The following is a 72089-nucleotide window of genomic DNA, read 5'->3' on the forward strand; positions in this document are numbered from 1 at the left end:
ACCATTTGCACGCCCCCTGCAAGTGCTGGAAGGAGCACCCGCAGTCCAGTTCCTGATAGTCAGATTGAAGATGTCAGTGTTGAAGTACACCAGGATGAGGAGGATATGGGTGTTGCTGGCGCTGGGGAGGAAATTGACCAGGAGGATTCTGATGGTGAGGTGGTTTGTTTAAGTCAGGCACCCGGGGAGACACCTGTTGTCCGTGGGAGGAATATGGCCGTTGACATGCCTGGTGAAAATACCAAAAAAATCAGCTCTTCAGTGTGGAGGTATTTCAACAGAAAAGCGGACAACAGGTGTCAAGCCGTGTGTTGCCTTTGTCAAGCTGTAATAAGTAGGAGTAAGGACGTTAACCACCTCGGAACATCCTCCCTTATACGTCACCTGCAGCGCATTCATAATAAGTCAGTGACAAGTTCAAAAACTTTGGGCGACAGCGGAAGCAGTCCACTGACCAGTAAATCCCTTCCTCTTGTAACCAAGCTCACGCAAACCACCCCACCAACTCCCTCAGTGTCAATTTCCTCCTTCCCCAGGAATGCCAATAGTCCTGCAGGCCATGTCACTGGCAATTCTGACGAGTCCTCTCCTGCCTGGGATTCCTCCGATGCATCCTTGCGTGTAACGCCTACTGCTGCTGGCACTGCTGTTGTTGCTGCTGGGAGTCGATGGTCATCCCAGAGGGGAAGTCGTAAGCCCACTTGTACTACTTCCAGTAAGCAATTGACTGTCCAACAGTCCTTTGCGAGGAAGATGAAATATCACAGCAGTCATCCTGCTGCAAAGCGGATAACTGAGGCCTTGACAACTATGTTGGTGTTAGACGTGCGTCCGGTATCCGCCGTTAGTTCACAGGGAACTAGACAATTTATTGAGGCAGTGTGCCCCCGTTACCAAATACCATCTAGGTTCCACTTCTCTAGGCAGGCGATACCGAGAATGTACACGGACGTCAGAAAAAGACTCACCAGTGTCCTAAAAAATGCAGTTGTACCCAATGTCCACTTAACCACGGACATGTGGACAAGTGGAGCAGGGCAGGGTCAGGACTATATGACTGTGACAGCCCACTGGGTAGATGTATGGACTCCCGCCGCAAGAACAGCAGCGGCGGCACCAGTAGCAGCATCTCGCAAACGCCAACTCTTTCCTAGGCAGGCTACGCTTTGTATCACCGCTTTCCAGAATACGCACACAGCTGAAAACCTCTTACGGCAACTGAGGAAGATCATCGCGGAATGGCTTACCCCAATTGGACTCTCCTGTGGATTTGTGGCATCGGACAACGCCAGCAATATTGTGTGTGCATTAAATATGGGCAAATTCCAGCACGTCCCATGTTTTGCACATACCTTGAATTTGGTGGTGCAGAATTTTTTAAAAAACGACAGGGGCGTGCAAGAGATGCTGTCGGTGGCCAGAAGAATTGCGGGACACTTTCGGCGTACAGGCACCACGTACAGAAGACTGGAGCACCACCAAAAACTACTGAACCTGCCCTGCCATCATCTGAAGCAAGAAGTGGTAACGAGGTGGAATTCAACCCTCTATATGCTTCAGAGGTTGGAGGAGCAGCAAAAGGCCATTCAAGCCTATACAATTGAGCACGATATAGGAGGTGGAATGCACCTGTCTCAAGCGCAGTGGAGAATGATTTCAACGTTGTGCAAGGTTCTGATGCCCTTTGAACTTGCCACACGTGAAGTCAGTTCAGACACTGCCAGCCTGAGTCAGGTCATTCCCCTCATCAGGCTTTTGCAGAAGAAGCTGGAGACATTGAAGGAGGAGCTAACACGGAGCGATTCCGCTAGGCATGTGGGACTTGTGGATGGAGCCCTTAATTCGCTTAACAAGGATTCACGGGTGGTCAATCTGTTGAAATCAGAGCACTACATTTTGGCCACCGTGCTCGATCCTAGATTTAAAGCCTACCTTGGATCTCTCTTTCCGGCAGACACAAGTCTGCTGGGGTTGAAAGACCTGCTGGTGAGAAAATTGTCAAGTCAAGCGGAACGCGACCTGTCAACATCTCCTCCTTCACATTCTCCCGCAACTGGGGGTGCGAGGAAAAGGCTCAGAATTCCGAGCCCACCCGCTGGCGGTGATGCAGGGCAGTCTGGAGCGACTGCTGATGCTGACATCTGGTCCGGACTGAAGGACCTGACAACGATTACGGACCTGTCGTCTACTGTCACTGCATATGATTCTCTCACCATTGAAAGAATGGTGGAGGATTATATGAGTGACCGCATCCAAGTAGGCACGTCACACAGTCCGTACTTATACTGGCAGGAAAAAGAGGCAATTTGGAGGCCCTTGCACAAACTGGCTTTATTCTACCTAAGTTGCCCTCCCACAAGTGTGTACTCCGAAAGAGTGTTTAGTGCCGCCGCTCACCTTGTCAGCAATCGGCGTACGAGGTTACATCCAGAAAATGTGGAGAAGATGATGTTCATTAAAATGAATTATAATCAATTCCTCCGTGGAGACATTGACCAGCAGCAATTGCCTCCACAAAGTACACAGGGAGCTGAGATGGTGGATTCCAGTGGGGACGAATTGATAATCTGTGAGGAGGGGGATGTACACGGTGATATATCGGAGGATGATGATGAGGTGGACATCTTGCCTCTGTAGAGCCAGTTTGTGCAAGGAGAGATTAATTGCTTCTTTTTTGGTGGGGGTCCAAACCAACCCGTCATTTCAGTCACAGTCGTGTGGCAGACCCTGTCACTGAAATGATGGGTTGGTTAAAGTGTGCATGTCCTGTTTATACAACATAAGGGTGGGTGGGAGGGCCCAAGGACAATTCCATCTTGCACCTCTTTTTTCTTTAATTTTTCTTTGCGTCATGTGCTGTTTGGGGAGGGTTTTTTGGAAGGGACATCCTGCGTGACACTGCAGTGCCACTCCTAGATGGGCCCGGTGTTTGTGTCGGCCACTAGGGTCGCTTATCTTACTCACACAGCTACCTCATTGCGCCTCTTTTTTTCTTTGCGTCATGTGCTGTTTGGGGAGGGTTTTTTGGAAGGGACATCCTGCGTGACACTGCAGTGACACTCCTAGATGGGCCCGATGTTTGTGTCGGCCACTAGGGTCGCTTATCTTACTCACACAGCTACCTCATTGCGCCTCTTTTTTTCTTTGCGTCATGTGCTGTTTGGGGAGGGTTTTTTGGAAGGGACATCCTGCGTGACACTGCAGTGCCACTCCTAGATGGGCCCGGTGTTTGTGTCGGCCACTAGGGTCGCTTATCTTACTCACACAGCTACCTCATTGCGCCTCTTTTTTTCTTTGCGTCATGTGCTGTTTGGGGAGGGTTTTTTGGAAGGGACATCCTGCGTGACACTGCAGTGACACTCCTAGATGGGCCCGGTGTTTGTGTCGGCCACTAGCGTCGCTTATCTTACTCACACAGCTACCTCATTGCGCCTCTTTTTTTCTTTGCGTCATGTGCTGTTTGGGGAGGGTTTTTTGGAAGGGACATCCTGCGTGACACTGCAGTGACACTCCTAGATGGGCCCGGTGTTTGTGTCGGCCACTAGGGTCGCTTATCTTACTCACACAGCTACCTCATTGCGCCTCTTTTTTTCTTTGCGTCATGTGCTGTTTGGGGAGGGTTTTTTGGAAGGGACATCCTGCGTGACACTGCAGTGACACTCCTAGATGGGCCCGGTGTTTGTGTCGGCCACTAGGGTCGCTTAGCTTAGTCATCCAGCGACCTAGGTGCAAATTTTAGGACTAAAAATAATATTGTGAGGTGTGAGGTATTCAGAATAGACTGAAAATGAGTGTAAATTATGTTTTTTGAGGTTAATAATACTTTGGGATCAAAATGACCCCCAAATTCTATGATTTAAGCTGTTTTTTAGTGTTTTTTGAAAAAAACACCCGAATCCAAAACACACCCGAATCCGACAAAAAAAATTCGGTGAGGTTTTGCCAAAACGCGGTCGAACCCAAAACACGGCCGCGGAACCGAACCCAAAACCAAAACACAAAACCCGAAAAATTTCCGGCGCTCATCTCTAATATTTACATCTCTCACCTCATATTTACCAACACAACATCATGCTAATTTATTTAATTGAAGCCCAGGGAGACCCCTCCTGCCTGTTCACCCCATGTCAGACGTACAGGAGCAGCGGTGTCACCCCAAATGCTGCACCGATAGTGCCAAACTCATCATTAAACCGTAGTGACCGATCTAATTGTCGTATTACTTTACTCCAAATGTGCACATTGCGCCCGTGATAGCGAAGCAACGTGCGCACCTTCACAATAGCTCTATCAGGCCGGCCATCGCAGCATGTCCTGTACCTTAAGATTTTGCCTTAATTGAACAAACTTATGCACGACGCCTGGAAGAAGAGAAAGATGTTTAAGTTTAGCTGTCATCCGCATTCAGGCTTTAATTACATACTTGACAGGCAGCGAGAGCGCTCTCTTAATCACCATCTAAAATGTCAGCGCATAAACATTAATAAAAACAAAGGATAATTAGCAATCTCTTATCGGAAAATTAGAAACAACTTTGTATCCGTGTAGTCATTTTATCTCCAGTTAGTGCTACCCTGCACAATTTCGGCTTTTGTCTTAATAATACATTTAAATTCAGTTTAATGCACATTTTGTTAGTTTCAGAAAAGAAAGATTTGCCTTAAATGGTCAGCGAATTTACCCAACAAAACTTCATATTAATTATCCAGCAATTTGGAGGCTGAAAATGAACGCCATCGGTGCGCCAGGATCCATACCTGGTTCAAATGGCCAAACTTCTAGGAACTGGCGAGCTTACTCAAACTGCCGGCTGTGTCAGCGGGATGCGGTTAGCATCCCAGCGGTCTGGATGCAAGCGGTCACGTACCTCGGAATCCCGACACTGCATGGAATCCCACTGCCGGAACGCTGACTGCCGACATCCTGAAAGTAAGTATTGGGGTGAGGGTTAGGGTTAGGCACTAGAGGGGAGGTTAGCCGTAGTCACTCACTACCCCCACCCGAGTCTTAGCCCTAGCCGCCGCCCCTGTGACTTAGCCGTAGCTGCCACTCCCACTGTCTTAGCTGTAGCCGCCACCCCAGGCGGGTTAGAGGAGCGTAGGGGTAAATTAATGACCCCATCCTCTGTCGGCATTCTAAAAGTCGGGATGCCACAGTCGGCATTACATACAACACCCGTGTCAGCTAGCTGTCCAACGATGACCTAATAGGTAGGCACATGAAAGAATATAGAACAAGTAATTATTGATGCTTAATTAGAGGCCAAAGTAATTAACTATTTTTATGGGTGTACAATTTTTTTAGTCATTTGTTTTTGAAGGAAATGAATAATATGTATTCAAAAATAAGATTTCTAATGTAATATTTAATAAATATTAAGGGGCCGCTATTATTTAATGAAATAATGAAACTTTTAAGTTAATTGGGGTCACATTAAATTATTAATGATGGAGGAAAGTGCTTACTGGCACTTGGTGTAAGTAATGGTGGTAGGTACAGTGGAGGTCATTCCTAGTTGATCGCATGTAGCAACTTTTTGCTGCTCATCCGATCAACTTGACGCCGCCTATGGGGAAGTGTATTTCTGCCTAGCAGAGGTGCGATCGCTTGTGCTGCCCTGATATGCTAAAGTTTCAAGTAAAACAAGACCAGGGCTGCAGCTATTTACCCAGCGATGAAGGTCCCGGCTGTGACGTCAGACATCTGCCCTCAAAATGCCTGGGCTCGCCTGCGTTGGACTCACCACGCCTGGAAAACTGTGAGTATTCACCCTCGGAACGCCTCCCGCCTGTCCGTCTTCTTGCGATCGCCGCTGTGATCACTTTTCTTGCTGGCGGCGTTGTAGCCGGGCAAAGATGCGCGTGCGCAATGAGCCCCACAGCCATTACATAGTTTACACATATGACCCACACATACTGCACAGTATATACTGTATAAAGACAACTCTGATATTTTTGGTTTCCAAGGTAAAGTCTAGAATATACTCCCTTTCGGTTGAAGTCTCTCTATAACCCCCTTTATTAATGGGATACGGTCATTAGGTCGACACAGCGTAGGTCGACAGTCATTAGGTCGACATATGCTAGGTCGACAGGTCAAAAGGTTGACATGAGTTTTTCACATTTACAAAAAAAAATTTTTAGACTTTTTCATACTTGACGATCCACGTGGACTACAGTTGGGAACGGTAACCTGTGCCGAGCGCAGCGGTAGCAGAGCGAGGCACCTTGCCCAAAGCATGGCGAGCGAAGCGAGCCATGTGAGGGGACACGGTGCACTAATTGGGGTTCCCCATCACTTTACGAAGAAAATTACACCAAAAAAGTCCAAAAACCCACGTCGACCTTTTGACCTGTCGACCTAATACATGCCGACCTTCCAATGACTGTCGACCTAAGTTGGGTCAACCCAACGACCCATACCCTTATTAATGATAATGTCACAACAACAACTATTTAGTGTATCTAAGAAATCATCAGTAATGAATGTGTTTGTTACGGCTGGTCTTCAGGTTGCCGGTGGCCGGGATTTTGGTGCCGGTATGCTGGTCGCCGGGACCCCGACCGCCGGCAAACCATACTACACCCGTTTGTTACTGGTGTTAGTACAGTATGGTGGAGGACAATAGAACAGACAACAGGCGACACAAAAAGTTGCATTCGTAAAACAAATCGTTGATGTCCATTTCTCCCTGATAGACAAAAACACCCGCACAGCTAATAATAACTGATTGCACTCAAGCCTAAACCTACTTCCACGTATCTGGAAAACAAACCTTCCACAAAAAGGAAATGCTCTTCGGCCACCGTCCTGAAACACATTCACCAACGCTCAACCGCTAATCCATGGTGTGATGACACAACACGAGCAACCGCAGAATTAGTTCTTCATTTCACCTCATCCAGAACAGCGGGGATTCAGGAACCACCTCTTCCACTGAGGACTAATGGGCGAGCAGAATGTGGCCAAGCCCGCTGGTACACAAGATTGCACCAGTAGCCAAAGCCACAATTGATATGCCACCCTTTGGGAGCAATGTTATGACTGTATCCTGAAGAGCCGGCCCTAACCAATTTGATGCCCTAGACAAGATTTGATCTGGTGCCCCCTAGCAGATGGGAATAGGGGCAGCAGGAAGCCACAGACTGAGAGTTATATAGTGTGAGGAGCAGGGTCCCCCAGCAGCACAGAGTATATCAGGAGATGAGTGATGTGTCAGTGAGGACAGGGCTGCATGTGACAAGGGCAGTGACATGATGTTAGGAGGGGAATGGAGGCAGCAGGAAGCCACAGACTGAGAGTTATATAGTGGGAGGAGCAGGGTCCCCAGCAGCACAGTGTATATCAGGAGATGAGTGATGTGTCAGTGAGGACAGGGCTGCATGTGACAGGGGCAGTGACATGATGTGAGGAGAGGAATGGAGGCAGCAGGAAGCCACAGACTGAGAGTTACATAGTGGAAGGAGCAGGGTGCCCAACAGCACAGAGTATATCAGGAGATGAGTGATGTGTCAGTGAGGACAGGGCTGCATGTGACAGGGGCAGTGACATGATGTGAGGGGAATGGAGGCAGCAAGAACTAACTGAGCGTTATATAGTGGAAGGAGAGTTGTTCTCAAACAACACAGAATAAGGACATGAGAATTTAATTGCACCTTTGAAATTAAGTTCAAATCATCGTTTATAGGGGGTCATTCAGATCTGATCGCATACTAGCTTTTTGTTCAGCGGTACGATCAGGTCAGACCTGCGCATGCGTATGCACCACAATGCACACGCGCATCGCACGGGTACAAAGCGGATCGTTGCTGTGCGATGGGTTTTACGTAGAATCCATTCGCACAGCCGATCGCAAGGAGATTGACAGGAAGAAGGCGTTTGTGGGTGGCAACTGCCCGTTTTCTGGGAGTGGCTGGAAAAACGCAGGCGGGACCAAGCGTTTGCAGGGAGGGTTCCTGACGTCAAGTTCCGGTCCCGGACAGGCTGAAGAGATCGCAGAGGCTGAGTAAGTTCTGGGCAACTCAGAAACTGCACAAATATATTTTGTACCGCCCGGCTGCACATGCGACCGCACACTTGCAAAGTGAAAATACACTCCCCTATAGGCGGAGACTATCTGATCGCTGGACAGCAAAAAGCAAAAAATTGCTAGCGAGCGATCAAATCTGAATTAGGGCCATAGTTTTGTTAGTCTTAGTGCTTCCTTATAACATTGTGTGTGTGTATTACAGCTCCGTACAGATGGAGGTGACTAGGGCCCTCATTCCGAGTCGTTCGCTCGGTAATTTTCATCGCATCGCAGTGAAATTCCGCTTAGTACGCATGCGCAATATTCGCACTGCGACTGCGCCAAGTAATTTTACAATGAAGATAGTATTTTTACTCACAGCTTTTTCTTCGCTCCGGCGATCGTAGTGTGATTGACAGGAAATGGGTGTTACTGGGCGGAAACACGGTGTTTTAGGGGCGTGTGGATAAAAACGCTACCGTTTCTGGAAAAAACGCAGGAGTGGCCGGAGAAACGTGGGAGTGTCTGGGCGAACGCTGGGTGTGTTTATGACGTCAAACCAGGAACGACAAGCACTGAACTGATCGCAGATGCCGAGTAAGTCTGAAGCTTCTCTGAAACTGCTAAGTAGTTTGTAATCGCAATATTGCGAATACATCGGTCGCAATTTTAAGAAGCTAAGATTCACTCCCAGTAGGCGGCGGCTTAGCGTGTGTAACTCTGCTAAAATCGCCTTGCGAGCGAACAACTCGGAATGAGGGCCTATGTTAGTGAATGAATGATTCTGTGCATGGTGTGCCATTGCCTTTAGACTTTAACATGCTTAAAATCTGTTTCTGTTCATGGGCTTGTTATGCTCATGAATGTGTTGCCTATGTATTAGAGATGAGCGCCGGAAATTTTTCGGGTTTTGTGTTTTGGTTTTGGGTTCGGTTCCGCGGCCGTGTTTTGGGTTCGACCGCGTTTTGGCAAAACCTCACCGAATTTTTTTTGTCGGATTCGGGTGTGTTTTGGATTCGGGTGTTTTTTTCAAAAAACCCTAAAAAACAGCTTAAATCATAGAATTTGGGGGTAATTTTGATCCCAAAGTATTATTAACCTCAAAAAACATAATTTACACTCATTTTCAGCCTATTCTGAACACATCACACCTCACAATATTATTTTTAGTCCTAAAATTTGCACCGAGGTCGCTGTGTGAGTAAGATAAGCGACCCTAGTGGCCGACACAAACACCGGGCCCATCTAGGAGTGGCACTGCAGTGTCACGCAGGATGTCCCTTCCAAAAAACCCTCCCCAAACAGCACATGACGCAAAGAAAAAAAGAGGCGCAATGAGGTAGCTGTGTGAGTAAGATTAGCGACCCTAGTGGCCGACACAAACACCGGGCCCATCTAGGAGTGGCACTGCAGTGTCACGCAGGATGTCCCTTCCAAAAAACCCTCCCCAAACAGCACATGACGCAAAGAAAAAAAGAGGCGCAATGAGGTAGCTGACTGTGTGAGAAAGATAAGCGACCCTAGTGGCCGACACAAACACCGGGCCCATCTAGGAGTGGCACTGCAGTGTCACGCAGGATGTCCCTTCCAAAAAACCCTCCCCAAACAGCACATGACGCAAAGAAAAAAAGAGGCGCAATGAGGTAGCTGTGTGAGTAAGATTAGCGACCCTAGTGGCCGACACAAACACCGGGCCCATCTAGGAGTGGCACTGCAGTGTCACGCAGGATGTCCCTTCCAAAAAACCCTCCCCAAACAGCACATGACGCAAAGAAAAAAAGAGGCGCAATGAGGTAGCTGACTGTGTGAGAAAGATAAGCGACCCTAGTGGCCGACACAAACACCGGGCCCATCTAGGAGTGGCACTGCAGTGTCACGCAGGATGTCCCTTCCAAAAAACCCTCCCCAAACAGCACATGACGCAAAGAAAAAAAGAGGCGCAATGAGGTAGCTGTGTGAGAAAGATAAGCGACCCTAGTGGCCGACACAAACACCGGGCCCATCTAGGAGTGGCACTGCAGTGTCACGCAGGATGTCCCTTCCAAAAAACCCTCCCCAAACAGCACATGACGCAAAGAAAAATAAAAGAAAAAAGAGGTGCAAGATGGAATTGTCCTTGGGCCCTTCCCACCCACCCTTATGTTGTATAAACAAAACAGGACATGCACACTTTAACCAACCCATCATTTCAGTGACAGGGTCTGCCACACGACTGTGACTGAAATGACGGGTTGGTTTGGACCCCCACCAAAAAAGAAGCAATTAATCTCTCCTTGCACAAACTGGCTCTACAGAGGCAAGATGTCCACCTCATCATCATCCTCCGATATATCACCGTGTACATCCCCCTCCTCACAGATTATCAATTCGTCCCCACTGGAATCCACCATGTCAGCTCCCTGTGTACTTTGTGGAGGCAATTGCTGCTGGTCAATGTCTCCGCGGAGGAATTGATTATAATTCATTTTAATGAACATCATCTTCTCCACGTTTTCTGGATGTAACCTCGTACGCCGATTGCTGACAAGGTGAGCGGCGGCACTAAACACTCTTTCGGAGTACACACTTGTGGGAGGGCAACTTAGGTAGAATAAAGCCAGTTTGTGCAAGGGCCTCCAAATTGCCTCTTTTTCCTGCCAGTATAAGTACGGACTGTGTGACGTGCCTACTTGGATGCGGTCACTCATATAATCCTCCACCATTCTATCAATGGTGATAGAATCATATGCAGTGACAGTAGACGACATGTCCGTAATGGTTGTCAGGTCCTTCAGTCCGGACCAGATGTCAGCATCAGCAGTCGCTCCAGACTGCCCTGCATCACCGCCAGCGGGTGGGCTCGGAATTCTGAGCCTTTTCCTCGCAGCCCCAGTTGCGGGAGAATGTGAAGGAGGAGATGTTGACAGGTCGCGTTCCGCTTGACTTGACAATTTTCTCACCAGCAGGTCTTTGAAACCCAGCAGACTTGTGTGCGCCGGAAAGAGAGATCCAAGGTAGGTTTTAAATCTAGGATCGAGCACGGTGGCCAAAATGTAGTGCTCTGATTTCAACAGATTGACCACCCGTGAATCCTTGTTAAGCGAATTAAGGGCTCCATCCACAAGTCCCACATGCCTAGCGGAATCGCTCTGTCTTAGCTCCTCCTTCAATGTCTCCAGCTTCTTCTGCAAAAGCCTGATGAGGGGAATGACCTGACTCAGGCTGGCAGTGTCTGAACTGACTTCACGTGTGGCAAGTTCAAAAGGTTGCAGAACCTTGCACAACGTTGAAATCATTCTCCACTGCGCTTGAGACAGGTGCATTCCACCTCCTATATCGTGGTCAGTTGTATAGGCTTGAATGGCCTTTTGCTGCTCCTCCAACCTCTGAAGCATATAGAGGGTTGAATTCCACCTCGTTACCACCTCCTGCTTCAGATGATGGCAGGGCAGGTTCAGGCGTTTTTGGTGGTGCTCCAGTCTTCTGTACGTGCTGCCTGTACGCCGAAAGTGTCCCGCAATTTTTCTGGCCACCGACAGCATCTCTTGCACGCCCCTGTCGTTTTTTAAAAAATTCTGCACCACCAAATTCAAGGTATGTGCAAAACATGGGACGTGCTGGAATTTGCCCAGATGTAATGCACGCACAATATTGCTGGCGTTGTCCGATGCCACAAATCCACAGGAGAGTCCAATTGGGGTAAGCCATTCCGCGATGATCTTCCTCAGTTGCCGTAAGAGGTTTTCAGCTGTGTGCGTATTCTGGAAACCGGTGATACAAAGCGTAGCCTGCCTAGGAACGAGTTGGCGTTTGCGAGATGCTGCTACTGGTGCCGCCGCTGCTGTTCTTGCGGCGGGAGTCCATACATCTACCCAGTGGGCTGTCACAGTCATATAGTCCTGACCCTGCCCTGCTCCACTTGTCCACATGTCCGTGGTTAAGTGGACATTGGGTACAGCTGCATTTTTTAGGACACTGGTGACTCTTTTTCTGAGGTCTGTGTACATTTTCGGTATCGCAACCCTAGAGAAATGGAACCTAGATGGTATTTGGTACCGGGGACACAGTACCTCCAACAAGTCTTTAGTTGGCTCTGCAGTAATGATGGATACCGGAACCACGTTTCTCACCACCCAGGATGTCAAGGCCTCAGTTATCCGCTTTGCAGTAGGATGACTGCTGTGATATTTAATCTTCCTCGCAAATGACTGTTGGACAGTCAATTGCTTGGTGGAAGTAGTAAAAGTGGTCTTACGACTTCCTCTCTGGGATGACCATCGACTCCCAGCAGCAACAACAGCAGCGCCAGCAGCAGTAGGCGTTACACGCAAGGATGCATCGGAGGAATCCCAGGCAGGAGAGGAATCGTCAGAATTGCCAGTGACATGGCCTGCAGGACTATTGGCATTCCTGGGGAAGGAGGAAATTGACACTGAGGGAGTTGGTGGGGTGGTTTGCGTGAGCTTGGTTACAAGAGGAAGGGATTTACTGGTCAGTGGAGTGCTTCCGCTGTCACCCAAAGTTTTTGAACTTGTCACTGACTTATTATGAATGCGCTGCAGGTGACGTATAAGGGAGGATGTTCCGAGGTGGTTAACGTCCTTACCCCTACTTATTACAGCTTGACAAAGGGAACACACGGCTTGACACCTGTTGTCCGCATTTCTGGTGAAATACCTCCACACCGAAGAGCTGATTTTTTTGGTATTTTCACCTGGCATGTCAACGGCCATATTCGTCCCACGGACAACAGGTGTCTCCCCGGGTGCCTGACTTAAACAAACCACCTCACCATCAGAATCCTCCTTGTCAATTTCCTCCCCAGCGCCAGCAACACCCATATCCTCCTCATCCTGGTGGACTTCAACACTGACATCTTCAATCTCACTATCAGGAACTGGACTGCGGGTGCTCCTTCCAGCACTTGCAGGGGGCGTGCAAATGGTGGAAGGCGCATGCTCTTCACATCCAGTGTTGGGAAGGTCAGGCATCGCAACCGACACAATTGGACTCTCCTTGTGGATTTGGGATTTCGAAGAACGCACAGTTCTTTGCTGTGCTTTTGCCAGCTTGAGTCGTTTCATTTTTCTAGCGAGAGGCTGAGTGCTTCCATCCTCATGTGAAGCTGAACCACTAGCCATGAACATAGGCCAGGGCCTCAGCCGTTCCTTGCCACTCCGTGTGGTAAATGGCATATTGGCAAGTTTACGCTTCTCCTCCGACAATTTTAGTTTAGGTTTTGGAGTCCTTTTTTTTCTGATATTTGGTGTTTTGGATTTGACATGCTCTGTACTATGACATTGGGCATCGGCCTTGGCAGACGACGTTGCTGGCATTTCATCGTCTCGGCCATGACTAGTGGCAGCAGCTTCAGCACGAGGTGGAAGTGGATCTTGATCTTTCCCTAATTTTGGAACCTCAACTTTTTTGTTCTCCATATTTTATAGGCAGAACTAAAAGGCACCTCAGGTAAACAATGGAGATGGATGGATTGGATACTAGTATACAATTATGGACGGACTGCCACGGTTAGGTGGTATAAAAAAACCACGGTTAGGTGGTATATATTATAATAATAATACAATTATGGATGGACGGACTGCCTGCCGACTGCCGACACAGAGGTAGCCACAGCCGTGAACTACCGCACTGTACACTGGTTGATAAAGAGATAGTAGTATACTCGTAACAACTAGTATGACACTATGACGACGGTATAAAGAAAGAAAAAAAAATACCACGGTTAGGTGGTATATATTATAATAATAATACAATTATGGATGGACGGACTGCCTGCCGACTGCCGACACAGAGGTAGCCACAGCCGTGAACTACCGCACTGTACACTGGTTGATAAAGAGATAGTAGTATACTCGTAACAACTAGTATGACACTATGACGACGGTATAAAGAATGAAAAAAAAAACACGGTTAGGTGGTATATATTATAATAATAATACAATTATGGATGGACGGACTGCCTGCCGACTGCCGACACAGAGGTAGCCACAGCCGTGAACTACCGCACTGTACACTGGTTGATAAAGAGATAGTAGTATACTCGTAACAACTAGTATGACACTATGACGACGGTATAAAGAATGAAAAAAAAACCACGGTTAGGTGGTATATATTATAATAATAATACAATTATGGATGGACGGACTGCCTGCCGACTGCCGACACAGAGGTAGCCACAGCCGTGAACTACCGCACTGTACACTGGTTGATAAAGAGATAGTAGTATACTCGTAACAACTAGTATGACACTATGACGACGGTATAAAGAATGAAAAAAAAACCACGGTTAGGTGGTATATATTATAATAATAATACAATTATGGATGGACGGACTGCCTGCCGACTGCCGACACAGAGGTAGCCACAGCCGTGAACTACCGCACTGTACACTGGTTGATAAAGAGATAGTAGTATACTCGTAACAACTAGTATGACACTATGACGACGGTATAAAGAATGAAAAAAAAACCACGGTTAGGTGGTATATATTATAATAATAATACAATTATGGATGGACGGACTGCCTGCCGACTGCCGACACAGAGGTAGCCACAGCCGTGAACTACCGCACTGTACACTGGTTGATAAAGAGATAGTAGTATACTCGTAACAACTAGTATGACACTATGACGACGGTATAAAGAAAGAAAAAAAAATACCACAGTTAGGTGGTATATATTATAATAATAATACAATTATGGATGGACGGACTGCCTGCCGACTGCCGACACAGAGGTAGCCACAGCCGTGAACTACCGCACTGTACACTGGTTGATAAAGAGATAGTAGTATACTCGTAACAACTAGTATGACACTATGACGGTATAAAGAATGAAAAAAAAACCACGGTTAGGTGGTATATATTATAATAATAATACAATTATGGATGGACGGACTGCCTGCCGACTGCCGACACAGAGGTAGCCACAGCCGTGAACTACCGCACTGTACACTGGTTGATAAAGAGATAGTAGTATACTCGTAACAACTAGTATGACACTATGACGACGGTATAAAGAAAGAAAAAAAAATACCACGGTTAGGTGGTATATATTGTAATACAATTATGGATGGACGGACTGCCTGCCGAGTTCCGACTGCCGACACAGAGGTAGCCACAGCCGTGAACTACCGCACTGTACTGTGTCTGCTGCTAATATAGACTGGTTGATAAAGAGATAGTATACAATACATACAACAATATACTACTATACTGGTGGTCAGGCACTGGTCACCACTAGTCACACTGGCAGTGGCACTCCTGCAGCAAAAGTGTGCACTGTTTAATTTTAAATTAATATAATATTATGTACTCCTGGGGGCTCCTGCTATAACAACCTGCAGTGCTCCCCAGTCTCCCCCACAATTATTATAAGCTTTGCCTTTTATACATTGATGTGCAGCACACTGGGCTGAGCTGAGTGCACACAGACTGAGTCACACTGTGTGACTGGCTGCTGCTGTGTATCGTTTTTTTTCAGGCAGAGAACGGATATAGCAGAGAACGGATATATTATATTAAAATAAATAAAAGTTAACTAACAACAACTGCACTGGTCACTGTGGTAAACTCTGTCTGACTCTGCACAATCTCTCTCTCTCTTCTAATCTAATTTCTAATGGAGAGGACGCCAGCCACGTCCTCTCCCTATCAATCTCAATGCACGTGTGAAAATGGCGGCGACGCGCGGCTCCTTATATAGAATCCGAGTCTCGCGAGAATCCGACAGCGTCATGATGACGTTCGGGCGCGCTCGGGTTAACCGAGCAAGGCGGGAGGATCCGAGTCTGCTCGGACCCGTGAAAAAAACATGAAGTTCGTGCGGGTTCGGTTTCAGAGAAACCGAACCCGCTCATCTCTACTATGTATGCTGATTTATTTAAAAAAAAACACACAAAAAAATCCCTGTATTATAGGTCACAATTCAGTATTAGTCACCATTAACCATCTATGTCAATCCTGAACAAATTCATCCATCATTGGGTGAAAACAGTTCATAATAATAGGAAAAATTCTATTTATTAATATTAATGTCCACACAGGAAAGGCGAAGTTACCAAAAAGAGATGTGATACTGTCTGGATTTAGGAACAGAAATAGAACATGTTTAACTGCAATGTTGAAATAAAAACTTTTATAAATGTATTTATTTTTCCAAAAGTAAGAAATATTGTTAAAAATATTTTTTTTTTTACATTTGTATTTTCCTGGAAAAATATTTACAGAGGGAAAGGAAAAATATGTGATCCGGTGTTTCTCACCATTCCAAAGCGGCAGCAGATCAATAGTTTCACAAGAGATAAGGGCCCTCATTCCGAGTTGTTCGCTCGCTAGCTGCTTTTAGCAGCAGTGCAAACGCTATGCCGCCGCCCTCTGGGAGTGTATCTTAGCTTAGCAGAAGTGCGAACGAAAGGATCGCAGAGCTGCTGCAAAAAAAGATTGTGCAGTTTCAGAGTAGCTGCAGACCTACTCCTAGCTAGCGATCACTTCTGACTGTTTGGTTCCTGTTTTGACGTCACGAACACGCCCTGCATTCGGCCAGCCACGCTTGCGTTTCCCCAGACACGCCTGTGTTTGTATCTGATACGCCTGCGTTTTTACACACACTCCCCGAAAACGGTCAGTCACCTCCCAGAAACACCATCTTCCTGTCAATCACTCTGCGGCCAGCAGTGCGACTGAAAAGCGTCGCTAGACCTTGTGTGAAACTGCATCGGCGCGCGTGCGCATTGCGCTGCATACAGATGCGCAGAAGTGCCGCTTTTTTACCTTATCGCTGCGCTGTGAACGAAAACAGCTAGCGATCAACTCAGAATGACCCCCAATGAGTGTATCTGGGGAATATTTAATTAATCTCTTATCCAGTTGTTATTATGGTGCATGTTCCGATAATAATAATATTGAGCAGACACTATTTCTAATTCACTGAAGAGCATTCCTGTTTTAGTGCCCATTTCTGAACTGCAGATGAACAAAATTGCGGCAACATTTTGCGCAAATCAATGTTCATAACAGATCTGACCGTTCCATATTGGTGAAAAGTTTTGGAGATATAAGCTGCATTTTTTACTTTACCATTCTGCATTTGATATTTAATGGAATTTATAGGAAGATATTCAATGAATCAGTAAGCGCTGCGGAATGTCTCTGCAGGTATTACAATCACCTCTTTCAGATGCAAACAAAAATAAGCAGTAACATGAAACGGAGACACGATGGGATAAATTTACTAAGGTGGGAGTTTTTTTAGAACTGCTGATGTTGCCCATAGCAACCATTGAGATTCTATCTATTATCTTCTAGAATCAGCTAGATTAATGTTAAGTAGAATCTGATTGGTTGCTATGAGCAAAATCACCAGTTCTAAAAAAACCTCCCACCTTAGTAGATTTACCCCTCTGCGTGAGGCTGCAGTGCAATCTTGCACTTAATTGAACCCCCACCCCCATGCCTATAGTTTGAGCTGGGACAGCAAGGTATTATGGGGGTCATTCAGACCTGAACGCAGCCTCGCATCTGTACGCAATGGCTGCTTTTGGATGGCCTGCGCATGTGCACCAGCCGAAGTGCGCATGCACGACCCTACACTGACGGATGCGGCCACAAGGTGACTGACAGTGGCGGCCGTTGAGGGGGCGTCGATGTGGCGTTTTGTGGACGGGGTGGGCTGAACTGTGGGCATGCCAGGGGCATTTTCGGAGCAGCTGCATGACGTCACACGCAGCCGCTCCGGGGACAACCTTAATTCGATGCATCCACAATATAATTGCGGACGCATCGGGAGGCGGCGCAACACATGCTGGGCGGCCTTGCCCTGCGGCCCCCAGCATGTGAGGAGATGGACGCAGAGCTTGCTGTGGATGTAACGATCTCGTCCTATGGCCCTCATTCCAAGTTGATCGCTCGCTAGCTGCTTTTAGCAGCATTGCACGCGCTAAGCCGCCGCCTACTGGGAGTGTATCTTATCTTAGCAGAAGTGCGAACGAAAGATTAGCAGAACTGCTCGGAAATCTTTTCCTGCAGTTTCTGAGTAGCTCCAGACCTACTCCTTCCTTGCGATCACTGCAGACAGTTTGGTTCCTGGTTTGACGTCACAAACACGCCCTGCGTTCGGCCAGCCACTCCCCCGTTTCCCCAGCCACTCCTGCGTTTTTGCCAGGCACGCCTGCGTTTTTTAGCACCCTCCCTGAAAATGCTGAGTTACCGCCCAGAAACACCCACTTCCTATCAATCAAACAACAATCACTCGAGCGACTGAAAAACGCCGCTCGAGCCTCTGTAAAACGACAAAGTTTTGTGTGAAAGTATTTAGCGCATGCGCGCTGTGTACCATGCGCATAAATGCCGATTTTTCACCTGATCACTGCGCTGTGAAAATCAGCAGCGAACGATCAACTCGGAATGAGGGCCTATGTCACTCCATGTTTTGCAGAACAGTTTTGAAAATGTCATTAAGTCACCTCAGTTTTTGATGAATCAGTTATGGCTCCATGAAATACTTGTGGGCCTAGTTGCCCTGTAAAGAGCTGCTCATCGCTGTACAAAACATCACCATGATGGCTGTGCACCGGAACACCAGCCAGCACCATTAGGCATAGACATGTATCATCGCCGGCAGGCAGAGTCGGCCCTAGGCATAGGCAAACTAGGCAAATGCCTAGGGCATTTGGAATGCCATGGGGCACAAGCAGATTCTGATGATTAAATAACATGCGGCATGCCTGTATTCTGTGTGTGACTGCGGCTGTATCTGCATATAAAATGATGGGAAAGGGGTGCAGGGTCAGAGGCGGAACTGGCAGTGGTGCAACGGGGCACCAGCCAAAATCTTGCCTAGGGCATCATATTGGTTAGGGCTGATTCTGCCGGCAGGTCCTGTCTGAGCATGCATGGCCCAGCATTGCCAGGTAACACGTCTGCACTATGCCTGCGGCCTCAGCTCCTGTCTGAGCATGCATGGCCCAGCATTGCCAGGTAACACGTCTGCACTATGCCTGCGGCCTCAGCTCCTGTCTGAGCATGCATGGCCCAGCATTGCCAGGTAACACGTCTGCACTATGCCTGCGGCCTCAGGTCCTGTCTGAGCATGCATGATCCAGCATTGCCAGGTAACACGTCTGCACTATGCCTGCGGCCTCAGCTCCTGTCTGAGCATGCATGGCCCAGCATTGCCAGGTAACACGTCTGCACTATGCCTGCGGCCTCAGCTCCTGTCTGAGCATGCATGGCCCAGCATTGCCACGTAACATGTCTGCACTAGGCCTGCGGCCTCAGGTCCTGTCTGAGCATGCATGGACCAGCATTGCCAGGTAACACGTCTGCACTAGGCCTGCGACCTCAGCTCCTGTCTGAGCATGCATGATCCAGCATTGCCAGGTAACACGTCTGCACTAGGCCTGCGACCTCAGCTCCTGTCTGAGCATGCATGATCCAGCATTGCCAGGTAACACGTCTTCACTATGCCTGCGGCCTCAGCTCCTGTCTGAGCATGCATGATCCAGCATTGCCAGGTAACACGTCTGCACTATGCCTGCGGCCTCAGGTCCTGTCTGAGCATGCATGATCCAGCATTGCCAGGTAACACGTCTGCACTATGCCTGCGGCCTCAGGTCCTGTCTGAGCATGCATGATCCAGCATTGCCAGGTAACACGTCTGCACTATGCCTGCGGCCTCAGGTCCTGTCTGAGCATGCATGGCCCAGCATTGCCAGGTAACACGTCTGCACTATGCCTGCGGCCTCAGCTCCTGTCTGAGCATGCATGATCCAGCATTGCCAGGTAACACATCTGCACTATGCCTGCGGCCTCAGGTCCTGTCTAAGCATGCATGATCCAGCATTGCCAGGTAACACGTCTGCACTATGCCTGCGGCCTCAGGTCCTGTCTGAGCATGCATGGACCAGCATTGCCAGGTAACACGTCTGCACTATGCCTGCGGCCTCAGCTCCTGTCTGAGCATGCATGATCCAGCATTGCCAGGTAACACGTCTGCACTATGCCTGCGGCCTCAGGTCCTGTCTGAGCATGCATGATCCAGCATTGCCAGGTAACACGTCTGCACTATGCCTGCGGCCTCAGGTCCTGTCTGAGCATGCATGATCCAGCATTGCCAGGTAACACGTCTGCACTATGCCTGCGGCCTCAGGTCCTGTCTGAGCATGCATGATCCAGCATTGCCAGGTAACACGTCTGCGCTATGCCTGCGGCCTCAGCTCCTGTCTGAGCATGCATGATCCAGCATTGCCAGGTAACATGTCTGCACTATGCCTGCGGCCTCAGCTCCTGTCTGAGCATGCATGATCCAGCATTGCCAGGTAACACGTCTGCACTATGCCTGCGGCCTCAGGTCCTGTCTGAGCATGCATGATCCAGCATTGCCAGGTAACACGTCTGCACTATGCCTGCGGCCTCAGCTCCTGTCTGAGCATGCATGATCCAGCATTGCCAGGTAACATGTCTGCACTATGTCTGCGGCCTCAGCTCCTGTCTGAGCATGCATGATCCAGCATTGCCAGGTAACACGTCTGCACTATGTCTGCGGCCTCAGCTCCTGTCTGAGCATGCATGATCCAGCATTGCCAGGTAACACGTCTGCACTATGCCTGCGGCCTCAGCTCCTGTCTGAGCATGCATGGCCCAGCATTGCCAGGTAACACGTCTGCACTATGCCTGCGGCCTCAGCTCCTGTCTGAGCATGCATGATCCAGCATTGCCAGGTAACACGTCTGCACTATGCCTGCGACCTCAGCTCCTGTCTGAGCATGCATGATCCAGCATTGCCAGGTAACAAATCTGCACTATGCCTGCGGCCTCAGCTCCTGTCTGAGCATGCATGGACCAGCATTGCCAGGTAACACGTCTGCACTATGCCTGCGGCCTCAGCTCCTGTCTGAGCATGCATGGATCAGCATTGCCAGGTAACACATCTGCACTATGCCTGCGGCCTCAGGTCCTGTCTGAGCATGCATGATCCAGCATTGCCAGGTAACACGTCTGCACTAGGCCTGCGGCCTCAGCTCCTGTCTGAGCATGCATGATCCAGCATTGCCAGGTAACACGTCTGCACTATGCCTGCGGCCTCAGCTCCTGTCTGAGCATGCATGATCCAGCATTGCCAGGTAACACGTCTGCACTATGCCTGTGGCCTCAGCTCCTGTCTGAGCATGCATGATCCAGCATTGCCAGGTAACACGTCTGCACTATGCCTGCGGCCTCAGGTCCTGTCTGAGCATGCATGGCCCAGCATTGCCAGGTAACACGTCTGCACTATGCCTGCGGCCTCAGCTCCTGTCTGAGCATGCATGATCCAGCATTGCCAGGTAACACGTCTGCACTATGCCTGCGGCCTTAGCTCCTGTCTGAGCATGCATGATCCAGCATTGCCAGGTAACACATCTGCACTATGCCTGCGGCCTCAGCTCCTGTCTGAGCATGCATGATCCAGCATTGCCAGGTAACACGTCTGCACTATGCCTGCGGCCTCAGGTCCTGTTTGAACATGCATGGCCCAGCATTGCCAGGTAACACGTCTGCACTATGCCTGCGGCCTCAGCTCCTGTCTGAGCATGCATGATCCAGCATTGCCAGGTAACACGTCTGCACTATGCCTGCGGCCTCAGGTCCTGTCTGAGCATGCATGATCCAGCATTGCCAGGTTACACGTCTGCACTATGCCTGCGGCCTCAGGTCCTGTCTGAGCATGCATGATCCAGCATTGCCAGGTAACACGTCTGCACTATGCCTGCAGCCTCAGCTCCTGTCTGAGCATGCATGATCCAGCATTGCCAGGTAACACGTCTGCACTATGCCTGCGGCCTCAGGTCCTGTCTGAGCATGCATGATCCAGCATTGCCAGGTTACACGTCTGCACTATGCCTGCGGCCTCAGGTCCTGTCTGAGCATGCATGATCCAGCATTGCCAGGTAACATGTCTGCACTATGCCTGCGGCCTCAGGTCCTGTCTGAGCATGCATGATCCAGCATTGCCAGGTTACACGTCTGCACTATGCCTGCGGCCTCAGGTCCTGTCTGAGCATGCATGATCCAGCATTGCCAGGTAACACGTCTGCACTATGCCTGCGGCCTCAGGTCCTGTTTGAACATGCATGGCCCAGCATTGCCAGGTAACACGTCTGCACTATGCCTGCGGCCTCAGGTCCTGTCTGAGCATGCATGATCCAGCATTGCCAGGTAACATGTCTGCACTATGCCTGCGGCCTCAGCTCCTGTCTGAGCATGCATGGCCCAGCATTGCCAGGTAACACGTCTGCACTATGCCTGCGGCCTCAGGTCCTGTCTGAGCATGCATGATCCAGCATTGCCAGGTAACACGTCTGCACTATGCCTGCGGCCTCAGGTCCTGTCTGAGCATGCATGATCCAGCATTGCCAGGTAACACGTCTGCACTATGCCTGCGGCCTCAGGTCCTGTTTGAACATGCATGGACCAGCATTGCCAGGTAACACGTCTGCACTATGCCTGCGGCCTCAGGTCCTGTTTGAACATGCATGGACCAGCATTGCCAGGTAACACGTCTGCACTATGCCTGCGGCCTCAGCTCCTGTCTGAGCATGCATGGACCAGCATTGCCAGGTAACACGTCTGCACTATGCCTGCGGCCTCAGGTCCTGTCTGAGCATGCATGGACCAGCATTGCCAGGTAACACGTCTGTACTATGCCTGCGGCCTCAGCTCCTGTCTGAGCATGCATGATCCAGCATTGCCAGGTAACACGTCTGCACTATGCCTGCGGCCTCAGCTCCTGTCTGAGCATGCATGATCCAGCATTGCCAGGTAACACGTCTGCACTATGCCTGCGGCCTCAGCTCCTGTCTGAGCATGCATGATCCAGCATTGCCAGGTAACACGTCTGCACTATGCCTGCGGTCTCAGGTCCTGTCTGAGCATGCATGATCCAGCATTGCCAGGTAACACGTCTGCACTATGCCTGCGGCCTCAGCTCCTGTCTGAGCATGCATGATCCAGCATTGCCAGGTAACACATCTGCACTATGCCTGCGGCCTCAGGTCCTGTCTGAGCATGCATGATCCAGCATTGCCAGGTAACACGTCTGCACTATGCCTGCGGCCTCAGGTCCTGTCTGAGCATGCATGGACCAGCATTGCCAGGTAACACGTCTGCACTATGCCTGCGGCCTTAGCTCCTGTCTGAGCATGCATGATCCAGCATTGCCAGGTAACACGTCTGCACTATGCCTGCGGCCTCAGCTCCTGTCTGAGCATGCATGATCCAGCATTTCCAGGTAACACGTCTGCACTATGCCTGCGGCCTTAGCTCCTGTCTGAGCATGCATGATCCAGCATTGCCAGGTAACACATCTGCACTATGCCTGCGGCCTCAGGTCCTGTCTGAGCATGCATGATCCAGCATTGCCAGGTAACACGTCTGCACTAGGCCTGCGGCCTCAGGTCCTGTCTGAGCATGCATGGATCAGCATTGCCAGGTAACACGTCTGCACTATGCCTGCGGCCTCAGCTCCTGTCTGAGCATGCATGATCCAGCATTGCCAGGTAACACGTCTGCACTATGCCTGCGGCCTCAGCTCCTGTCTGAGCATGCATGATCCAGCATTGCCAGGTAACACGTCTGCACTATGCCTGCGGCCTCAGGTCCTCACTGAGCATGCATGGCCCAGCATTGCCAGGTAACACGTCTGCACTATGCCTGCGGCCTCAGGTCCTGTCTGAGCATGCATGGCCCAGCATTGCCAGGTAACACGTCTGCACTATGCCTGCGGCCTCAGGTCCTGTCTGAGCATGCATGGACCAGCATTGTCAGGTAACACGTCTGCACTATGCCTGCGGCCTCAGCTCCTGTCTGAGCATGCATGATCCAGCATTGCCAGGTAACACGTCTGCACTATGCCTGCGGCCTCAGGACCTGTCTGAGCATGCATGATCCAGCATTGCCAGGTAACACGTCTGCACTATGCCTGCGGCCTCAGGTCCTCTCTGAGCATGCATGGCCCAGCATTGCCAGGTAACACGTCTGCACTATGCCTGCGGCCTCAGGTCCTGTCTGAGCATGCATGATCCAGCATTGCCAGGTAACACGACTGCACTATGCCTGCGGCCTCAGCTCCTGTCTGAGCATGCATGATCCAGCATTGCCAGGTAACATGTCTGCACTATGCCTGCGGCCTCAGGTCCTGTCTGAGCATGCATGATCCAGCATTGCCAGGTAACATGTCTGCACTATGCCTGCGGCCTCAGGTCCTGTCTGAGCATGCATGATCCAGCATTGCCAGGTAACACGTCTGCACTATGCCTGCGGCCTCAGGTCCTGTCTGAGCATGCATGGACCAGCATTGCCAGGTAACACGTCTGCACTATGCCTGCAGCCTCAGTTCCAGATTCTGAAATATGCTAAGAAACAGAAAAACATGGAATGGTTTTAAGCCAGAAAAAAAAAAAATGGAATATTGTTATTACTGTACTTCTGCTATAGCTATGAATTGATGGGCGGTATGTCTGGGTGAAGATAAACTTAGTAGACGGGCGATCGGAAAATGGGATTTTCAAGCAAAGGGAAATAGAAAGTCTAGTCGAGCCCATTCTAATGACACGTTTATCCCTTCAATTTATACAAGGACGCTGGACACTGCCTTTCACAAGATCAGCACACATCTATCCTGAAAATACTCTGTGCTGCGGTGAGCAACCCCATCATTGGCTGTAGGTTGTTCAGTTCCTGACTACTCGCACACAGGGGCCTGTTCACCATTGAGGGCCAGGTACCCAAGCGAGTTGTGTCAGTGGATACTTAGCTACAGATGTGTCTCCCTCGTTGATGCTGCAGTCACGTTAATCAGCCCGGGTTGCGCCTAGTCCCGGGCGCGTTTACTAATGCCAAGCGTCTTTTCGTGCGTCTTTTTCCTCGAAAATGCGGAAGCTGACGTCTCTCATGCGCCCTGTGTGCCTCGACATAACGTATGGAGGTCAGACAGATCTGTACCTGAATAATTCAGTTTAGCTATGAGGCAGGGACAGCTGCTCTGAAAAGCAGCTGCCCCCGCAAGCTGCCTCCGGCGTCCCATGTTGGCGGCAGCAGCTCTGCACAAATCACCGGGAAAATGGCATGGCATTTTGTGCATGGACAGTAGTACGAAAATCACAGGGAAAATGGCCACCGCTCCATTTCCACAGACACCTGTGCATTCACACTAGACACTGGTACATGATGCTACCCCCCCCCCCCCCACTTCCACCAACTGTTTGTGTCCCCCAAGGCTCTGTCCTTGGTCCTCTCCTTTTCTCTCTCTATACGTCCTCTTTAGGTGAACTCATTAGTTCTTTTAACTTCCAATACCACCTCTATGCTGATGACACTCAAATCTACCTCTCCTCCCCTGATCTCTCCACGGCTCTCCTCACTCGTACCTCAAACTGTCTCTCTGCTGTCTCTTCCTGGATGTCTCAGCGCTTTCTTAAACTCAACATTTCTAAGACTGAGCTGGTCATCTTCCCTCCCTCCCGCATAACCTCACCTCCTACAATCTCATTATCCATTGATTGCACGACTATCTCCTCTAGCCCCCAAGTGCGCTGTCTTGGCGTAATCCTTGACTCCTCCCTCCCCTTCACACCACATATTCAGCACCTCTCACAAACCTGTCATTTTCATCTCAAAAACATTTCCAGGATCAGACCCTTTCTCACCCAGGATGCCACTAAGATCATTATTCACTCACTGATTATTTCCAGACTGGACGACTGTAATCTCCTCCTAACTGGCCTCCCTGACAATTACCTCTCTCCACTCCAATCTATCCTCAATGCTGCTGCCCGGCTCATCTTCCTCACCAAACGCACTACGTCTACCTCCCCTCTCCTACAGGCCCTCCACTGGCTTCCCTTCCCTTTCAGAATCCATTTCAAGCTTCTCACACTCGCTTACAAAGCCCTCACCCATTCCTCTCCCATCTACATCTCTGACCTTATCTCCCTTTACATTCCCACACGTCCTCTTCTCTCTGCTAATGCACGCCGACTCTCCTGTCTTCTGATTACTTCCTCCCACTCCTATCTCCAAGATTTTTCACGTGCTGCTCCCTTTCTCAGGAATTCTTTACCTCTCCACCTCAGACTCTCCACCTCTCTACAAAACTTCAAACGGGCTCTTAAGACCCATTTCTTTACCAAACCTAGCCAAATCTCAACCTAACCCTCTGTTCCATGCTCTCTATGTACCCCATCTGTGTCACCCCTGTCTGTCTACCCCTCCCCTTAGAATGTAAGCTCTCACGAGTAGGGCCCTCTTCCCTCATGTGCCTATACTTTTCTTACTTTAATAATCCTCAACTGCCCAGATCCTGCAGTTTTTTGGCCACCTGGAACTTATCTCTATATTGTCTTCAACTGTAAGTCACTGTTTTCCTGTTTTGATTATGTGCATATGTACTCTGTAATTGGGCGCTGTGGAACCCTTGTGGCGCCATATAATAAAGGATAATAATAATAATACAGCGCTAGGGTCTCCTTGTGACCCTAGTGCTCAGTCTTTAGCGCTGCTGGCTAGAGAGGAGGGGGCCAAGGCAGAGACGGCACATGGACCCCCTCCTCACTTAGGGGTCTATTCATGAAGCAGTGAAAAGTGTGGAGAAGTGAGCCAGTGGAGAAGTTGCCCATGGCAACCAATCAGCATTGACATAACATTTATAATTTGCATACTATACAATTGTACGGAGCAGCTGATTAGTTGCCATGGGCAACTTCTCCACAGGCTCACTTCTCCACACTTTTCACTGCTTCATGAATAGACCCCTTAATGCGCTCCTGGTTCCCACAAACAAAGTTTCGGAATACTAATTTACTAACATGGGAGTTCTATTTAAGATGGGATGTTGCCAATAGCAACCAATTCCAGGTATTGTCTTTTAGAAGGTGCTAGATAAATAAGATGTAGAATCTGTTTAGTTGCCATGGGCAACATCCCATCTTAAATAGAATTTACCGTCTTAGTAAATTTACCCCTATGCGTTGAATGGACCCATTACATTAAAGGGCTAATGCAGGGTGGACCGCAAATCGCGATCCAACCGGAATTATTACGATCGCCTCGTGGGTGCTTGCACAGCGCCCGTCCTGCACATGCGCAATGCATTTTCTGCAGAGGGGGGGGGGGGGGGGGGGGGGCGCAGAAATGCGATCTCCTCTGCCTGTCAGTCAGGCAGAGGTGGTTGCGGAGCGGGGGCGGCAATGCTCCGTTTCCGTGGCTGATACAGAGCATTGCGGGGGCGGTGCGGCGCGAATGGGGGCGGACGTGGCCAGACTGGGGCATGTTGGGGGCGTGTTCACAGCAGCTGTGTGGCGTCCCTAAATATGGGAAACTAGCATTCCTGCATATGCAACGGTCAGGGCCGGCTATAGGGGGGGTCAAAGGGGACACCTATACCGGGCCCCAAGGATCAGAGGGGCCCCAAGTATATGCCACTTAGTGTCCGGCAGGGATGTGAGCAGGGAATCATCATGGAGTTATTGGGGAGAGACAGACCGTGGGTGTGTGTGGGGGAGGAAGGAGAGATATACATATCTATATATATGTATACTGTAGATAAATAAATATATATATTTATTTAATAACAGTTTATTATATAGCACAGCAAATTCGGTTGCTCTTAGGGGGCCCCAGAGATATCACTTTACCGGGCCCTGGTAACGATCCCATAAAGAATGATGAATTGTTTCATCATCCACAACTTTTCGTACTGTCCTCTAATATGAATGACTGACTGAATAAATAAATGTAAAATAAATTCAGTTGGAAGCAAAACTAAGATATCTGCATTCATCGTTCTCTGACAGGAATATGGCTGATAATGAAGACGCCAGGTAGAGGGAGACGCTGCACGCATTACAGACAGGAGGGACGGTTGGCGGGGGTGGCGATAAGGGTAATTACTGTAAACGCTACAGATGTGAACGCGGTTTTCAGTTTAGTCAAGAATCTATGTACCATGTTTACATTAAACAAATTCCCTGTCAGAATAATGTATTTTCCTTCCCTCTGTCGGAGCTCGTCGGGGGCCAGAGACCCGTCGGAAGCAGCAGCGAGCCCCATTACATATGCAAATGAACAGCAGATGCCGCATGCGGCCTACAGAGGGACCTCTGGGTGATCCGGATTCCTGTTTTATTACCCGTGGCCATGCCCAGAACAATAAGCTCTTCTGCAAATTGACAGATTTGTCAAATTGACAATGCAATTTTCCAGGCATTTTCCAGAGCCCCTGTACAGGTGGGCGGATGCGTTGGTTTAAAAGTAAACTGATTATGATGTTTCTCTACGCCCTCGTCCCCCCCTCCCCTACACACGCTATCCCCTTTATATTTCCTAACATCCTCTTCTTTTGAGACAACAATGGCCGACGTGGGAGTTAAGGAGGCGGACGCCTGGCAATATTTCATACATTTATCACAAGCCTACTTAGCAGAGCCAGGCTGGAGAAAGGGTGCAAACATCTGACGGAGCCGCCACAAAGCCGTAAGGCGGCATGTGCTGGGTACACACGCTGATGCATACATTCCCGGGAATAATAGCTCTGAGTAAATGCTCTGTAGGTGCTGCAGAGGAAATGTGATCTTAGGTGCTGCAGAGAGGATGTGCCTGGAATAAAGATCTGCAATAGAGGGAGCAGGGGACACTCTTTACACTGTCTGGAAATTTATTAGAAACAAGCCAATAAAAGAGCAGCTATCGGGTTTAACTATTTCCGCGCCAGGCGCCTCTAATCTTTTCCGGCTCTGGATGTTTTTCATTTTGTACCTTAAATATATAAATCTTCTGGGCTTCCCAGGTATATCTCTAGATCATGTGGGAGAGATATTTATTTCTAGTGCACATGTAAAACATTGGGCACGGTGAAGGGGAGATGTATTAGAGCTTTGAGAGAAATAAAGTGATGGTGTTGCCCATAGCGACCGGCTTCTAGCTGTCATTTGTCCAGCATAGTCTACAAAATGTCACAAGATAATTGTTTACTATGGACAACGGTGGTCATTCCGAGTTGTTCGCTCGTTGCAGATTTTCGCTATACAGCGATCAGACAAAAATCGGCATTTCTGCGCATGGGCCGCAGTGCGCACGCGCAAAGTACTTTTACTCAAAACTATGCAATTTTACACAGGTCCAAGCGACGCTTTTCAGTCGCACTGCTGATCGGTGAGTGATTGACAGGAAGTGGGTGTTTCTGGGTGGTAACTTGGCGTTTTCCGGGAGTGTGCTAAAAAACGCAGGCGTGTCAGGTAAAAACGCAGGCGTGCCTGGGGAAACGGGGGAGTGGCTGGCCGAACGCAGGGCGTGTTTGGGACATCAAACCAGGAACCAAACAGTCTGCGGTGATCGCAATCTAGGAGTAGGTCTGGTGCTACTCAGAAACTGCAGGGAAATATTTAGTAGCAGAACCGCTAACCTTTCGTTCGCACTTCTGCAAAGCTAAGATACACTCCCAGAGGGCGGCGGCCTAGCGTGTGCACTGCTGCTAAAAGCAGCTAGCGAGCGAACAACTCGGAATGAAGGCCGACACGTCTCCACTCGATCTATCTCAAAGGTTTGATACATCTCTCCCTAACTGGCCTAATTATTAAGTATTATTGAGCAATGGGTTATTGACAGAAGAGTTAGCTCAGCAGATATGGAAGATGTCTTCTGCCGTCTCCATCCTTCAGATTGCAAATGTTGAATAAAAATGCCAAAATGAACAAACATGCAAAAAAACAAACCTTATGATTGGAGAGGTGGAACGGAGGTGGGAAGGATCGTACTAATGGAGTCAGAGTTCTGTATGGACGCGGTCATGCGAGTGCGTTCCATGCAGACCTACAGGTAACCCCAGATGAGCCTGTTAGGTGGTGTATATTTTGCACTTTCTGCAGGACAGGTGCAATTACTCGCTGATGTTGATGGCTTGCACTAGGTGCATACGCTGCCCTCCAGATGTTTGGGATTACATATTTTTCTGCCCACTTGAGTCATTTACATTCACTGTACAGTACTACAAATGCTGCATCCCAGAGGTTGATGGAAATTGATGTGAAAAAGGAAATAATGAAAAAAATCTAACTTCCCTGCACTTCCCTATCCTCCAGTCAGGGGTGTCAGGTGGGAGGAGGGGCAGGTGCAGATTACACGGGCACAAGCAATGTGGGTGACCTGTGGGGACCTGGATTAGCCGTTGGCCAGAGCTACAACACCCTATGGGCACAAAGTCTTGTGCGCACATCCCTGACAGTGCAGAACATGCCGATCTGGCCAGGCCCACCCCACACAATTGGCCATGCCCCCACCAGAGCACTGGGGACCCTCTGCTCTTAAAACTGTCTATAGTGTTGTTATGTTCCCCCTCCCTTTTATATTTCCCATTTATTTCACTGCCATGATATTAGAGGGGATGCGTGACCGGTGGACGGGATAATGGCGGTCACAATACCAATGCCAGCATCCTGATGGCCATGATCCCGACAGGGGAAATGCAAGTATTCTAACTCACCCCGTAACCATAACCCTCCCTTTGCCGCAGCCTAACCCTGGCCTCCTACCTTAGTGCCTAAACCTAACCCGCCCATTTCTGCAGTCTAACCCTGATCCTCCCCCCTTAGTGCCTAAACCTATCCCCAACCCCCACCACCACCACACAGCCTAACCTTAAAACCCCTGGGTATCACCTAAACCTAACCCCACTGCGGGATTCTGGCGTTAGGATAATGATGACCTGTTCGGAATTCCGGCGATAGTGTTCTGTTGGGTGTCGAGATTCCGGAATTGGGATTTTGACTGCCCGGATCCCGGTGGCCGGTATATTGACTGTATACCAATTATAGACCTTTCTGAGGAGCTTGGGGAAGAGCCTTGACGTCTCATCTAGAGTTTTGCTGCTCAGATTGTTATCAAAATTGCCAGATCATATCTTTGTTTAACAGATGCGCCGTTACCTCAAAGACAACGCCTAATACTTCTGATGAGTATTCGTTACCGCATTCTGTTTAGCCGAAGCTGCGATAATTTTATTCCCTAGTACGTTTTGCAGAGAAGGTACCAGGCACCAACTAAAGGATACAGTGAAGAAAATATAATTACCGCCAAGAACCCTGTTTGCTTGTTTTGCTCAGAATGAGGATGTCTCGAAGAGAATTTCATTGTATCTACATATTTTATTGCTGTGGGGAAACATAAAAAATCTGCACATTCCTGAGAGCATCAATATTAGTAAGTCACTCAAACCATGGAAACTGTCAGCACAAAAATAAACCAGAAATTTGTTCCAGCTTCCGAAAAAACCTTCTGAATTGTTTAAGAGTTTCTCTGCAATTTAGAAATGAAGAATAATCCAAAATATTCAGCAGGCCTCTTCAGCCTCCCTCCGTCTCCCGTGAAAGGTCTGCCGCAGCCAAGAAGGAGGGTGTCACTCACAAAGGGTCTTTAAAAGGGTTATGGACATGAAATCATTGACTAAATCAGACACGCTGCTTCTGGAATAATTACTGCTTGATGCAATTCTCAGCTCTGAAAGGGGAGAGGGAAGAAAGACGGCTATATTAAATCAAGCTGGATGGAAATTGAACTTTCCTCTATTTTATCCTAGCCCTTCATTTTATTTTTCTTTACTTTTTACAAAAGTTTTACAGAACTCAAGTAAAATAATGTTTATTATAAGGGTATAGAGTTGGCATGGACTCATGAGATTTTATCAAAGGACATATTTACGACTGCAGTTCAATGTGGTTTCAGATAAGGAATAGTAACATTGGGCCTGATTCATGTTTGTAAGTAAAGCAAAAAAGCACACATCTGGGCAATACCATGCTGCACTGCAAGTGGGGCTGATGTAACATGTGCAGAGAGTTATAGATTGGGTGGGTTATATTGTTTCTGTGTAGGGTAAATATCGGCTGCTTTTGCACGTAGCTCACAAATGTTAGACAGCTTTATTTCTACACTGCAATTTAGATTTGGTTTGAACACACCCCACCCAAATCGAACTCTCTCTGCACATGTTACATCTGCCCCACCTGCACTGCAGCATGGTTTTACCCAGTTGGGTGCTTTTTTGCTTTGCTTACAAACCTGAATCAGGCCCTTTTTTCCCAATATGGACTATTGAGGTGAGGACAGTAGATTATATTTTAGGATCACAGCTACTGTTTACTAGGGATGTAGTCCGTATGTCGGCATTGAGAATGCGGAAATTCAGAATGCCAATCAGGGCCGTAACTACGTGTGTGCCAAGGGGGCTTGGCACACAGCGCAGTTGCCCTGGGGGCGCAACGGCCAGCGGCATGTAATGAGTCAAATTGACTCATTACATGCCGCCTCTGTGTGCGCCGCGCTGTGTAGAAGAGACCAGCGCCGAGCAGCGGAGAGAAGGAGGAGGAGGGAGGGGGAGCAGGGAGCTGCAGCAGCGCTATTTGATTGGTAGTAAGCGCCGCTGCAGCATCCCCCTCTCCTTCTGTATTGGCTGCCCGGCGCTGCTATGGATGCTGGGATGCGGTTCCTCCATCCCAGCATCCAAAGCAGCGCCAGGCAACCAATACAGAAGGAGAGGGGGATGCTGCAGCGGCGCTTACTACCAATCAAATAGCGCTGCTGCGGCTCCAATCCCCCTCCCTCCTCCTTCTTCTCAACTGCCTGCACACGCCACACTGCACAGAGAGGGAGATGCCTGCCAGCACGAGGAGCCTGTCAGCGGGAGAAGGTAAGTATCTCTCTCTCTCTCTCTCTCTCTCTCTCTAAAATAGGGGGGTCCTGGCTGCCGCAATGTGTAAAATAGGGGGGTCCTGGCTGCCGCAATGTGTAAAATAGGGGGACGCCCTGGCTGCCGCAATGTGTAAAATAGGGGGACGCCCTGGCTGCCGCAATGTGTAAAATAGGGGGACGCCCTGGCTGCCGTAATGTGTAAAAAAGGGGGACGCCCTGGCTGCCGCAATGTGTAAAATAGGGGGACGCCCTGGCTGCCACAATGTGTAAAAAAGGGGGACGCCCTGGCTGCCGTAATGTGTAAAAAAGGGGGACGCCCTGGCTGCCGTAATGTGTAAAAAAGGGGGACGCCCTGGCTGCCGTAATGTGTAAAAAGGGGCTCTACCTGGTGTAGGGGGGGAGAGGGGTGCAATAAGTTTCCAGATGCCAAAAAGTATTATATTTACAAACAAAGTGAAATATTTTCAAAGTATTGGCCCCAGGTGTATCATGTGTCTCGCTCCATGTAGCACAAATGCGTTAGGAGAATAAGCCCACATATGTATACAGATTGCCATGAACGCCCACAGTATGGAGACATAAATATACAAATAGATGTTGAGAGCCTGATTGAGAGTAAAGGAAACCCTGCGGAGGTATCTGTGGCCTGGGGAGCTGTACTCTGCTGCCTCTCCGTCAATGATGCCTCCGCTCAGAGTGGCTGAAGTTATGGCTGCAGGAAGTAGTGGATCTACAACATGACCCAGTTGGTCCACATTACTGGCTCAGCATGATGGCTTCCTGGACTCACTAACTGACTGGTCCTTGCAGAATTGACGCAACTGCTGTCTGCCGCAGACCAGCGCTTCTTCTTTATCTTCTCTGATCAGCATATATCCATATTACAGAATGCACCCAGACATAAAATATACATTATTGTAGGTCTAGTCTATATCTTAGTGAATTCTTGTATGTTTGTGTTTTACAGCCAAAGTCTCTAGAAGTCTCTCTAAGATTCCATAGAAGAATGGTGATGAGGGGCCAACAAGGTTCAGAGAAACCATTTTCATATTTATTCCAAGTACGCAGATCACCTTTATTTGTTGAAAGAGAAGTGTGCTACTGTGCAGACACCACTCTTCCTGTTCTCCAGGGAGGCTTCATGCCCCATCCCAAGATGGCCACTAAGATCACTACTGAGCATGTGTAGGGGCCATCTTGTGTAACGTGTAGAGTGACATGATGGGAGACAGAGTATCCTGCTTAGCTCATATGAGAGACCTGGTTATTAACTGCTATAAAGCTGTTCCAGCATGCAGGGCAGGAGAGAGCCTGGCCGGGCTCAGATACTTTTCAGGAGGCGTGACCTAATCACAGGAGGCGTGGCCATGTATCATAAGAATAAAATACATGGAAAAAAAGTACTTTAAGGCTCTCCCTGGTAACACTGTCGCCCACAGCAGCGTGTACTGAGCTAAGGAGAAGAGCTGCAGCTACTGCTGCCAGGTAATGGGAAGGAGAACCAGGGCCCCCGCTGGGCCCCTCCATCAGACCTGGGCCCAGGTAATTAATACCTGCTCCCCCACCCCCGCCTCTCGGCACCCCTACCATCATCCCTGCATTGCTACCTGTTTGCAGCTTACACTCACTGACTAGTGAGCTGTATGCAGCCCCACTCCACTCAAGCTCTGCTCCATCACCAGTGTGCATGTAACAGTGAGTACGCATGTGCCTGCTATCTATCTATAGGCCAACACCACTGGTAAAGTAACTGGGCTGTTCATCATTTGAGTCATCCACAGGTTTGTGCCTACATACCTCTGCAATAAAATGCACCTCCACACACTTAATTTCCAACAATATGTAGAATCCTTATCTATCTATCTATCTATCTATCTATCTATCTATCTATCTATCTATCTATCTATCACATCTTGGTTGCTTCCACTTTTTCCCCTCATCCCTGGCTTTCCAATGGTGCAGGCGTCTCTTTGTACGGGGGTGGAGGAACTACACCAAGAACCAGAGTTTTGGACTAAACTCATTAGGTACCAGCAGCCCCCAAAACGAGGTCCTGATTACTGGTGCACCACACACCGCAATCCTATCTATCACATCTATCTATCTATCTATCTATCTATCTATCTATCTATCTATCTATCTATCTATCTATCTATCATATTGATATATAGATTAAATAGATAAGTATATATGTGTAGATAAATAGATGTATAGATATATAGAGAAAGAAAGAAAGAAAGAAAGAAAGAAAGAAAGAAAGAAAGAAAGAAAGAAAGAAAGAAAGAAAGAAAGAAAGAAAGAAAGAAAGAAAGAAAGAAAGAAAGAAAGAAAGAAAGAAAGACTGACTGTAGGTGAAGCAACTTGTGTATCTGGGTGAATAATGGGATGTATATAATATATATATATGTCTTTGGAAGCCTTTCAGTGATAGAAAGAACCCAGAATATCCAGACTCTTTTCTGATCCAAGTGGGAGCGGATCAGCGGCAGCTCAGGACTCTGGAGCTGGCAGCAGTAGGATTGGTATTAGATTCACATCCTCAGTGTTTATCCTGCATCACGTCCCATAAGGTAGGAGCTGAGACTGTCCCTGGGAGCACACAGGCACCTGCTGTAAGAATATTACTCAGCCTTGTCTCAGAATGTGACAGTCTGTCACCGGAGCACAAATGCTACTGGCAGGAATAGAAGCCGGCTGGAGAAATGGAAACACAAGTAATACCACCCCCAGATATGTGGAACCAGAAATGATCCATCCGTAAATGTGTTCAGAAGAATGGAAGGGAATGTAACCTATTAATATCAAACTACGTGCCGTATCCATCCTGTATTCTCATTACCTCATCACACATTATGCTATAAATACAGAACAAGGGACATAGAACATCTTCATTAAATAGTCCTGTCTGGACTGTAACTGGAATAATAGAGACATACTCTTCCTCCTTATAAGTATTTGTGCATCCTGGTATTTTATAACGTAGTATCAATTTTATAATAAGTTCATCAGTGGCGAATCCCGGTGGGGGGTGGAGGGGGCAAAGAAACCTCCACTGACGGTAGAGATTTATTTTATTATTATTATTTTTTTAGATGGAACCTGCTTTATATCCGTCTATACACGTCCAGCACAGACGACCACTGCCGACACAGCTCTCTTGTGTAATGCTAGCTTGGAGGGGAAGTTAAACACTAACCATTATTTTAAAACTGTGTTATTGTTGTTATTATTATTATTATTATTATTATTATAGTTGTGCGGTTTGTTTTCTTGAGAAAAACAAATACTGTTAAGGTGGGTACACACTGATAGATATATCTGCAGATCAATTGATCTGCAGATATATCTATGGAAGGATCGGGCACTGTGTTGAGCATACACACTGGCCGATCCGTCGGAGACCGACGTCATGAACTGGGCGGGCGTGTACACGCCCGCGCCATTCGGCTGTCAATCACCGCCGGCTGACGCAGCATGTGTACGGGCGGCCGGCTGGTCGCCCGTACACAAAGCGATGCGCCAATATATCGGTAGATATATTGGCCGTCTGCTGTGCTGTGGGGCCGACGTGATATATGTCTGTGAACGACGGAGTTCACAGACATATCACCCGTACACACTGGCCGACAGACCCGCGATATATCGGCCGTTCAATAGAACGGCCGATATATCGGCCAGTGTGTACCCACCTTAAGTGTTAAAAAGAGACATCAAACTTTGAAATACGACAGTTCTGCGGTTTATTTTCAGTACCTAAATAAAAACGTATACCGCGTTAACTTTACACCAAGCCAAAAATCCGGGTTATTGCCAGGTCGACACAGGTTAGCCGTCAGTGTAAATGGCTCCCAAAAATATAACCCAGTCCGATTTACCCGGCAATCCGGCCTGGGTCTTGACCAGGGTTAAACATAGGTAGTACCCATTTTCAGGGGCAGTGCAAACGGGTAACCTGGGTCATCCGGCACGGGACCCATTTACAGCAAAGAGACAGCAGCGGTGCCGGGGTGAAGGTGAATGGATGGCGTGCTGATGAGTACGGCGTCCATTACATGCACAGAGGCCTGAAGTAGGCGTCCCTGGGGTCCCGATCTACAGATTTCCCTGTGCTTAGAGATGATGTCATCTCCAACTGCCGGCCTTAAAGTCACCGCACCCAAATACAGTGTGAATGACGCTGACCCAGAAATCTCCCAGGTTGGCACCACAGTGTATACGGGGAAAATCCAGAGTCCGACCCAGACTGAAACCGTGTTCCAAAGCCCAAGTCGGATCCGGGAAATTGGTGTAAAAGTGGTATGAGAAGCACAGTTCATATTTATTAGTGTGGGGTAGGAAGTAAATACTATGGGATCAGTGTGATTTCCCGACTGACGGGATCCCAGCGGGCGAAAAACTGGTGCCGGAATCACGACCTTGAGCACAGCATCTCCCCTCGGGCCATCTTCGGTGTCCTGTCCTACTGCTGCTGTCAGCGGCTGCCGGGTGCGTTACAGTGGCGGTGGGGGGGAGCTGGCGGTGAGGGGTGATGTCTGCAGCGGCGGAGGAGCCTGGCCGGGGGGACGCCCTGCTCAATCCGACTTTTGCTGGACTTTTTTTAAAGTCGGACTGAGATTGTTGGAAAGAGGGCCAAAACCTGTCGGATTTGGCCCCGTTTCTGACAGAAGCACGCGGATCGGTACCTATTCCGCCGATCCATGTGTTTTCCGACTAGTCGGGAATTCCTGACTTGTCAGAAAAAAACTGCTCTCTTTGAATAGGCCAGAACCCCTTCCGACAGAAATCTATAACAATAACTATGGTAATTACATTTTTTCTGCTGAGTTATGGTTTAAGGTAAAACTTTTACACTTATCAACTTGTCTGCAGCATAAAAGATGATACCGCCCAAAAATAATATGTAGTTTGGTCTGAAATGACAGATGTCGTATACATGAAATTACCTTCTTATACTGGGAATCCTGCTGCAATCACGCAGCCAATCAGATTTCTCAAGGTCTAAACGTAACACTAACCATTAAACCATTGGAAAGTTTTCCTTGCAGCGGCATAAAGTAATGTCATGATTGCAATGGGTTCCGCTGAATGGCAACACTGCAGATGGTTTGTTTTTCCACTTGGACTATGATGGATCATGAAAGAACATTGTATTTTCCAGTATAGACCTCAGCAGTGAGAAGCTGGTAGGGCAGATGGACTCTCACGGCTGGATGTCTTATAGAAAATCATCTGTCCAGCAGCAGACCATGGTCAATGAAGCATACGGGTTCAGCATAATCTGTAATAGAGATGCTCAATATTATTTCAAAGTAGCTATTGAACTACTCTAGATAGTGAGGTTGATATTGGGATCCGGCACTTGGGATGCCGCCGTTCCGAATACAGACAGTGGCATCCAGACCCGCAGGATCCTGACACCTGTTCGGTAAGTATATTAACACTAACCACCTACCCCCGTAAACCTGACTCTCCCTCCCCCATAGACTGACCCTACTCCCCCCTCCCAACCCCCACCCCCCCATAGTCTAACCTTAGCCCTTCCTGGTGGTGCCAAACCCTCCCTCTCCACAGCCTAAACCTAACCCTTCCTGGTGGTGCCAAACCCTCCCTCTCCACAGCCTAAACCTAACCCTTCCTGGTGGTGCCAAACCCTCCCTCACCACAGCCTAAACCTAACCCTTCCTGGTGGTGCCAAACCCTCCCTCTCCACAGCCTAAACCTAACCCTTCCCGATGGTGCCAAACCCTCCCTCTCCACAGCCTAAACCTAACCCTTCCCGGTGGTGCCAAACCCTCCCTCTCCATAGCCTAAACCTAACCCTTCCCGAAGGTGCCAAACCCTCCCTCTCCACAGCCTAAACCTAACCCTTCCCGGTGGTGCCAAACCCTCACTCTCCACAGCCTAAACTAAACCCTTCCCGGTGGTGCCAAACCCTCCCTCTCCACAGCCTAAACCTAACCCTTCCCGGTGGTGCCAACCCCTCCCTCTCCACAGCCTAAACCTAACCCTTCCCGGTGGTGCCAACCCCTCCCTCTCCACAGCCTAAACCTAACCCTTCCTGGTGGTACCAAACCTTCCCTCTCCACAGCCTAAACCTAACCCTTCCTGGTGGTGCCAAACCCTCCCTCTCCACAGCCTAAACCTAACCCTTCCTGGTGGTGCCAAACCCTCGCTCTCCACAGCCTAAACCTAACCCTTTCCGGTGGTGCCAAACCCTCCCTCTCCACAGCCTAAACCTAACCCTTCCCGTTGGTGCCAAACCCTCCCTCTCCACAGCCTAAACCTAACCCTTCCTGGTGGTACCAAACCTTCCCTCTCCACAGCCTAAACCTAACCCTTCCTGGTGGTGCCAAACCCTCCCTCTCCACAGCCTAAACCTAACCGTTCCTGGTGGTGCCAAACCCTCCCTCTCCACAGCCTAAACCTAACCCTTCCCGGTGGTGCCAAACCTTCCCTCTCCACAGCCTAAACCTAACCCTTCCTGGTGGTACCAAACCTTCCCTCTCCACAGCCTAAACCTAACCCTTCCTGGTGGTGCCAAACCCTCCCTCTCCACAGCCTAAACCTAACCCTTCCCGGTGGTGCCAAACCCTAGCCCCCCCCCACCCCCCCACACACACTTCCTCTACATCGAGTTCTGGTGACGTTCTTCTGACCAGTGTCGGGATTCCAGTGCCCGCATCCTGATCTCCGATATGGTGACTGGATCTCCATAGTGTAATAAAACTTAGCCAAATTTTTGTACGATTCCAATGCCCGCATCCTGATCTCCGATATGGTGACTGGATCTCCATAGTGTAATAAAACTTAGCCAAATTTTTGTACTTCAGCCACGTTTGAGCCTGTCTCGGATTCTGTGTCTACGTTCTAGAACATTGGGGGTCATTCCGAGTTGTTCGCTCGCAAGCGGATTTTAGCAGATTTGCTCATGCTAAGCCGCCGCCTACTGGGAGTGAATCTTAGCATCTTAAAATTGCGAACGATGGCCCTCATTCCGAGTTGTTCGCTCGGTAAAAATCTTCGCATCGCAGCGATTTTCCGCTTAATGCGCATGCGCAATGTTCGCACTGCGACTGCGCCAAGTAAATTTGCTATGCAGTTAGGAATTTTACTCACGGCTTTTTCATCGTTCTGGCGATCGTAATGTGATTGACAGGAAATGGGTGTTACTGGGCGGAAACAGGCCGTTTTATGGGCGTGTGGGAAAAAACGCTACCGTTTCCGGAAAAAACGCAGGAGTGGCCGGAGAAACGGAGGAGTGTCTGGGCGAACGCTGGGTGTGTTTGTGACGTCAAACCAGGAACGACAAGCACTGAACTGATCGCAGATGCCGAGTAAGTCTGGAGCTACTCAGAAACTGCTACGAGGTGTGTAATCGCAATATTGCGAATACATCGTTCGCAATTTTAAGATGCTAAGATTCACTCCCAGTAGGCGGCGGCTTAGCATGAGCAAATCTGCTAAAATCCGCTTGCGAGCGAACAACTCGGAATGAGGGCCGATGTATTCGCAATATTGCGATTACACACCTCGTAGCAGTTTCTCAGTAGCTCCAGACTTACTCGGCATCTGCGATCAGTTCAGTGCTTTTCGTTCCTGGTTTGACGTCACAAACACACCCAGCGTTCGCCCAGACACTCCTCCGTTTCTCCGGCCACACCTGCGTTTTTTCCGGAAACGGTAGCGTTTTTTCCCACACGCCCATAAAACGGCCTGTTTCCGCCCAGTAACACCCATTTCCTGTCAATCACATTACGATCGCCAGAATGATGAAAAAGCCGTGAGTAAAATTCCTAACTGCATAGCAAATTTACTTGGCGCAGTCGCAGTGCGAACATTGCGCATGCGCATTAAGCGGAAAATCGCTGCGATGCGAAGATTTTTACCGAGCGAACAACTCGGAATGAGGGCCCTTGTCAATGTCTGTGAAAAAAGCACACTCAGAATTTGAATCTAGAACTCAGTAATATTAATTTTTCTAATAAAAATTAGTTGTGTGGTTTAAATTAGAAATACTCCGGCAAATCCCATAGTGTATGCGGAACAAATCACTTACTGCATCCATGAAAGACCCGATCTCTTTCACCAAGCCTGGGCCCCTTGGCTCTTTCAGGACGGGCTGACATGCATATGATCTGTGTAATGACATCCCCCTGTAGCATCTCACCTATCCCTCCTTTTTTATCATATTTGGTATATCAGCTGTGTTTCGGCCATGACATCCAGGGCTGCCAAGAGAAATCATGGACCCCAGTACAACAACTTTATTTATCTATTTCTTTATATAGGTAAATATATATCTATCTATATATGTATAAAATACTAACACTAATGGTAATGTATGGATTATGTATTATAGAATATTTATATAGAATTTATAAGACGCAGCGCTGTGTCCGTCACTCACAGTTCTCAGCTCAGAGTGTCGCAGCCTAACAGACTAGCTCCCAGCGAGGTGACAGCCTTGCTACTGATTCTTACAACTGAGCTGCGCCACTTGTTATACCCATGGGCCACGCCCAGCCAGCTGCATGTCTGCCCCTCCCAGTTCCTGGCCACCTCCCGGAGCTTGCAAGAAGATGATGATATAATCTCGCGAGATCCTAGCAGCGGTGCGGCGGCTGGAAGTGGCTGTGAGGGATGTAGACAACAAGGGATAAACAGCCACGTGGCACACACAAACATCCCCCCTCCCGGCGGTCTGACCCGCCGCTCACACACCCGCCCACTGATTTATAATAAAGAAAAAATAAATTATCCCACCAAAAAAATGGCTACTAGTGTGCTATATGTCTATGGCAGTGGTTCCCACACTGAGTTATTTCACAATTACTCGCTAAGAAAGTTTTGGCCTCTGGGTGCCGTGAATAAAATTCGGATACTGTAGGGCGCCGTGATTCCAAAAAGTTTGGGAACCACTGGTCTATGGCACTGATTTTAGGGCAACTGGACTCTGAAATAGAAAATATGAAATATTTAATATTCTAAAATCTTCACAATAGTGACAATGCGTTACGGAAGAAACAAGTTAGTACATACTGTATGTAAAAACAAAAACTTTACATACTGTAGAATTCCATTAATGCTAATTGATTTGCATAGTACAATATAACATAAACACCGGACTTGCTCAAATGTTATTAACCGTATGCCATATAGTGTCTTTATGAAATATTTAGAATCTCTCCAACCCCCCTCTCCCCCCCCCCCCCCCCCATTCCCAGAAAAAATAGTACTTTAAGCACCTCTATGACCACACTGCTGTCCAGCACAAAACAGCATAGACTGGGCTGAGGAGAACATGCAGCTGTTGCCAGGGGAGGGGGGGGGGGGGGGGGGAGCTGGGACCCCACTGGGCCCTTCCAATTAGACCTGGGCCTGATTAATTACTACCAAACCCCCTACCTCAGCATCACCGGGCCCTTCCACCCCATTTTTAGTCTGATGGGCATTGCAGGATTTACTGGATGGGAGCATATGGAGAGCTACAGTAAGTAAAAATATTCTCCTTTCATTTATCCAGCACTCTGTCCTACATTATATTTTTAGATTACAGTAGCATTATCCTCCAATAAATGCCACTGTTTAAACTGATTTGCAGAGTGCAGCAACATTGTTACAACAACAAAGTAGAAAACTAAAACTAATTGTGGGTCACTGTCAAGAGCCACTGAAAGGGCAGGAAAGCATACTTGCATACTCTCCAGTAATGGCCGGGAGGCTCCTGAAAATCAGGTGACCCTCCCGGCCCCCCGGAAGAGCAGGCAAGTCTCCTGATTTCTGGGATCCCCCCTGCCAGGCCGTCCACTTTAGCGAGTAAAGTGGGCGGTCCGGGCAGTCGATGACGCAATTCTTGTTGAATCGCATCATCATACGCACGCCCCCTGCAGTATAATGCTGGTAATAGCGGCATTACACAGCGGGGGCCGTGGCTTACATGACGCTGTACAGTTCCACCTCTGCCATGCCCCCGTACGCCTCTGGCCCACCCTCCTCTGCTCTGCTCGTCACGTCACTACCCCGCCCCCTGCTGAGCCGACCTGGCTGCTCTCTCCCTGAGACAGCAGCCATAAAGTCGGCAAGTATGCAGAAAAGGGAGGGGATGTGAGAGCTCCGACACCGGGCAGGATGAATGTGATGCAGACCGCCATTCATCATATGCATATCAGCATGGAATCTGTATGCATGAAGATTTCAGCAAAGGACTGTTCTCCCGGTAAGAGCTGTCTTTTGTGATCACTGGACTTGCGGGTTTAGGACCCAGGAGTCTGTCTGTGCATGCATAGTATGACACACATGCCGCAAAGGGAGGGGGCGGGGCCTGGGAGGGACCTAATTGTATCCCTTTCAGAGGACAATGTGAAAAGAAGCCAATAGGCTACTATTGGGTAACTCAGCACCAGGTACAAGCTCCGGAATGTATCACATATGTGATAACTGGCCAAACCTCAGAAAACTGCATCTTCAGAGGTTTGACTGCAAAATGCACATTAATGCATCCTGCCACATATCTTTACAAAGCTCGCAGAAGCTGTTACATATACCAAGCAATCAGAGTAACGGCATGCAAGTGTTCTGACCATCCTGCTTTCCCAGACACACGGCTGACAGTCTACTCTTCCCGTTCCCACTTGATGACAGCATTGCACATAACTCCAGACCCTTACCAATGAAAGCTTCGGAGAAGCAGCTTCTCCATAATTCCGGCCTCATTGGCCTGACATCGCCATGGAAACAGCAGCATCAATTTTGAAATGATAAAAAAAATAATCATCTGAATTTTAACGAAATGGAGAGAACAGGCTGCTATATTAAGGAGGGGATGTCACAGCGTGCCTGGGAAGGTGAGGCCGTGTCTCCTTCCTCCTCCCCAGCCACTTTCGGGCACAGACAAAGTCACTGTTATATTTACTCATATACAGGTTCCTGCAGCCACATCTGGGGCACAGACAAAGCAATTGTTATATTTACTCATATACAGGTTCCTGCAGCCACATCGCACTTACAGAGGTTCTTATGAGAGCGGCTGCATTCAGAGTCACGGGGGCAGATTCCAGGGGTCATATGCAATTAGCCGCGGAGTTGTTGGTGCTGACTTATTCAATTAACTGCTGAAAACCTGTGTGTTAATTACCATAGGGTGCACCTAACGTACAGGAAAACCCATAGATTCCTGAATCTTAAGCGGAATCTGTAGGTTACCACGTGGTACCCAAGGTTTTATTAAAATTACTAAATAATTGAATAGCTCTGGCCGTGAAACCTGAAGTTAAACTCTGTGTGTAATTGGATATTCCCTTTAATGTTCTGTTGTGTTTGTGCGCACATTTCTGCCAATTGGGATGCAGTAAATATTGCTCATTTTTGTTTGTACTCCCTACGGCCCTCCACAAGGTGTCTTCACACTTAATTAAACTGGCTCCATTTTCATCATTTAGTCCAGTGCCGAAATGCGCAATTTGTCCCCGACACAGGCTCCAGCTAGATTATTTGAGATATGGCGAGTGCATGCAATAGGCCGAGCCCTTCAGTCAAGCCGCACCTTTGTGTATGCTAATAGAGCGTGGGCGGACACAATATAACGTAACACTATATGGCACAACACAATATATAGCACAACAAAATATGGCACAACACAATATAGCGCAACACAATATGGCACAACACAATGCACTACCAATTTTATGAAATATCATTTTTATTACACTTCCTGTGTATAAATAATTTGATTGAAACTCCAACAATAGTCCTGAGAATTATTTAGCTGATCTCTACAGCAATTATCACTAACTAGCTATCAGCCTGTCAAAATGACGGAACAACATAACAGAAATAGCAGCGCCGGCAGCTGTGCACGCCCAAACGGAGCAACGCTTAGATTGCTCCGTTGGTCACCAGCGCGCAAAACTCTTGAATCCCCACCCATAGAGGTGAGGAGCAGTGTTAGTCTATATAGGATTATATCAGGATTATATAGGATTGCATCAGGGAAAGTCAATGCTGTATAACTCTACTCTAACTGATAGCTAGAACCTGATTAGTTCTTATGTATAACTTCTGCACCTGTCCTCTTTAGAAGATGTGATATATCTCCCCCCCCAAGTTTTTACCCAGTATTTACCCTGGTGATGGGTAGCCATGACCAAATCCTGGGGACGTAGCTACACCCACTCGGAAAAGAAACCTAATATGTCCACTGATGTTTACCGTTGGTGCACACAAAGAGGGGCAGCGTTCTCCCCTCTGCACTGCCGGCGCCCGGGCCCTAGAGACTTACACCTATTCTCACCCCTCAACACCCTTGTATTTACATACAGGCAGAGCACGACTGGGCACCACGCTCACTCATTTGCACTGTTCACCAATAATAATAATAGTCTCCAACCTGATCTGCAACAGTATTTATGACAGAGGAGATGCAGTATGAATTATTATGTGTCATCTTGAGGGAGATGTATTAAAGAATATGAAGAGTCGTAAGTGGACAAGTGGAGGCATTGCCCATAGCTTCTATCATGACTCTATTGGATAAATGCTAGCTACTGTAGATGCTGGTTGGTTGCTAAGAGCAACGTCTGCCCTTGCCCACTTCTACCCTCTTTAGCAGGTTTGATACACCTCCCCCACAGAGCTGCGCAGAACCAGCTGCAATGCCGCAAGCCTCAGGGGAAATGTTGTTGCATTCTACCAGGATTCCGATGACGTCTTGTATTGTGTAGTCCAGGTATAAATGGATTTTTGCACAGCATTAGCTATTGACTATATAAGATATTGTGATGGGTCGGGTATGAAATGCTGGCGATCACATGACTGACTGCGGCATCCTGACAGTGAGAATCCCGACACCAGACAGGGGTATGTATTTTACCCCTCTCCCCTCCACTACCCTAACCATAGCCGGACTGGCCATCTGGCACTTCTGGCACATGCCAGAAGGGCCGATGGGCAGGTGGACTGAACCGGTCACTCAGAGAACCGGGAAGGCCGCGCGCAGCTCAGACTCCGGCTCTCTGGTTCCATGGCCTCACGCCCCCAGACTTGCGGTGCACCCCCGCCCCCAGAAGCCCTTGCCATGGTAATGGGGGTGTGCCACGAGTTCAAGCCTCCATGACTCACTGCGCGCCCCCGCCCTCAGCAACCGTCGCCATGGTAATGGTGGCGTGCCGTGAGTCCATGCTCCCATGACTCGTGGCACGCCCCCTTACGTCGTGTGGCACGCCTCCCATGATACGTGCACGCCCCGTCATGACGCGTGCGTTCACAAATGCCAGGGCCGAATGAAGGCCCCAGTCCGTCGCTGACCCTAACCCTACAGGATTGTTGGCTACGGCTAACCCTCCTTGGGTGTTGGCTTTGGCTAATCCCCCCCAGTGCCTATCCCTAACCTTCCCACCCCACAGTACCAATACCTAAACCCCCCACCCCATTGCCTAACCCTAACCCCCAACCCGATACTCACCTTCAGGATACCGGCTGATGGTGTCCTGGCACCAGTCTCCTGAGGGCCGTCGGGATTCTGGCGTTGGTCACATGACCGCCTGCATCCAGACCACCGGGATGGCAAACACATCCCAATATGATATGGCGGAATTCCAGAACTGCATTATAAATTCGGTGAGTACTCATAAGCATGATATTCTAATACAACATGCTATAATTATAATCACATGCCTCATTAAGCATCTTATATTTAGCCACCTTTTCTGTGATATATTCTGTCAATGTGTTTGATAAAATCAGGAACCATTACTTACAATGTATCACAATATATCCCGTTCTGTTTTGGGTAACAGTAAACACAGACTTTTGTTTTACTACACAAAGAGGATAATTATCGCCAGGTTCTGCCGTCATTTTATATCTTCTGATTGATTTTACAAACATTTCCCAGTGATGCGGAAAACATTACTGTACATCTTCCTGATTGCTGACAATAATCAGACATATTTTACATAATGATAGCCATCTAAATAACTAACATGAAGGATTCATTAACCGGAGACTTTGTCAAGTGCGCCGCTGTCATTGCAAATACACCGCCGTGCAAATGGAAGCAAAATCCTCTCTCACTCCGCACCTAAATTACATTTAATATATGGTAACATTATTTATTTATTTATTTATTTTCCGTCGGCAAATGTTCTTTTAAAAGGGAATTTTAAAGATTCAAAACAACCAATTATTTCCCCTAATATATTCTGCTGTATCCTTTGGCTTATGGACACTTTGCAGTTGTCGGCGCTCAGGTTAATTTGATTCTGGGTCACCATCTGTCTGCAATAATTTGTGTCAATTGTTTCTGTAAGAATTCCTCAGCATGCTACTTCAGAACGGGTCCGTGAAGGGGCACTGTAAGACCTGATCTCCTTTTTATGTAGAGAAACCCAGCGTCCCGGATTTTCTCTGCTAACCACGGGACGCTGGCTGAATGCTAATTGCAGGTACATTTGCTGATCAGTTCCCTGCAAAATTCATGTTTTATTATCAGATTATGGTGACCAAGAAAGAAAAAGTCTCAAACTTGAAAAAGACAATTAATTAGATATTTTATTGATAATGTCAATGTCTGATCCTTTTACAACCACAATGCAAAATTATGGGTCTGATTATCAAAGGCTCAAAGCTCTGAATTCTGCTATTTATCCGAGCTGGGGCGTTCTAAGCCTGGAAGGGGCCTGAGTGCAGATGATCATGGCCCTCTTCACTCTAAAATACTGGTACCCTAGCTCTGTCAGTAAATATGGCTCAGCGCCATATTTAGGAAGAAACCCCCGGAATACTGCCTGCAGCAGGATTGGCAGGTAAATAAATGCAATGGGTGCATGGTACTTCTAGTTTAAGCGCACATGTGGTTGCTGAGAAGATGTCTCATGCCCCCTGACATCTAACAGGCCTGGCATACACTAAGACCACCCTTACCACTTCTGGCCAGAGGAGCTAGGACATCGCACAGCTGACCTGGGGAGTTTTTCTTTAAAATCACTTGAAAATAAGATTTTCTATCTTAATAAATAGACCCCTAAATCTCTACCTGATCAGCAGCCACATAGGCTTCATCTAATGCAGATTTGCTCCTTTGCAAGAGATGATGCTGTATATTGTCATAAACATCTGTGTTCACCAAAACCCTAACCCCATGATTCTGTAATACCCCCGGGAAGGACCTGGGAACAAATACAGGTTGTGTGTCGGTGTGAATGGTTCAACCCTGGTTATGTGGTTCATGTCTGGCATCGTGGTTATGGCCAAGGTTTTCTAAGGTCTAAGCGGGATTGGTGGATCAGAAGTGCTTAATGACGTAGCAATGTGCTGAGTTTGTTCATTATCCTGGCTCAAACCCAAGCTGTTAGTCACTGTTAGATCCAGAAAAGTGTATTTGTTACTGGGTAACACAACTGTTTAGGATGCTCTGACTGGCAATGCTTAGAGTAGCGTCAATGGTAAACACAGGCACCGGGGGCTGATCTCCAGAGCCGGGGTCCGGAGCTTGCCCGTCTGGCTGCTGGCGGTGTTGCGCGACCATGGTGAGGCGTGGTGGGGCTAGTGGCTGTGAATGTGTGGCTGCCGGAGTGTGGGGGACAGGGAACCGGCTGGGTATTGTCCTGTGTGTCTACAGCACTGGGAGCAGCCATGTTGGAGACCAAGGTTCTCTGTGTCCAATCGCTGAGCTCTGTGGAATGCTCAGTCCAATAGGAGGCAGCTTCCTCTTACAAACGGGGTCAGCCCACTCTTGCATGCTGCCAGTGCTTTATGTTACTGCCTTGAGCAGAAGCCCCAGCTCTGAGCTCCTTCAGGTGTCCTCTGTGGTTTCCCATGATCCAAAGGGTCTCTATGTCCGCTGTGCAAGCCTGTCTGTCACTTTCCACTGCACCTCTGCCAGCAGCTTCTCCGGTCCGCAGTCCGCAGCTATCCGCCCACCGGGCGGCACCCCAGGTGCCCTTTGACCATAGAGGGGGCTCCCCGGTCATCTGCAGTGCCTCTTAGCAGAGCCAGATTATGGGAGGGGCGACATGGGCGGCTGTCCCGGGGCCCCCATACATTAAGGGCCCCCACAGACCCCTGCTTTTTAAATTGAAACAGTCTCCCGCGGCCGTCGAGAGCTCCGGATACAGCACACGCCGACGGAGGCCGCTGAGGAGCTCTGTATCCAGCACACGCCGGCGGCTCAATCAGTGTCTCAGGGATTTCCCTTCACTATCCCGCGAGACACTGACTGAGTCGCCGGCGGGTGCTACTGTCACCGGCCAGGCTGAGGCACGTCCAGGGTGAGTGAGTGAGTGTGTGTGCGTGTGTCGGGGGGGGGGGGGGGGTAATCTGTGGCAGGAATTGATGTGTGTGTGTGTATACGTGCTGGTGGAGGGCACTGCGTTTACCCACGGGGGTCGGGGGAGGTCTCCCACTAGCAATTTTAGTAGTGGGGGGGGGGTGTCTCCCAGCAATTCTAGTAGTGGGGGCCCCCACACGTTTGTTGCCCGGGGCCCCCACCTGCCTTAATCCAGCCCTGCCTCTTAGCCATGTCTAGTCAGCATTCATTACTCAGTATTCAAAGCAGCAATAGCCAGTGTCTTTCAGTCATGTCTCTGCAGCATTCATTCTTCAACAGTTATATTCAGTGTTCTTGAGTCACAACACCGCAGCATTCATTCTTCAACAGTAATATCCAGAGTTCTTCAGTCACACCTCATCAGCAGTGGTCTTTTGAGTGCTTCAGCCACGTCTCTCAGTGAACATTCTTTCAGCTCCTTCCAGAGTAGACTAGCCTATCCCTAAGTTCTGTTCTTCAGTTACTCATCCTAGAATCTCAAGTTGTATGTGAAGGAATTACATCCGGCCTCCCCAGTTCCCATCTCCTGCTTCCACAGCTACTCCTCCAATTAACGGCCAGCCTTCGGATTCTCAACTTCAGTCCGCTGTGACAGGTTACACGTCTTCATAGATGTCACAAAAAAAACTTTTTTACCAATTTTTTTACAGCGTACACTGTAGGTCTCACTTACAGCATAAACATTGTAACAAATGTTGCACACAAATACAGTGTTAGTGTGAAGAGTCATATTGTACTGAAATAAAGGGTTGTGTTGCTAAGAAGGCCGAGTATATTACTTGGCTATCCATTTGTATATTATGTGTATTAATGTCCAGTGATACATATACTTACCATCTGCAACTGTGCAATTGGGAGGAAATATACCCCATCCCTATTCTGCTAAAACCCTAATAAGATCCAAACAGAAATAACCATTTTTTGGATGAAACGGCACCAAATTCCATATAAACCCCGCCCCTTCTGGGGCCTGCAAATCCCCACCGTTAGAAGTATACATATAAGAGCAGGTGATCTATGCACATATTTGCATACATGTAGAAATGGCATTTTGCTTTCTCTGCCTAGATAAAATTAGATTTCTGCCAGAGACTCCTGGGCCCTTCGGAGAAATGTTATACTGAAAAAAAATGGAATATGTTGTTTTTACACAGCAATAACACTTAAATAAAGCACATCTCAGGCGGAGAATTGTTGTTTTATATTGCAAGAAGAATAGCAGAGTATAACACTAGGTTAGACAGCGGAACATACAGAGGGAAATTTTTGTAGCAGAAAACAATACAAAATAAATACAAATGATACTAGTTACTGGCCAGATGTAACCAATAGCCTGTGTATTATATAGTGTTAAACATAAAAAAAAAAGTAAACAAGTCGTTGGTCACAAATGCAGGCCATGCATCTACAGCCCAATTCCCCGTTCTGCCGATCCCAAATGCAGGCCATGCATCTACAGCCCAATTCCCCGTTCTGCCGATCACAAATGCAGGCCATGCATCTACAGCCCAATTCCCCATTCTGCCGATCACAAATGCAGGCCATGCATCTACAGCCCAATTCCCCATTCTGCCGATCACAAATGCAGGCCATGCATCTACAGCCCAATTCCCCATTCTGCCGATCACAAATGCAGGCCATGCATCTACAGCCCAATTCCCCATTCTGCCGATCACAAATGCAGGCCATGCATCTACAGCCCAATTCCCCATTCTGCTGATCACAAATGCAGGCCATGCATCTACAGCCCAATTCCCCATTCTGCTGATCACAAATGCAGGCCATGCATCTACAGCCCAATTCCCCGTTCTGCCGATAACGAATGCAGGCCATGCATCTACAGCCCAATTCCCCGTTCTGCCGATAACGAATGCAGGCCATGCATCTACAGCCCAATTCCCCGTTCTGCCGATAACGAATGCAGGCCATGCATCTACAGCCCAATTCCCCATTCTGCCGATCACAAATGCAGGCCATGCATCTACATCCCAATTCCCCGTTCTGCCGATCACAAATGCAGGCCATGCATCTACAGCCCAATTCCCCGTTCTGCCTATCACAAATGCAGGCCATGCATCTACAGCCCAATTCCCCGTTCTGCCGATAACGAATGCAGGCCATGCATCTACAGCCCAATTCCCCATTCTGCTGATCACAAATGCAGGCCATGCATCTACAGCCCAATTCCCCGTTCTGCCTATCACAAATGCAGGCCATGCATCTACAGCCCAATTCCCCATTCTGCCGATCACAAATGCAGGCCATGCATCTACAGCCCAATTCCCCATTCTGCTGATCACAAATGCAGGCCATGCATCTACAGCCCAATTCCCCATTCTGCTGATCACAAATAAAGGCCATGCATCTACAGCCCAAATCCCCATTCTGCTGATCACAAATGCAGGCCATGCATCTACAGCCCAATTCCCCATTCTGCCGATCACAAATGCAGGCCATGCATCTACGGCCCAATTCCCCATTCTGCCGATCACAAATGCAGGCCATGCATCTACGGCCCAATTCCCCATTCTGCCGATCACAAATGCAGGCCATGCATCTACAGCCCAATTCCCCATTCTGCCGATCACAAATGCAGGCCATGCATCTACAGCCCAAATCCCCATTCTGCTGATCACAAATGCAGGCCATGCATCTACAGCCCAATTCCCCGTTCTGCCGATCACAAATGCAGGCCATGCATCTACAGCCCAATTCCCCATTCTGCTGATCACAAATGCAGGCCATGCATCTACAGCCCAATTCCCCATTCTGCCGATCACAAATGCAGGCCATGCATCTACAGCCCAATTCCCCATTCTGCTGATCACAAATGCAGGCCATGCATCTACAGCCCAATTCCCCATTCTGCTGATCACAAATAAAGGCCATGCATCTACAGCCCAAATCCCCATTCTGCTGATCACAAATGCAGGCCATGGATCTACAGCCCAATTCCCCGTTCTGCCGATCACAAATGCAGGCCATGCATCTACAGCCCAATTCCCCATTCTGCTGATCACAAATGCAGGCCATGCATCTACAGCCCAATTCCCCATTCTGCCGATCACAAATGCAGGCCATGCATCTACGGCCCAATTCCCCATTCTGCCGATCACAAATGCAGGCCATGCATCTACGGCCCAATTCCCCATTCTGCCGATCACAAATGCAGGCCATGCATCTACGGCCCAATTCCCCATTCGGCCATCTCATAAATGAAGGCCATGCATCTACAGCCCAATTCCCCATTCTGCCGATCACAAATGCAGGCCATGCATCTACAGCCCAATTCCCCGTTCTGCCGATCACAAATGCAGGCCATGCATCTACAGCCCAATTCCCCATTCTGCCGATCACAAATGCAGGCCATGCATCTACGGCCCAATTCCCCATTCTGCCGATCACAAATGCAGGCCATGCATCTACGGCCCAATTCCCCATTCGGCCATCTCATAAATGAAGGCCATGCATCTACAGCCCAATTCCCCATTCTGCCGATCACAAATGCAGGCCATGCATCTACGGCCCAATTCCCCATTCTGTCGATCACAAATGCAGGCCATGCATCTACATCCCAATTCCCCGTTCTGCCGATCACAAATGCAGGCCATGCATCTACATCCCAATTCCCCGTTCTGCCGATCACAAATGCAGGCCATGCATCTACGGCCCAATTCCCCGTTCTGCCGATCCCAAATGCAGGCCATGCATCTACAGCCCAATTCCCCGTTCTGCCGATCCCAAATGCAGGCCATGCATCTACAGCCCAATTCCCCGTTCTGCCTATCACAAATGCAGGCCATGCATCTACAGCCCAATTCCCCATTCTGCCGATCACAAATGCAGGCCATGCATCTACAGCCCAATTCCCCGTTCTGCCGATCACAAATGCAGGCCATGCATCTACAGCCCAATTCCCCGTTCTGCCTATCACAAATGCAGGCCATGCATCTACAGCCCAATTCCCCGTTCTGCCTATCACAAATGCAGGCCATGCATCTACAGCCCAATTCCCCATTCTACTGATCACAAATGCAGGCCATGCATCTACAGCCCAATTCCCCGTTCTGCCGATCACGAATGCAGGCCATGCATCTACATCCCAATTCCCCGTTCTGCCTATCACAAATGCAGGCCATGCATCTACGGCCCAATTCCCCATTCTGCCGATCACAAATGCAGGCCATGCATCTACGGCCCAATTCCCTATTCTGCCGATCACAAATGCAGGCCATGCATCTACGGCCCAATTCCCCATTCGGCCATCTCATAAATGAAGGCCATGCATCTACAGCCCAATTCCCCATTCTGCCGATCACAAATGCAGGCCATGCATCTACAGCCCAATTCCCCGTTCTGCCGATCACAAATGCAGGCCATGCATCTACAGCCCAATTCCCCATTCTGCCGATCACAAATGCAGGCCATGCATCTACGGCCCAATTCCCCATTCTGCCGATCACAAATGCAGGCCATGCATCTACGGCCCAATTCCCCATTCGGCCATCTCATAAATGAAGGCCATGCATCTACAGCCCAATTCCCCATTCTGCCGATCACAAATGCAGGCCATGCATCAACGGCCCAATTCCCCATTCTGTCGATCACAAATGCAGGCCATGCATCTACGGCCCAATTCCCCGTTCTGCCTATCACAAATGCAGGCCATGCATCTACATCCCAATTCCCCGTTCTGCCGATCACAAATGCAGGCCATGCATCTACGGCCCAATTCCCCGTTCTGCCGATCCCAAATGCAGGCCATGCATCTACAGCCCAATTCCCCGTTCTGCCGATCCCAAATGCAGGCCATGCATCTACAGCCCAATTCCCCGTTCTGCCTATCACAAATGCAGGCCATGCATCTACAGCCCAATTCCCCATTCTGCCGATCACAAATGCAGGCCATGCATCTACAGCCCAATTCCCCGTTCTGCCGATCACAAATGCAGGCCATGCATCTACAGCCCAATTCCCCGTTCTGCCTATCACAAATGCAGGCCATGCATCTACAGCCCAATTCCCCGTTCTGCCTATCACAAATGCAGGCCATGCATCTACAGCCCAATTCCCCATTCTACTGATCACAAATGCAGGCCATGCATCTACAGCCCAATTCCCCGTTCTGCCGATCACGAATGCAGGCCATGCATCTACATCCCAATTCCCCGTTCTGCCGATCACAAATGCAGGCCATGCATCTACAGCCCAATTCCCCGTTCTGCCGATCACAAATGCAGGCCATGCATCTACGGCCCAATTCCCCGTTCTGCCGATCACAACTGCAGGCCATGCATCTACAGCCCAATTCCCTGTTCTGCCGATCCCAAATGCAGGCCATGCATCTACAGCCCAATTCCCCGTTCTGCCTATCACAAATGCAGGCCATGCATCTACAGCCCAATTCCCCGTTCTGCCAATCACAAATGCAGGCCATGCATCTACAGCCCAATTCCCCGTTCTGCCGATCCCAAATGCAGGCCTTGCATCTACAGCCCAATTCCCCATTCTGCCGATCACAAATGCAGGCCATGCATCTACAGCCCAATTCCCCATTCTGCTGATCACAAATGCAGGCCATGGATCTACAGCCCAATTCCCCGTTCTGCCGATCCCAAATGCAGGCCTTGCATCTACATCCCAATTCCCCGTTCTGCCGATCACAAATGCAGGCCATGCATCTACAGCCCAATTCCCCGTTCTGCCTATCACAAATGCAGGCCATGCATCTACAGCCCAATTCCCCATTCTACTGATCACAAATGCAGGCCATGCATCTACAGCCCAATTCCCCGTTCTGCCGATAACGAATGCAGGCCATGCATCTACATCCCAATTCCCTGTTCTGCTGATCACAAATGCAGGCCATGCATCTACAGCCCAATTCCCCGTTCTGCTGATCACAAATGCAGGCCATGCATCTACAGCCCAATTCCCCGTTCTGCCGATCACAAATGCAGGCCATGCATCTACAGCCCAATTCCCCATTCTGCTGATCACAAATGCAGGCCATGCATCTACAGCCCAATTCCCCATTTTGCCGATCACAAATGCAGGCCATGCATCAACAGCCCAATTCCCCGTTCTGCCGATCACAAATGCAGGCCATGCATCTACATCCCAATTCCCCGTTCTTCCGGTGATGATTCCATCCACTGATCGGAAAACTCTGATATGCACCGATTTGGTGGCAGATCGGCCGAACCCTACATGATAAAAATCCCCAACTCTAATTCCAAGCATTTTTTGGGTTGGAATAAGCTAATAAATGATAATTCGCCAATTTCATGCCAAGCATCAATCACAGACAATTAGGTCCAGATTGTGCCCATTTTTTTTTTTAAGGCATTTTTTTGGAAGTACTGTACAACATGGCAAAGTATTATAGAGCATTGCAGTACATATGTCAACAAATATACAAACAATGTATCATAAAAAAAAACATGTATGAGAATATTAACACATACAGCATTGGTAATATAAAACGAACAGAAAAGCAAGCAGAAGAAATCAAAGATGGATAGGGGTAGGAAGGTCAGAGGGGACAGTAAAACAATAAAAGAGGAATAAGTGGGGAATGCAGTACTGTACATCTAAAGTTCGATATCATGGTAGCAACCATCCTCAGAAGCAACCGTAAAGATCTAATCGAGAAATCTAGATCTATGGTCGCTGATTAAGTACTGTAATTAACTAACATGTTAAAGGAGGAACTGTGGGATTAATTCGGATCTGTTCACTCGCTAGCTATTTTTTGCAGCGCTGCAAACAGTTAGACGCCGCCTATAGGGGAGTGTATTTTAGCTTTGCAAATGTGCGAACGCATGTGTAGCCGAGCGGTAGAAAAACAGTTTGTGCAGTTTCTGAGTAGCTCTGACCTTACTCAGCCGCTGCGATCACTTCAGCCTATTCGAACCCGGAATTGACGTCAGACACCCGCCCTGCAAACGTTTGGACACACCTGCGTTTTTCCAACCACTCCCAGAAAACAGTCAGTTGACACCCACAAATGCACTCTTCCTGCCAATCTCCTTGCGATCGGCTGTGCGAATGGATTTTTCGCTAGAACCAGTGCACAGCAACGATCCGCTTTGTACCCATACGACGCGCCTGCGCTTTGCCGTGCATGCGCATGCGCATAAGTTACCTGATCGCTGCGCAGCAAAAAATGCTAGCGAGCGAACAGATCTGAATTAGGCCCCGTGTTGTGTTCTCAAAAAATTTACTGATGGCCGTTTGTACTGACTGAAAGCAAATGAGGAGATAAGGGTTCCATTTTTTCTAAAATCGTTTTACCCCATTTTCAGTATCAGAAACAGCCTATCAAAATCAATTTTGTCCAGAAGGTTCGATTGAAAATCCCTGATGGAAGGCACGATCCTTTTTATCTATCAACCTAATATAAGCTTCTTGGCCAAGGTTATAATAAGAATGAGTATTGGTGGCAGGTGACCCCCAGCAGCGATATATTTCCAGACTTCAATATGTGCAAACAGTAAAAGAATAGGAAGAAAGGGAAGAACAAGCTGCAAAGTTTGGTTGATAAAGGAAAGAATCTTACGCCAAGTTTTGTTTACATTTTCAAACACGATGAGAAGACATATATAGGAGGCCAATGCTACATTTTGGACAGTGGCCCATAGACTAAACCACCATGGCCGGGATGTAATGGAAGCCGAGTCTAGCACCCACACAAACTCCGACATTAAACTGTGCAACGTTTTCCAAGATCTCGGTCAATGTAATGGCGTGCATCTTTAGAGATCCGAATGCAAATCGGATCTGACTTCTCTCTGTATTATTAGACCATCCAACTTTTTCAGACCAACCGGAATGCGCCTATTAGTTTAAAAGTTGCACAGTGTGACAGAAAGTCACCAATTGGCACCCAAAAGTCCCACGATTGAAGCAACACACACCCTACTGTAGCTAAACCCCAGTCCTCCAGGACAAACAAACAGCTCCTGCTGTCCTGCTGAGTAAAATGATATACGGCATGGCTGTATTCTGTGAGTACTTGTGGCTGTATCAGCATACCAAATTCTGGGGCAGATGTATTAAGCCTGGAATAGTGATAAGCCGCTCATAACTTTATTGTGATTACATAAACCTTTTACTTAAGCTAGCTTATCACTAAATAAAACCACACCACACACTGAAATAAAGACACGGACACAGTAGCTGGAGTTAAAGGTCAGACGATGTTTATTAATCGCTGACCAACTCTTTAAACTAATAATTGAGGCCGAATTAGAATTGAATTGAATATATATTAACTTTAGTTTGGAGGATGGCAAACAGAAAACCGCTGCCAAACACCAGCACCCGTCACCTAGATGACAAACCACCAAACCAAGGAGGGGAGTACACATACCCCGCCTCCTTCCCGCATAACCCGCATTGTGCTGGCCTTACCCCTCTTTCTCTGGCAAACGTTCGGTTCCCGCAGGGGAACGTCTAAATGTCCAACCGCAAGAAAAGGACACACCTGCCGTCCATTTAAAGAGGGAGCCCCACAATGACCACTTATGCCTGTGTGACAGCTGGTTGGCAGCGATTTCCCGCCAATCTGGCTTTCAATAGCCCACAGCAAGAACAAAAAACGTAGACGCATTCTGGGAGGGCGGGCGGGCATAAACTGAAAGGCAAGAGGGAGTCTAGCAAGATGGCCACCCCCTATATACTAACCTAAGACCCTCCTCTTCATCCTGATGCACAACCCCTTAAACCAATAGGAAAAAACCAACCGGGAAAACTGATCTGCCTAGCAACTGCTTAGTCATTTAACAACCAATCACAAAAAGTTGATCGCTTATATGGCCTCAGGCTTATGCAGCCTTCAGCTTATCTAAGCCGCTCATAACTTTATTGTGATTACATAAACCTTTTACTTAAGCTAGCTTATCACTAAATAAAACCACACCACACACTGAAATAAAGACACGGACACAGTAGCTGGAGTTAAAGGTCAGACGATGTTTATTAATCGCTGACCAACTCTTTAAACTAATAATTGAGGCCGAATTAGAATTGAATTGAATATATATTAACTTTAGTTTGGAGGATGGCAAACAGAAAACCGCTGCCAAACACCAGCACCCGTCACCTAGATGACAAACCACCAAACCAAGGAGGGGAGTACACATACCCCGCCTCCTTCCCGCATAACCCGCATTGTGCTGGCCTTACCCCTCTTTCTCTGGCAAACGTTCGGTTCCCGCAGGGGAACGTCTAAATGTCCAACCGCAAGAAAAGGACACACCTGCCGTCCATTTAAAGAGGGAGCCCCACAATGACCACTTATGCCTGTGTGACAGCTGGTTGGCAGCGATTTCCCGCCAATCTGGCTTTCAATAGCCCACAGCAAGAACAAAAAACGTAGACGCATTCTGGGAGGGCGGGCGGGCATAAACTGAAAGGCAAGAGGGAGTCTAGCAAGATGGCCACCCCCTATATACTAACCTAAGACCCTCCTCTTCATCCTGATGCACAACCCCTTAAACCAATAGGAAAAAACCAACCGGGAAAACTGATCTGCCTAGCAACTGCTTAGTCATTTAACAACCAATCACAAAAAGTTGATCGCTTATATGGCCTCAGGCTTATGCAGCCTTCAGCTTATCTAAGCCGCTCATAACTTTATTGTGATTACATAAACCTTTTACTTAAGCTAGCTTATCACTAAATAAAACCACACCACACACTGAAATAAAGACACGGACACAGTAGCTGGAGTTAAAGGTCAGACGATGTTTATTAATCGCTGACCAACTCTTTAAACTAATAATTGAGGCCGAATTAGAATTGAATTGAATATATATTAACTTTAGTTTGGAGGATGGCAAACAGAAAACCGCTGCCAAACACCAGCACCCGTCACCTAGATGACAAACCACCAAACCAAGGAGGGGAGTACACATACCCCGCCTCCTTCCCGCATAACCCGCATTGTGCTGGCCTTACCCCTCTTTCTCTGGCAAACGTTCGGTTCCCGCAGGGGAACGTCTAAATGTCCAACCGCAAGAAAAGGACACACCTGCCGTCCATTTAAAGAGGGAGCCCCACAATGACCACTTATGCCTGTGTGACAGCTGGTTGGCAGCGATTTCCCGCCACCAAGGTTTTCCAAACCGCCACCGCCATCCGCAAACAGAACCTTAACCAACCAGAAACTAACTAGCTCTAACGAAAAAGACCGAAAATATCTTCCAGAAAAAACTGCACTCCTTCCGGAGAAAGGTGAACCCCATCGTCTCTATAGAACTGCCTGTTCCGCAGCACCAGCAGAGGATGCTTAATTGCCACTCCGCCTATGGCCTTGACAAACAGAGACACCGTCGAGTTCACCTTTTTGCGTGCTTTCTCCAGCGCCGAGAAACGCACCGCACCACGCCAATGGAAACGGGGCACCATTTCCGACCAGACAATGCATACCCCAGGCCAGTGACAACGTATCGCCACCACATCCGCCTTTATAGACAAAATCAAGTCTATGCCTTTAACTCGGCCCAGATCATTACCACCCAGATGAATGATAATACAACTGGGGCGACCCCAGCGGCGCTCCCTAGAAAAAAGGACGCGCAACAAATCACCCCATAACATGCCCCTAACACCTAACCACCTAAATTGCCGGGACCCAAAAATCTCAGTCGCCCTAGATGCCATGGGATGTTTCTCCGCCCAAAAAACATATGAATGACCAACCATCCATATGTGGTCTCCAAAATTGCTGACAGCTGTAAAAGAAAATATCCTAATGTCAGATTATGCACATAATCTGTAACTTAAACACAACGTAACCAATAAAACCCAAGTGAAGGAGAAAACTCAAAAAACCTCCCGTGGACCTTGGTAGAACAGCCAATTGAAATTAGGCCCCCTCGGAGGAAAAATTTTAAAAATTCGCTTCACACCCTCGATTCCTGAACGGTAAGCGTTCAAAAACCGACGAGTAAACACGTTTTTGGGTTAGCGCAACAGGCGCACTTATAACTTATCTATACGGACATAGGACTTATAGGAGGCCGACTTCCAGCGACCCAACTCCCGAATAGCCGCTGGTGATGAACCAGCGGCCGCCGCATGGGTAGCCGCCCCAATCCGAAAGGAATGAGTACCGAAGTCCGCCTCCTGCAAGCCCAACGCCGTCAAACATTTCTTGAACACCGATGAGAACTGAAACTTTGTCAGAGGGTCCAACTGCGCGTGCACCAGCAACTGGTTGCCCCCCGGAGGTCTTAACCGCACATACTCTTGCGTCAACCGCAGCGGGCAAACGCCCATACCTCCCTGAGCCTCCAAGGACAACCAGCGACCCCGACCTGTTTGATCTGTCTTGGACCGCACAATCCTACAGAGCAACAGGCCCTCCTGCAAGCGCACATTCTCGTAGAGCAGACCCGATTCCCGGGACGCCTTGCTGCTCGCCACTAGCTCGCTCACCCGAAAAGCCCCGAAAAAGGCCAGGGCATACGCGCTACTAAACAATGCCACCTCAAATTCCGAGGACGCAATCCGAGGTAGCACACGCAGCAATTCCGCTAGCAGCTGCAACGTTATAGGCCTACGTGAATCCGCAGGCGCCGGGTGCAACCTAGCCCAACCTTTCAGCGCTCTGGAAAGGACAAACTACCCCGTGGGGTCCGTTGTCCCGTGGAGTCGCGAGTGAAAGGCGATGCCCGCAAGGGCAGTAGCCATGGCCGCTTTTGACCTACCGTTTTGGTAATGCTCCCAAACAAAGGTCAACAGGGCGTCGGCCGAGGACTCACCTGCTACCCCGTACCTACTCTGAAAGGCTGACCAATCCCGCCATGCAGCATCATACGCTCGTAGCGTAGAGGGAGCCAGTGCACACCTGGCCAACGCCGTTAAACCGCTTCGACCATCTGCCAGACAGAAGGTGGGCACTGTAACCCCTCTGCCTCCGCTCCCGGAACCAACGTCCTGAATTTGTCAAACTGGAACCGGGACAATGCATCCGCAATTCCATTGTCAACTCCAGGTACGTGGCGAGCCCTAAAATTAATATTGCGCTGCAAACAAACCAACACTAAATGCCTTAGCAATCGCAGCGCCTGCGGAGATGAGGAACGCTGGTTATTAATCGCATGCACTACCCCTAAGTTGTCGCAAAGAAACAAAATGTCCCTATTTGCGAACCGTCCGGCCCATAACTCAAGCGCCACTAAGATCGGGAACAATTCCAGCAGAAGCAGGTTCTTGGTAAACCCACGCGTTACCCAAGATGCCGGCCAGGCCGCAGCGCACCATGAGCCAGCGAAGAACGCGCCGAAACCTCGACTGCCTGAAGCATCCGTGAACAACTGCAGCTGCTTACTGGAACAACAAGGAGCGGGCCACAACACTTCCCTGTTGAAGGACACCAGGACGAGACCCAAATCCGCAAATCATCCTTGATCTCGCGGGAAAGGTACACGGAGTGATTCTGTCGAACCGTCCCCGCGGTGGCCCGCTCAAGTTTGCGACAGAAAATCCTACCCATGGGGATAATCCGACACGCAAAATTGAGAGAACCAAGCAAGGACTGCACCTGTTTAAGCCGAACCCTGCGTTTTCCTAAACAGTCTGTAATCAAACCCAATAGTTTCCGCACCTTATCCTCGGGCAAGCGACAGCACCCCCCTACCGTGTCAATCTCGATACCTAAATAGCTAAGACAAGTGCAAGGACCCTCGCACTTATCCTGCGCAACCGGTACCCCTAAAGCGCAGAATAACGACCTGGCCACCGAGAGAATGTCCCCACAGACCGAACTGTCTCCGGGGCCTACAAAAAGAAAGTCATCCAGGTAGTGAGCCACCCCCATCTGCCCGGAGGCGGTCTGGACGCACCAGTGCAAAAACGTGCTAAAGCACTCAAAGTAGGCGCAGGAGACAGAGCAACCCATGGGGAGACACCGATCGACGTAGAATTCGCCCCCTATTTTGAAACCCAGAAACCGCAGGGAATCTGGGTGTAGCGGGAGTAGCCGAAAGGCCGACTCCACGTCCAATTTTGCCAACAGACTCCCCGGACCACAATCCCGCACTAATCGCAGCGCGTCGTCAAACGACTGATATCGAACTCTGCATTGGGCTTCCGGGATAGCGTCGTTGACCGACAGCCCCGGCGGGTGCGACAAGTGCTGTATCAAACAAAACTTACCTATGGCCTTCTTGGGCACTACCCCTACTGGGGAAATGCACAAGGAGGGCAACGGGGAAAGGGCGTTGGGCCCAGCCATGCGCCCCAGCCCAATCTCCCCGTCAACCTTCCGCCGGACTTCCTGCGGGAATTCCCGAGCCGATCTCAAATTCTGGCGTGCAACCACATACACCGAATCCGGGATTGGCAAACGAAAACCGTGCTGAAAGCCCTGCAAGAGAAACGATGCCGCCGACTCATCGGGGTACAAGGTAAGCCAGCGCTGCAACTCGGGAACTATAATCGGAGAGAAGGCCTTACTTGCCAATTCCACCGGCCTCGGTGGAAGCGGCAGGCTTACCGCCTGTCGCCGCGGTGCATTCCTTGGCCGGGTGACTGGCTCCGCACAACCTGCATGAGTGGCGAAAACGACAGCCCGTTCCTTTGCCGCATTTGCCGTCGTTGTAGGCAAAGCACTTGCCTTTTCCCGTCAATCGAGAAGCCACCGCCCCGGCCGCCCCGGGCTTCTTGGCCGTGACGTCCGGGGTGGGTTTGACCTGCTGCGTGACCTCCAACCACACCTCAACATCCTTAAAACCCGCGGGCAGGATGGGGTTGCCATCCTGATTGAGACGAAACTTCTCGTCGTAATCCCGCCACGCGGAACCCTTGGATTTTAAGTACATATCGTGTACTAAAAACAAATATTTCACCAAGTTGGCATACTCCGCGGGACGCGATTCCGTGTAGCAAGCCATGAACACCAAAAACCCACGCAGCCACAGGTGAAAATTGCGAAACGCATTTTCCCCAATACCACCCGGTTTCTTGGCCGCGTCAAAACCCTGCCGCATTTCCTCTGTAAGGGTGAATATGTCTACATACTTCCCCTTACGTATTTTTTCCCGCATGCGCTTACGAACCCCTCTTGTCACTGCCGTGTTGGCGCAATGTACCATCTCGCCGTAACGGGGAGGGTCGGAGGGGACCACCTGCGCAGGAGCGGCCACCTTGTGCGCCTCCTTGGCCATTCGCCGCGCGATGAGCCTAGCTAATTTACGCGGGCGCCGCGGAGAGCCGGATGATACGCTGCTAGAAGACGAGGAACTACAAGTTGAAACGTGTAAAGGAATATTTAGCTCACCGGAGTTTGAAGGACCCGGAACCGCGTCGTCCGCTGCACCCGCCTCCGCTGATGGCCGTACCTCCACGTTCGCAGTCGCGCTTGTCCGTGACCTTCGCCTCGTGACGGGCGTAGCCCCTGAATTAGACGGAACCTGCAAGGGAGAAAAAGAGGGGACAACCGGCACCGGGGGAACCAGAACATCATTAACACTTGTCCGCAAATGCGGAGGCGGAGAGCCCGTCCCCCCGTTCCGTGGCGGATGGCCGCCCGGCAGCTGCAGGGAGGGGGCCCCCGCCGAGGTGTACCCGATCGACTGCGTAAAGGCTGACCCGCTCACTGCACCGAAACTCGCGGGGTAAGACGGCCGCCACGCCGTATGCGGCGGGCAGCCGCCCGCCCCCGCCCATCCGTATGACGCCGGAAGGAACGGAGGGGGCGCCGCGAGAGGGGGCCAACTCTGTGCCACCTGATACCAACCGCCCGGTGCCTGCCCTGACTGCAGGCCCGCAAAGGCCGGCAAGGGCACCGCGACTCGGGGGCCACCGACCGACCACGTGGACTGCACGCCGGCGCCCGCGCTGGCCCCGTGCGGGGAAAACTGTGTGCCGGACACCGTCATGAAGCCCATGGAAGGCATGCTGGCGGCTAAGGGGAATGCTGGAGCCGGAGGCCACGCAAAACCCCCGGGGAAGGACTGGCTCCCCGCGAAGCCTTGCTGTGCTGCTACCGAAAGCGCCCCGCCGGGCGTCATATAAGCCGCCGAGACGGATGTCTGTGTGGACCCAAACTGAAAAGGACCGGGAAGGGCGTGGAGAGGGGTTTGAAAACCGACGAGCGGGGGCGCCGTTAATGGCGTCGGGGCGTCTGACACCCAGGAGGAGCCCGAGCAGGCCACCGAGGCCGGGGGAAAACCCTGCCATGTGACTGCCGCCGGGGCGGGTGTGGCGGCCGCCGCTGCCACGTCCCCCGCCCTGGCGACACTAGGCCCAAACGGCCCAATATTATTTAAATTGAGGTGCGGTGTGCTAAACCCCCCGCTGGAGGGGGGTAGTATGGGGCCCTGTATTGTCCCGGGGACAGCGGGAGCCGCTACCCGCTGCCCTGGGCTCATATCCCCCAGCTGCATATTGACCCCCCCCTCGCCCCCCGCAGCTCTGTCGCGGCCGTCTGGCACAGCTTGTGCCCCCAGGACGCCGCCGAGAGCCGACCGCGGGGATGGAGGAGGAGGGCCGGAGGCACTTATGGAAGGAGGGAGGGAAGTCGTTTCGCCCGCGGGAGGCGCCGGGGAGCGCGGCCCAGCCGGACCGCGCGCACCCGCGCCACGTGCAGAGCGGCCGCCGGCCGCCGGAGGGGAAGTGCTGCAGACGCCCGAGGCAGGAGGGAGAGGAGAGGCCCGTCCCGCTGCGAGCGCCGGGACGCGCGGCCCGGCCGAGCCGCGCGCATCGGCACCACGTGACGAGCGGCCGCTGGCCGCCCGTCTCCGTGCGGCAGGGGAGCGGGCTGTAACTGCCCGTCCCCGCCGCCTGTCTGAAACAGGGGGAAGTCCTCTCTGTGGCGCAACGCTCGGGGAGCGGGAGCGGAAGGCGCTCCCCGCATCCACGAGGCGCCGGGGGGGGGGGAGCTGCACGTTTTGGACGAGGCATGGCAGAGGGGGGAGAATCTGCAAAAGTAGACAATGACACGCAGAGAGGGGGCACAGCACTGTATAATGCCCTAGAGAAGGCAAATGAAATAAAAAAAAAAAAAAAAAACAATTTACAGGCAGTGAAAATAAGCAATAGTACTTATCCTTCCTGGGGCATAAACTGAAAGGCAAGAGGGAGTCTAGCAAGATGGCCACCCCCTATATACTAACCTAAGACCCTCCTCTTCATCCTGATGCACAACCCCTTAAACCAATAGGAAAAAACCAACCGGGAAAACTGATCTGCCTAGCAACTGCTTAGTCATTTAACAACCAATCACAAAAAGTTGATCGCTTATATGGCCTCAGGCTTATGCAGCCTTCAGCTTATCTAAAACAGTGATAAGTGGAAGGTGGTAATGTGCCAACCAATCATTATGGGTTTGGAAAATGACAGTTAGGAGCTGATTGACTGTGCGTTATCACCTTCTACTTATCACTGCTTTATCACTTCTCCAGGCTGAATACATCTGCCCCTATGTTACAGTGTTTGGCAGAAAAACACTGCAGCAAAATTGGGCAGAATGCAACCACTAGGGTCCAAAATTGTCCTGAGCAGCATTAATACCTAAGTATTTCTTCTACTGAGTATATAAGACATTTTGCAAAGATGTCATGAAATCTGGGTTGCCCCAAATAGGCATATGGTCGGTAATAGTAAAATCTTGGGATATTTTTTCTTAGAAATTACCTTCCAGGCAGTATATGTGTTTCGAGAAAAATAGATCCGATTCATGTCACGATTTCCCTTCCATTTCCCCTGGGAGCTCCGTACACACGTTTTGTTTTGTTTTTGGACACACAATAGGGGTCATTCTGAGTTGATCGCTCGCTGACGTTTTTCGCAGCGCAGCGATCAGGTCTCTACTGCGCATGCGAGATCGTTGCTGACCTATGGATTCAAGGAAGAATCAATTTGCATGGGCGATCGCAAGGAGATTGACAGGAAGAGGGTGTTTTTGGGTGTCAACTGACCGTTTTCTGGGAGTGGTAAGGAAAACGCAGGCCAGTCCGGGCGTTTGGAGGGCGGGTGTCTGACGTCAATTCCGGCCCCAAAAAGACTGAAGTGATCGCAAGGGCTGAGTAAGTCCAGACCTATTCTGAAACTGCACAAAATGTTTTTGCACAGCTCGGCTGCACAGGCGTTCGCACACTTGCAAAGCGAAAATACACTCGGAATGAGGGCCAATATGCTTACGATGAAGCATACAATCTATCGAGTGATAGTATGCTTCACAAAAAGCACGAGATCACCTTGAAAAAAATGCCACTCAAAATGACGCTGATCGAATGTTCCATCGAACGATGCATCGTATCTGCATTTAATATGGTACGATGTGCATACGATTACTACGGCTAATATGGTTTGCACGTATGAGCAGAGGATGCGATATTCAACACGTGGGACCGCACATTGCATCATAATTGTACCCAAAACATGTACGATGTGCACACGATGCATCGAACGACACGTCAAAATCGTACATTCGTAAACGCAGTGCTGGGACTAGACATTTTAGCACTGTGAGAGAGAACATCGGCACCCACCCCATATTTAAATTAGGGCCAGTGCGTGCCTACGGCGTGTGACAAAAATATAGGGGCATGGCCACAAAATAGTTCCAATTCATATTACGCTGTACAATAGTCTCCATTAATTACGCCGCTCTGTAGCGTCATTTACACGCATTAGACCAGGTAGAGCCCCTGTCACACATTACACCAGGTAGAGCCACTGTCACACATTACACCAGGTAGAGCCACTGTCACACATTACAGCAGGTAGAGCCACTGTCACACATTACACCAGGTAGAGCCACTGTCACACATTACAGCAGATAGAGCCACTGTCACACATTACACCAGGTAGAGCCACTGTCACACATTACACCAGGTAGAGCCACTGTCACACATTACACCAGGTAGAACCTCTGTCACACATTACACCAGGTAGAGCCACTGTCACACATTACACCAGGTAGAACCTCTGTCACACATTACAGCAGGTAGAGCCACTGTCACACATTACACCAGGTAGAGCCCCTGTCACACATTACAGCAGGTAGAGCCCCTATCACACATTACAGCAGGTAGAGCCCCTATCACACATTACACCAGGTAGAGCCTCTGTCACACATTACAGCAGGTAGAGCCCCTATCACACATTACACCAGGTAGAGCCCCTGTCACACATTACACCAGGTAGAGCCACTGTCACACATTACACCAGGTAGAGCCACTGTCACACATTACAGCAGGTAGAGCCACTGTCACACATTACAGCAGGTAGAGCCCCTGTCACACATTACACCAGGTAGAGCCCCTGTCACACATTACAGCAGGTAGAGCCACTGTCACACATTACACCAGGTAGAGCCACTGTCACACATTACAGCAGATAGAGCCCCTATCACACATTACACCAGGTAGAGTCTCTGTCTCACATTACACCAGGTAGAGCCCCTGTCACACATTACACCAGGTAGAGCCCCTGTCACACATTACAGCAGGTAGAGCCCCTGTCACACATTACAGCAGGTAGAGCCACTTTCACACATTACAGCAGGTAGAGCCACTGTCACACATTACAGCAGGTAGAGCCACTGTCACACATTACAGCAGGTAGAGCCACTGTCACACATTACAGCAGGTAGATCCCCTGTCACACATTACACCAGGTAGAGCCTCTGTCACACATTACAGCAGGTAGAGCCACTGTCACACATTACAGCAGGTAGATCCCCTGTCACACATTACACCAGGTAGAGCCTCTGTCACACATTACAGCAGGTAGAGCCACTGTCACACATTACACCAGGTAGAGCCACTGTCACACATTACACCAGGTAGAGCCTCTGTCACACATTACAGCAGGTAGAGCCACTGTCACACATTACACCAGGTAGAGCCACTGTCACACATTACAGCAGGTAGAGCCACTGTCACACATTACACCAGGTACAGTCCCTGTCACACATTACACCAGGTAGAGCCACTATCACACATTACAGCAGGTAGAGGTCCTTTTGCACAGTACGGCAGGTAGAGACCTCTTTTACACACTATTGGCAACAGAGTCTCCCTTTTTACACATTAGGCAGGCAGAGGCCCCCTTTCTACACATTACGGCAGCAGAGTTCCCCTTTTTACACATTACAGCAGCAAAGTCCCCCTTTTTACACATTACGGCAGGTAGAGCTCCGTTTTACACATTACACCCGAGCCCCTTTTACACACAACGCCAGACAGAGCCCCTTTTACAATGCCGGGGAGAAGGGTGTGGGGAGAAAGAGCGACAGGGAGAGTAGGAAGGAGAAAGAAAGAGAGAGAGAGAGGGGGTGAGTTATACCTAAGTTTGGCTCCATCCTATAGTCGGATGTATCTGTCCTCCACTCCCACCCTAACTCTGCTGCTCTTTGCAGCGCAGGGCACTGTGAATGGGTTGGTGGTGGCTCTCCCAGAAGACACTGGCTGGGGGGATGAAGAGGGAGCCGGGAGGTGGGGGTCAGAGCCAGAGACGGAGAGACAAGCTGCAGGGCTGCCCATCTACCTATGTGAGAACGGTAGCCGGGGCGCTAATGCAGCTGAGTTCAACGTCGGCCGGGGTGGTGGCGGGGGGGCGGACAGACGGACCCCACAGGGTAGCAGTGGTGACGGCGCAGCTGAGCAGGTGTTGCTGGTGGTGTCTTGTGCCCACAGTGCATCTGTGCTGTATGCCAGGCACCACTGGCACACACCTAGTTACGGCCTTGCGTACACGATATCGTCCTAGTGTATGGCCAGCTTAAGTGTATAGGTCTAAGAACCAATGCGAGATGTATCAGAAAACAGCTGCGGGAGTAAAAGCGGAAGCCCCAGACCATCATTCTGAATAGATTGCAGGAGTTGGTTTCAAGGTATCTTTGGCTTCTCTGTCGGCCAAATAAATTTCGTAAAAGCTGCAGTACAAAATTTATTGTTTTTTCTGGAAATATCTATAGGAACCAGGGACTATAACTGTGAAATCGCAGATGGAATGTGAATGTCCAGGTACAGGTATTTGAGGGAAGAGTGAGCAATCTTGATACCAAAACAACTCGCCAATTTGCAGTAAATCTCCGGTGGAAGAGTGTGTGCGGGGGGGGGGGGGGGGGGGGGGGGGGAGGACAGGGTCATCATTTCACATTTTTGTATATTGATTTTATATCCCACAAAAGAACTTAACTGGGTCATAAGTTGTAGGATAACCAAAAATGAATCGATGGGATTTCAAATAAACAGCATCGTATCATCTGCAAATAGCGAAACTTTAAATTCTATGTGTCCTACTCAAAAAGGAGCAATGGAGACAATGGGCATTAAGGGGGTAATTCCAAGTTGATCGCAGCAGGATTTTTGTTAGCAATTGGGCAAAACCATGTGCACTGCAGGGGGGGCAGATATAACATGTGCAGAGAGAGTTAGATTTGGGTGGGGTGTGTTCAATCTGCAATCTAAATTGCAGTGTAAAAATAAAGCAGCCAGTATTTACCCTGCACAGAAATAAAATAACCCCCCAAATCTCTCTCTGCAAATGTTATATCTGCCCCACCTGCAGTGCACATGGTTTTGCCCAATTGCTATCAAAAATCCTGCTGCGATCAACTTGGAATTACCCCCTAAGTTCTTTATGCATGAGCCTTCGGTGCGTGCTGCAAAAAGCAGGCGTGGCTTTGTGGCCCAACCCCTATAATTATCGCTCCAGGGCTCCGGAAGATGATCGACTGCTGACTTTTTTCTGTGCAAAAAATTTGCATCAGTCATGTTCATGTTTGAAAAAACATATTGCAAAAAATATGCACATACTGTATATACTGTATTATTTAATATACGCCTGAGTAATTATTATTATTATCCTTTATTTATATGGTGCCACAAGGGTTCCGCAGTGCCCAATTACAGAGTACATAAATAATCAAACAGGAAAACAGCAACTTACAGTTGAAGACCAGTGCGGTTTCTTGCAGCGGGCGAGCAACTGCACGGGGTGCCCGCCGCGGCACTTCTTGAGCACTAAATCCCCCCTCCCCTCTCCTCCCGAGTGCCCAGCTCAGGGGGCAGGGTTTCGCGGAATGATGCGTTTGCGTCATGACGTCACGACGCAATCGCGTCATTCTGCTGGGCACTCGGGAGGAGGATGAAGGGGGAGCCAAGCCGGCCGGCGCCGCGCAGACGAGGGAGAGGCGGCTGAAGAGCGTGAAGAACCGCTTCAAATGTAAGTCAGCCCGTCTCCCTCTCTCTCCCTCCCCACCACGACCACCTGCCGCACTGTGTAAAATGGGGACTCTTGCCTGCCGTAATGTGTAAAATGGGGGCACTTGCCTGCCGCAATGTGTAAGATGGGGATATGTGCCTGCCGCACTGTGTAAAATGGGGACTCTTGCCTGCCGTAATGTGTAAAATGGGGGCACTTGCCTGCCGCAATGTGTAAAATGGGGACACGTGCCTGCCGCAATGTGTAAAATGGGGACACGTGCCTGCCGCAATGTGTAAAATGGGGACACGTGCCTGCCGCAATGTGTAAAATGGGGACTCTTGCCTGCCGCAATGTGTAAAATGGGGACACGTGCCTGCCGCAATGTGTAAAATGGGGACTCTTGCCTGCCGCAATGTGTAAAATGGGGACACGTGCCTGCCACAATGTGTAAAATGGGGACACGTGCCTGCCGCAATGTGTAAAATGGGGACACGTGCCTGCCGCAATGTGTAAAATGGGGACTCTTGCCTGCCGCAATGTGTAAAATGGGGACTCTTGCCTGCCGTAATGTGTAAAATGGGGACTCTTGCCTGCCGCAATGTGTAAAATGGGGACTCTTGCCTGCCGTAATGTGTAAAATGGGGACTCTTGCCTGCCGCAATGTGTAAAATGGGGACTCTTGCCTGCCGCAATGTGTAAAATGGGGATATGTGCCTGCAGCAATGTGTAAAATGGGGGCACGTGCCTGCCGCAATGTGTAAAATGGGGGCACGTGCCAGCCGCAATGTGTAAAATGGGGGCACGTGCCAGCCACAATGTGTAAAATGGGGGCACGTGCCTGCCGCAATGTGTAAAATGGGGGCACGTGCCTGCCGCAATGTGTAAAATGGGGGCACTTGCCTGCCGCAATGTGTAAAATGGGGGCACGTGCCAGCCGCAATGTGTAAAATGGGGGCACGTGCCTGCCGCAATGTGTAAAATGGGGGCACGTGCCAGCCGTAATGTGTAAAATGGGGGCACGTGCCTGCCGTAATGTGTAAAATGGGGGCACGTGCCAGCCGTAATGTGTAAAATGGGGGCACGTGCCTGCCGTAATGTGTAAAATGGGGGCACGTGCCTGCCGCAATGTGTAAAATGGGGGCACGTGCCTGCCGTAATGTGTAAAATGGGGACACGTGCCTGCCGCAATGTGTAAAATGGGGATATGTGCCTGCCGCAATGTGTAAAATGGGGGCACGTGCCTGCCGCAATGTGTAAAATGGGGACTCTTGCCTGCCGCAATGTGTAAAATGGGGGCACGTGCCAGCCGCAATGTGTAAAATGGGGGCACGTGCCTGCCGCAATGTGTAAAATGGGGACTCTTGCCTGCCGCAATGTGTAAAATGGGGACTCTTGCCTGCCGTAATGTGTAAAATGGGGATATGTGCCTGCCGCAATGTGTAAAATGGGGGCACGTGCCTGCAGCAATGTGTAAAATGGGGGCACGTGCCTGCCGCAATGTGTAAAATGGGGACACGTGTCTGCCGCAATGTGTAAAATGGGGACACGTGCCTGCCGCAATGTGTAAAATGGGGACTCTTGCCTGCCGCAATGTGTAAAATGGGGACACGTGCCTGCCGCAATGTGTAAAATGGGGATATGTGCCTGCCGTACTGTGTAAAATGGGGACTCTTGCCTGCCGCAATGTGTAAAATGGGGATATGTGCCTGCCGCAATGTGTAAAATGGGGACTCTTGCCTGCCGCAATGTGTAAAATGGGGACACGTGCCTGCCGCAATGTGTAAAATGGGGACTCTTGCCTGCCGCAATGTGTAAAATGGGGACACGTGCCTGCCGCAATGTGTAAAATGGGGGCACGTGCCAGCCGCAATGTG

General features: G+C 49.4%; 1 long non-coding RNA gene across 1 annotated transcript; it reads left to right on the forward strand.

Moving 5' to 3' along the window:
* Positions 1-32618: 32618 nt before the first annotated feature.
* LOC134969855 (uncharacterized) lies at positions 32619-35910 on the forward strand. Its single transcript, XR_010189528.1, has 3 exons — positions 32619-32718; positions 33688-33780; positions 35813-35910. It is a non-coding gene; the product is annotated as an uncharacterized LOC134969855 (long non-coding RNA).
* The last annotated feature ends 36179 nt before the right edge of the window (positions 35911-72089 follow it).

This window comes from Pseudophryne corroboree, chromosome 11 (assembly GCF_028390025.1).
Source record: "Pseudophryne corroboree isolate aPseCor3 chromosome 11, aPseCor3.hap2, whole genome shotgun sequence".
Taxonomy (NCBI): domain Eukaryota; kingdom Metazoa; phylum Chordata; class Amphibia; order Anura; family Myobatrachidae; genus Pseudophryne; species Pseudophryne corroboree.